Consider the following 70,374-nt stretch of genomic DNA (forward strand, 5'->3'; position numbering starts at 1 on the left):
TCTATTGATAAAATGTAAGAGAATAATTTGCCAGATAGTGCAGCTTTCAGTTCCTGTTAGCATAACCTTGTGTCGGTGCTGTTCTATTCGTTGTGATTTGACAACCCATGAAGATCAGTTTACAGTCTGTCATTTGCTTGTAAAATTACGTGGAACCCTTGTTTTAATCCAATATCTTTGCTTGTCATCGCTTGTGCAAACGGGAATAATTTCCATTATTGGTTCCATCCTCTGATGCATCGCTTGGCTTGCTCTTTACATGCTGTTCTAGAAAGTACTATAAGCTTGTTAACTGGGAAAACTAATATGATCTCCTTGGAGAAAGGATTGGATATGATCATGTGAGCGCAAGTAGTAGCTGGTCACTTTCGCAGAAAAATGTAAACTTGGGGAAGAATATGTGACCGAAAGTGCAATTTAGGAGCCAAAGAAGCAACAACCAGCCGAAGTTTTAGAAAGCCCAAGCGTTCAACAAAATAGGGATTAATATATGAGGAGGCTATCTACTCTTTCGGACCCACAACAAGTACAGTTTTGCACTGTTTATATTTAACGTTTAACCATTTATCTTACTTGAAAATTTTTTATAATTAGTATTCTTATTGTTATTAGATGATAAAACATTAATAATACTTTATGTGTGACTATTTTTTTTATTTTTTATAAATTTTTAAATAAGACAGACGGTCAAACGTTGGACACGGATCCCCACAACTGTACTTATTTTGGGACAGAGATAGTATCTGTTTTGTTGAATAGGCATATGCTCATGCTCTTGTAGTACTTGTAGTACTCTGTTGATCCCAAAATATATTAATTAGGTTCAATACAATCAATCTTTGGGGGGTGACTAGTTGGCACATATGCGTCATTTACGGTACTCGCGCACGGTGAGGTGGGTCCACTTTTTTCTTAGGCGTCTTTCTGTTCTGCATCGGAAAAAAAAAATCTCCTTTTCTTTACAGGGAAAGATCCTCCCACGCGTGTTTTTTTCTTCTTTTTTTGTGTTGATTGAAAAAAAATAACTCAGATTTGAAACTTTTTAAATCAACTTACATTCAAAAACTTTCAAGTCCAGATTTGAAAGTTTAAACTTATATTTGAAACTTTCAACTTCGATTTGAAAATTTCTACTCAGATTTAAAAACTTTAATCTCATATTTGAAAACTTTCAAGTCCAGATTTGAAACTTTAAATATAGATTTTTGAAAACCTTTAGCTCGGATTTGGAAATTTTCAAATCAAAAATTGAAACTTTCAACTCGAATTCGAAAACTTTCAACTCCGAATCAAAATTAAATCTTTAGTTGAAACTTTTCAAATCTTTACTCGAAACTTTTCAAATCTGAGTTTATAGTTTTCAAATCTTTACTCGGAACTTTTCAAATCTGAGTGAAGTTTTCAAAAATTGAGTCAAAAGTATTTGAAATTTGAGTTGAAAGTTTTAAATAATTTGATTTGAAAGTTTCAAATATTAAGGTTAAAGTTTTCAAATTTTGAGTTGAAAGTTTTACATTTTTTAGTGAATTCTAAATGAAAGTTTTACATTTTTTGGTGAACTATAATTTTTTTAGGAAGTTTTAGATTTTATTTGAAAGTTAAGAAAATTACGTATAGATTTTCAATTTTTTAAGTAAAGAAAGAAAAAAACTCCCGCCAATAAAAAAAGAAATGTTATCTTAATTTAGTCTGTAATTATTGAAAACTACTTAATTAAACTAATCATGACCTTATCTAATCCCTTTGTAACCACACACGTATGGTTGGCCAGAGACGTGTATGCGGGCGTGGGCTAAAACACACGATCTTTGTTGCCGGTGTGTACGCACTAATTAGTAATCGTGCTATCTTCTAATACTAATATAAATCCAAATAGGAGATTGATTTGGAGCGTTGTGTGAGACGTTAAGATTAAGTGGTGGGGGGAGCTTTCTCGTTTTAGGGGAATTTCATGGGAAACCATTTCATGTGAAAATCATGTAAAATATGAATAGCACGACAACGACTACATGTAACACAAAACATGAGAACGTTGCTATCTTGCGATTAAATATCTATCACAAACATCCTACCAATAAATCGACCACAACAACTACGAAGGCGAACAGTAACGAAGGGTAATCTCGGGCTTCATCCCCCAGTCCACCCGTCAAAAATATATTTATACAATTATACCATTCTAAAAAGGGAATTTGTAAAAATCACCTCATAAGTTACTTGATTGACATTTCACGTCATAAGTTATTTTCTTGCACGTACCATTCCTACTCAATTTTGTTGTAAAAACTACCCAGTACGCACGTTTTTATAAGCACATTATCGCTGACGGATAAGCCAATCCTGTCCAAGTTAGTTGAGATAACAAAAATGTTTTATCTACTGAAAAACTACTACACACCCAAATGGAAACAGAAGCATCACAATCACATGAAACCTCAGCCTTCCATTATGACAGTGACCTGTCTGTCTCTGTCCAAAAGCTTCATACATGAGCAAAGGAACATCGAACTGAAAAAGTAAGAGCTTAATTATAGGACTCCTCCAGTCCCAGCCTTAGGGACTGACCGAGATAAACTCTATTTCTACATCCACTAATTTCATCATCTCCCCGTACTGACGCAGTTGCAAATTTTGCTTAATTTCTTTTGAAGGTTTCAGTTGGACAGAGCTGCAAGGAAGAGGAAAGGACATAATTTTGCCTGCATAGTATGCATGCCTGACAATATTATGATCTATTCCTCCTTTGACAAGGACTAAGGTACCCCCTAGTTACTACTAAAATCAGATCATTGCTGCTGCCTCCCACTGTCTCAAGCATGGTTTGTTAACCTCTGGACATGGAGGCTCTGATCGATCAGAAGTTGGTGTTCATCATCAGACCTTGATCTCTTCCTCCGCGGATTTCGGGCGGTCTGATTTCTTGCTGGACATTATAGTGTTGAAGTTTTCTGATTTACAAAGAAGAATCTCAATCTGAGATAAGAAAAACAGACAGAGATAAATTGTTAGTTGTCAATATGGATTCAGGTAGAAGTTAAGAAGAATGGTGAGGATTCAGGTAGAAGTTAAGAAGAATGGTGAGTTCAGACAGAAAGGGAAAATGAACTGTTGACGCCAAGAAATCTTCATCTCACCTTGGCTTTACGGACAAGCCGCCCCTTCGATTCATCCTTGGTGCCAATGGTTGATGTCAGGATCTCTGAACAGGGAAGTTGGAAGAAGAGAATAAGTTTACCTCACTATTTTGATAAGTCGTAATGAATTTTTGTTTCAATAAGAAAGAAAGCTTGCGCATAGATTTGATTTTTGTAGACAAGTAGTAATTAGCAGGATAGAAAAGATGCTTACTCTTTTCAGTGGCCAGGCCATTGTTCTTGAGGATCTCAGCAACAGTCACCACCGTGCCAATTGCTGCAATAGAAGATACCTCAGAAAGATTCAGGTAAATATGAAATGACTTAGTAATTAAAAATAAGGATGTGCGAAAAATGCATATTACTTCAGATTTTATTATAGAGTGTCTGAATACATATATGCATCAGATGATCAGAAGGAAACTTAAGAACAAGTATTAAGTTTCTATGGATGCATTACCCATTCCCAGTGCAGAGAGCTCAACTTCGTCATAGTTCTGCATGTACCTCTGCATCCAGTATCCATATGGGTTTAGAGATGTCAGATAAATAATTTTCTAAACAAAAAGATGTGTTATGTGTACAAATTCAAAGAACTGATTAAACCTTAGAGATCATATATAGTTGCTCAATATTTTTCCCAGTTCTCAACAACAGGACACTGAAATTGAAACTTTTTTAATGCAATTCATTCATAATTCTCCCAGTTCTCAATATTCTTGTTGAATTAAAGATTTTACATTAGGAACGGGGCCAGATAAATAACATAGCAAAGATGGCAATTTCGGAGCAAGATAGAACACCAAAACAGTCAATAAAACTCAGATAAAATAAAATTGGATACCCCCTATTTCCATTTCTCTCATAAAGAACATTTCCTTGTTTCCCATATGGCCATATAGGAGTATCATTTTGTCATTGCATTGGTAGAGGCGGCAAATTCATAAGAAGGTTTTTTGTTTTGATTTAAATTTGTTTGACTGCTTCCACAAAATTTCACTCACAGTTTCCAATCGATTCTTCCCTAACAAAAATAAAAATAAAATCGAAGCTGCAATCACAAAATATATATACCTTGGCGAGGTTGACGTAGAAGTAGAGTGGCTTCTTGTTGGTGGAGACCTGGATCCGGTTCTTCTTCGCCGACGCCCCGGCCTCCGCCTCCTCCTCGTCGTGCTCCGCCTCCGCCGTCTCCTCCCCGACCATCGCCACCTCCTTCTCCTCCGGCCCCTCCTCCTCCTCCGCCACCGCCTCCGCCCTCACCACCTCCTCCACCACCTGCTCCTCCTCCTCCCTCACCGCCTGCATCGTGTCGCTCTCGCTCGCCGCCTTCCTATCTGGATTGAGAGAGAGAGAGAGAGGGGAAGGATCGATCGGAGAGGAGAGGAGAGGGAGAGAGGCTGCGAGTGGAGGCCACGTACGGGCGGTGGTGTAGAAGTAGGGAGTCACGTGGTTGTCCGGAGGCAGCGGTGGTTATTTCGAGCGCGCTCTCCTCCATCGATCTCCTCCCTCCTCGCCGCGCGTCTCTCCGCATCGTAGGCGTCAACTTCTCGGGCCGGGTTTCATTACTCGTACGTATAGGGCGTGTTTGGTTGTCTGGACCACACCTGGCTCGTACCTAGCCAGTAGATTTGCGTTTGTTTGGTTGCATGCGCTTATCCGATGGATGAAAAAGGCCCGCGGAGTCAGCTGAGGGGAAACGCTAGAATCGACCTTCGCTTGCACCCGCGCGTGCAGAACCCATGGATGGGGTCACCACCATCCCTCCTCTCCTCCTCCTCATTTGTTCCAAACCAGTGGAAAGCTAGGGTTCCGCCGACTCGCGAGTGGAGGGCGCTGCTCGTCGCGCCGTCCTCGCCGGCGGGAGGGCCGGTCGTCCGTCAGCATCCTCTCTTCCGTTGGTCATCCTCCCTCTCTTTCGCTCGCCGCCATCGCTTTCTTCCACTGGTTCACTCTCTCCGTCAAGCCGTTTGGTCTCTGCTACGCCCCTCTCTTTCGTCGACTCTCTCCGTTGAGCTCTCTGGTAAGGGCTAGGTTGGGCATCTCCTTCCCTTTCCCAGCCGATTTGTTTGGATTAGACCGTGTCCCCTTCATAAATATGCTAGATCTACTAAAAGCTGATATCTTTCTTAGTTGATTTCGATGGAATGAAATGTCTAGTGGCTTGCTTTTTTGTTCTAAGATGGCCAATGATGACTAATGTTGCTGATTTGTGATGCTTATGAACAGATTTTTCCTACACATATTCCTATTTTCCTGTTGATTTGTGTTATGCCATTGTATCTTTGCCTACAAATACAAGTTACTGGTAAGGCAAGATACAATAGTGCGTTCTTTTAAATTGATACTGACAGATACACACTTGATTAATAGTGCTTATTAGTGATGCATAAGAACAGATATGCCTGCACTTGACCTTATTCGATAAAGTCAGGCCACCAAACATGCCCTTTCTAAGTTTCTGTCTTTCTGTGATCTTTCTCAGTATTTTATAGTTCAAATGATCTTATCAGAACTGAGGCCACCTCTACACTTGAATTGAGCAGAATTTATAAGAGTACATGAACAGATTTTTCTACACTTGTTCTTTTTTCTTGCTGTTAGGCTGGGAAAGATGGCCAATGATGATATATGCTGCTGTTGTGATGCATGTGAATAGATTTTTGCTCTACACTTGTTCTCATTTTCTCGCGGTTTCTTTTTTCCTACATTTGGTCTTATTTTCCTTTTCCTTATACCTTTTCTTTTGCTACATTTGATAGATACTGGTAAGAACAGATACCAATGATAGTAGCTAATTCACATTCTTCATATATCTGAGGCCATTGTTCTGCAGTTATTTGCCTGTTGGAAATGAGGCTCAATGATGTCAAATTTCTGCACATATTTGCTACATTTTCGAGTTATTGATGTCAGGCAAATACTATCAAGTTCCTTGTTCATCTTTTGATATCAACAGATGTACTCATTTTTTTTGGTAACCACACTTGATTTTGACATGATCAAGTTTTTATATGAAACCGATACACTCTGCACTTGCTCCTTTGGTAAAGATAATACTACTATTAAGTGTTGATGCTCTTGCGACCTGATCTCTGCAACTCAGATCCTGTACTGTTTCAAAGGTACAGGTTATCCTGTTTACTTTTACTATGTTTCAGGAAAATGTGATAATGGAAAAACTTGTGAGATCAAGTGTAGATATACTAAGGTTGATGAGTTTGAAGCAATCTGTACAAAAGCTTGCAAGCAGAACATGGTTGATGAGTTTGAAGCAATCTGTACAAAAGCTTGCAAGCAGAACATAGCTGAAACAGATGGTTTAGTTTTGTATGCGGTTACTAATTTGTTTATCAAATTGGTTACTTGTAAAAAACTTGCCATGAGCACGTATATTTGTATGTTTGTTTTGAATTGTCAAATGTACCAGTGTCGTCAATAAAATTATGTACATGATTTTTGCTAGAATAATCACTCTTGCGTGTTCATCCAGGCCATTTCGTTACATTTGTTAAAAAAAATGATCATCAGTGCTGCTCATTGGTTAGGAATGAGCTTAGGAATATTAGTAGGTGGGCACACACCCAGAGTAACATAATTTAATCTATAACCTCTACGACGAATTAAACTTATCACACATAAATAGATTAGGGACTTGGAAAAAAGATCTTGTTTCACAAACTTTATGGGGTAACCTCACCACCCACAATAATAGGTATTTACACACAAGATATCTATCCAACCAAACAACATCTTCTGTATGCTACCATTCCATCCGCCCCATGCTGCAACCAACCAAACAACATCTCATCATATCCAGGTTCATCTCATCCAAGCAACCAAACATCTGCATGTGTATCCCCTAAACCAGGCTAAAACTTAGCCTGGATGAGGGAGATGAGCCAGACTAGAGGGATACGAGCAACCAAACACACCCATAGTTGGCCAAACGGCCCTGACGGCCCGGCCCACGGTAAGGGGTTTTGGTCCGGTCCAAGCATGGCACGGTCCGGCTGGTGTCGGGTCCGTGCAGAATAAGTTCATCTGAGGTCCCTTAACTTTACACCGAATCCAATTTTCGTCCTTGAACTCCGAAACCAGACACAATCGGTCCCTGAACTGTCAAAACTAGTGCGAATGAGGCCGCTCGGCGGTTTGGAAGGTGGTTTTGGCTGACGTGGCGTTTACGTGGCTGATTTGACTAGGTCTTCGTCCTACGTGGCATTGACGTGATAATTCTATCCCGGAAAAATAATAAAAACTGTGGACCCACATGTCAGTTACACAAAAAATAATAATTTAAAAATGGTGGGGCACACATGTCATCCTCACTCCTTTCTTCATCCCTCTCCCTTCTCTCTCTTCTTCCTCATCCTCACTATTCTCTTCTTCCCTCTCCCCTCTCTCTCTCTTCTCAGGGAGCGCGGAGCGAACGGTCGGGTGGGCGGCAGAGCAGGCGAGCGAGGCGGGCTGTCCGAGCTCCGGCGGCGGCGGCTCGGCGTGCACCGTGACGGGGATCCCCAAGATGGTGGACAACGGTGCCAGCGACGAGAGTCTCAATCGTGGGAGAGGAGGCGCTGCGGTGGCCAGAGCCGGGGTGGTGGGCGCCGCAGCGGGGGCCGGGGTGGCGGGGGTGGTCGGCGTGGCGGCAGGCACGAGTGTCTTGTTGTAGGAGACCGGTGGCGTGGTGGTCGGCGCCGCTGTGGGGTCCTGCACCGGCCGCATCCTCGCCCTCAGTACTGCCGCCACCGCCGTCGAACTCCATCTCCTTCTCGGGCGTGACGGCGATGGAGGGCGGCACCTTCTTGGCTCGCGTGGCGGCGATGGCGCTGGAGTGGTCGTCCTCATCGTCGGAGCCCGCGGTCGAGCGTGCTGACAAGGTTGCGAAGGACGACGACTAGTCGGAGAGGAAGGCGGCGGCGAGCCGCCTCGCTGAGGTCGCCGGCTGCTGTCAGTGTCCGAAGAAGAGAGAGAGGATAACGGGAAGAAGAGGAGGGCAATGAGGATGACATATGGTGGGTCCCACCATTTTTTTATCTTGTGTGTGAAACTGACATGTGGGTCCCACGAGTTTTATTATTTTTTCGGATCGAATTGTCACGTATGCGCCATGTCAGTTGAAGACCGAGTCAAATTAGCCACGTAGTCGCCACATCAGCCAAAACTGCTATCTAAACCGCCAAGGGACCTCATCTGCATCGGTTTTGATAGTTGAGGGACCCGTTGTATCTGGTTTTTTGGTTGAAGGACGAAAAATCAGATTCTTTGACAAGTTAAGGGACCTCAGATGAACTTATTCCGGTCCGTGCTAGCCTAGCCTGACCTTTGGGTCATGTCTGGGCCTTTGCCTCGGCCCGACGGGCCGGCCCGACACATGAAGGCAAAACAGATGATCGAGCCAAAATAGACTTATTCCAATCATATAAAGAACAACCCAAATAGATGAGGGATGCAAAATAGGCTTATTCTAGCTGTATAAGAGGCGGCCCAAAGAATTGAGGGGGCTAAATGGACTTTTTCCAAGGAAGAGCACTGTGAGCTTTTGAGACTTCGGGCCGACCTGGCATGGCCTGAATCTTATTGGATTGTGCCTGGACCGTTGGTGGAACAAGTGGGCGGGCTGTGCCGGCTCGACTGATCTCTGGCCCAGGCCCGATCATGCCTGGCCGGGCAGCCCGTTTGGCATCTATACTCGTATATAGGGCTGGTGGTAATGGGCTCATCTTTTTTGGGTCTACTATACACAACTTAAGTTATGGCTCCTAGAATTGCAAGGACCCTGTGTAGAAGCTCATGCCAGACTTTCTTAGAGAGGGGCTAACGATTTAGTACGACAGCCTCATTTTGCTAATCGCCCTCTTGATTCATATACAAAATTCCTAGGAATCGATTGGATCCAACTGCTTTTATTTTGTTGTTGGAATCCGTAAAGGAATAGTGCCTTCATTGAAACCTAGGTAGTTAAATTCAGTGTAGAGAAATCAAGATGCATATTACCTACTCCCTTCGTCCAAAAAAATCCCATTCCTAGCATATCAAGATGGAGATAGTGAAGAGTGAGAATGACTAAAATGCTCTTAATGGTTAAAAAAATAGTAAAAGTGATATGTAGGTAAATGCTAAGGGTAGATAGAATGATATAAGTTGATTTTTTATGGGACAAAATTTAAACTTTAGAAATTGAGTTTTTTTAGATGAAGGAGGTAAGTGGAAGTCACGTATCATCAAGACGGACGACTAGCTTGACATCTCGATGGATTGCATGGAGGAAGCAGAGCAACAAAGTTGATATGATCCCTTAGCACTCAAGGCGACGGTAAAAACATGGAAAAAAAGAGATACGAGGAGGGTGGGCAGTTTATTGTCTACTCCAAAAAGAGCAACTGTTAGACAAGCGGCCATTTTTTAATGCGAAGGTGGAATGGGATCTAGGCGGCCAAGCATCTGCTAGGAGTTTCATTTTCACAAACAGCCACAACTCTATAAGGACATCCACAATGTGAGCCACCTCTAGAGTGTCCTCACTAGTTGAGGACACTCATAGGGGAACTCAGCTCGCAATGGTGGACATCTCTGAATGGGTTCCTCAAAATCTAAAGCAACTGGATGAAGGTACTCAACCCTACAATGGGTGTTCCAAAACAAAAACCCACAGTGGGTGTTTTCCTATCCTAACCCTCTCTTCTCCCCCCATTCTCTCTCCTCTTTTTTCTCCGTCTCTTTCTCCTCCTCTTCTTTTTCTTCACTCCCTCCACCGGGTTTCACTCCCTCCGCTCGGTGGCGTCGCCGTCCTCGATCCCCCTCCCTCTCCCTCTCTTTCCCGCGAGCGCCACCTTCCTCCTCGCCCTCCCCAGCCGCCGCCGCTTTCTCCTCTCTCTCTCGCCCTCTTGTTGCCGCCGCTCTCTCTCTCATTTTTCGCCGCCGCCTCTCTTACTCGCCATCGCCGCCGGCGGCTGGAGGGGGCAAATCCGGCACCGTCATGGGCGGATCTGGCCCCCCTGCGGCCAGATCGGGCAGGAGACCGTGGCATGCCGGTGGTGGTGGGCGCGGTGTGGGCAGAAGAGGCCGAGGCGCAGGCGGAGTCGTCGCCGGGTCATCGTCGTCGTCTCCGTCATGGAAGCCGAGCCCGTCGCTGGCTGGTGGCCGCCGGCCGCCGCGGCGCGAGGAAGCTGTCTCCGCCTGTCGCCGGCTGGTGGCCGACGGCTACCGCGGCGGATCCTCGTCGTCGTCGCCTCTCTCTCCTTTCTCTCTCTCTCTCTATCTCTCGTCGCCATGCCATCGGTGAGGGGAAAAAAGGGAACACCGGGGGAGGAGGCAGGAGATGGGGCACCGGGTCGCCGCAATACGTAGCCTTGAGGGAGTGTCTCCGGAAAAAGCGAGCTGAGAAGCTAGAGGCGTGCGTTCCCCGCGTGGGGGTCGCGCCTCTCTCCAGGGACACGCCGCGCGGACGGACAGCGGACGGCGTGAGCGGGGGGATGACCCAGGGGCACCCATTGTGGATGGCCTAAGGTTCGATCAGGAGGAGGCATAATTATGACTCGTGTCCTGCCACCATGGGCCGATGGCCTGTATCCTCCTCTACCTCCAATATAACATAAGAACAAAACCCTGCGTCGGGAACATGTGATGCCCCCTTGTACATTCCCACCAGTCTCCACATGTTAAGTCATTAGATTCATGCTTGACACCACCATAGTTCCATACCTGGAACTGGCGTTCTGGACAACATGGTCATTCGCTGTTAAAACTGATCACATCATTGAGTTCACAACTCTCGGAAACACATTTTTGAATAAGATGTTCTCATTGATCATTCCACATAGCATGACATCCATCTCCTCTTATCTAGGGATGCAAGCGGACCGACCCGCAAACCCGCTTATAGGTGTAATTAGTGGGTAACCCGCATATTAACTCGCAGGTTACCTACTAATTTGATCTATAAATAGGTTTATGTATTGATCCATTTGCATTTCTAGATACGGTAAGCTAGGCCACGACGTGAAAACTCATGAGTTACCAGTTAAATATATAAGTAGATTCACGGGTCGGCCCACATGCATCCCTACTCTTATCCCACTATTTGGATTCTTAAGATTTTTGCTTGTTGTACTTTACGTGCTCGCGATGGACGAATTAAGGCCGCGTTCGTCAGAAGTGATGTGGATAGCTTTTGGAGCGCAATCTGGTGTCGTCTGGTGTTTGAAAATCCAAAACCCCCAACAGGTCACCTTATCGCTTGGAATTTTCGGATTTTCTAAAAAAAATTTGAATTTGATCGAAGTTTATTCAAATACAATCAAAATTTATTATAATTTCTCGAAATCTCAAAATTTCGTAAATTTCAGTGCCACCGAAATTTTGGCCGAAATTCGAAAGCGCAGCCCGTCCCCCTACTGGTGTGCGGGAGCGGGACACGGACACGCTAATCCGATCCGGTGTCGTAATGTATCTGGAGACGTACGTACGGGGTACGGATTCGTGTATTCTGTACTCCGAATACATCAGAAACGATTCGAATCTACTAGTACGGACGCGGTACGGATTCGTGTATTCCGTATTCGAATCTAGGAGTAGTACAGTAACTAGCACCACCACTTCCACGCGTATAAATACAGGCCACGTACGCCCGTGTCTAAACCGCTTGCCGAAAAATCCCGCGAGACAAATCGAGGCGACGCGCGCGTTCGAGAGCTCGTTCCCGCGACATCGATGGCGTCGAGCAGCAGCAGCAGCAGCGACGATCTCGCCGCGAGCACCATCGACCTCGCGCTCGAGGAGAAGCTCGCCGCCAACGCGCTCGGCGGCGGCAATGGCGGCGCGGAGGAGGAGGCGGCGGCGTGGGAGATCGACCTGTCGAAGCTGAGCATCCGCTCCGTCGTGGCGCAGGGGTACCACGGCACGCTGTTCCGGGCGGACTACGGCGGCCACGACGTCGCTGTGAAGGTGCTCGACTGGGGGGAGGACGGGTACTCGACGCCGGAGCAGATCGCCCACCTGCGCGCGTCGCTCGCCGACCTCGCCGCCGTCTGGCACTCGTTCGAGCACCCGAACGTGGCGCGCTTCTTCGGCGCGTCCATGGGCACCGCCGACCTCAACATCCCGGCCAACACCACCTCCTCCGCCACCGCCGGCGGCGGCGGCGAGCAGCGCAACACCGGCGAGAAGCCGCTGCCGGACAGGGCGTGCTGCGTGGTGGTCGAGTTCCTCGGCGGCGGGACGCTCAAGAAGTACCTGATCGAGCACTACCGGAGCAAGCTCCCCTACGGCGAGGTCGTCCGCCTCGCGCTGTCCATGGCGCGCGGCCTCAGCTTCCTCCACGCCAACAAGATCGTCCACCGCGACGTCAAGACGGAGAACATGCTCTTCCTCGGCGGCGGCGGCGGCGGCGGCGACCTCAAGATCGCCGACTTCGGCGTGGCCCGCGTGGAGGCGCGCGACCCGAGGGAGATGACCGGCGCGACGGGCACGGTGGGGTACATGGCGCCGGAGGTGCTCGTCGGGAAGCCGTACAACCGCAAGTGCGACGTGTACAGCTTCGGCATCTGCCTGTGGGAGACGTACTGCTGCGAGATGCCCTTCACGTTCGGGCTCGGCGTCGCGGAGGCGTCGGCGGCGGTGGCGCAGCGGGGGATGCGGCCGCCGATCCCGCCGTGCTGCCCGCCCGCCATGGCGCGCGTCATGGCGAGGTGCTGGGACGCCGACCCGGCGGCGCGGCCGGAGATGGAGGAGGTGGTGCGGATGCTGGAGGCGCTCGACACGAGCAATGGCGGCGGGATGGTGGCGCCGGGGAAGATGAAGAAGAAGAAGAAGACGACGACGAAGAAGAAGAACAATGAGGAGAAGATGCCAGGGTGCTTCTGCTTCTTCGGTCGCTCGTAGATTTGTTTTTCACCTGCATTGGCAGCTTTTTCTTTTTCAAGTCGTGTCTACTGACTACTACTAATAAGTTGTAAGTAATGAGCAGTTGTAATAAGTTGTACTTCTTGTCTTAGTTTATAGTGTTAGCTACTAGACGTCTGTTTCATGTTATTGTTATAAGCTATTTTAATTTTCTTTCTAACTAAATTTTAAGTTTAATCAAGTATATATAAATATATAATAATATTTTTAATACACCGTCTTGATGCCCACCTCCTCCATAGTACCCACTTGTCGATATCAGCTCTCTTTTAAGCCCATCGTCTTTTGGATTTGATGGCCACCGATGCTCTTGAAAGAGAGTTGACATCGACATGTGGGTACTGCACAACACCCTTCCCTAACCCTAGCTCTCACAACCCACGTATAACGCATCACACGGTCGATTGATTGTTCCTCCTAAAATCTAGGAAGCGTACTGTTGTTTCATATCTATAATCTATATCATATATCTGTAACGATCATATTATGTTTGTACTCGTATAAAGTTTCTATAATCCACGCGTAACTTGGCCCTACCTATACCCATATTCAGGAACGAAATGAACATAGGAAGGAGAGTCATGGCTATCGGGTCGTGCAGATGCCGCAAGGGACAAAAAAAAAATGGAGTAACGATCAGAAAATTACCAATTTTTTAAGTAATTACGATATAAAGCTAGGTCGATCTTGGCCGTTCCATGGTATAAAAATTAATTGGATTCCACCTGTATAAAATTCAAATAAGCCAAAACCTTTAATATTGATGGTGGAGTACTTTGCAATTCAAATTTGTGATTAAAGCCTTAGATTTAGGGGTTGTTTAGATGGGATTAAAAATTTTTAGTTCCTATCACATCGGATATTTGGACACTAATTAGAAATATTAAACGTAGACTAATTCGCGAGACGAATCTATTGAGCATAATTAATTCATGATTAGCCTATGTGATGCAACAATAAATATGTGCTAATTATAGATAAATTAGGCTTAAAAATGTGTCACGCAAATTAGCTCTTATTTATATAATTAGTTTTGTAAATAGTCTATATTTCATACTCTAAATTAATGTTCAAACATCCGATGTGTCAGGAACTAAAGTTTAGTCCCTGGATCTAAACACCACCTTAGTGTCTCCATAAAGGATTTGGAATAAGTTCACTTTGACCCCTTAACTAGTGGCCGAATCTGTTTTGTATCCCTCAATACTTGATATTTCGACACCCCAATTATTAAAACCGGTGCAATTTGACTTCCTCGGTGGCTTTGGAGGGTGGTTTCGCTAACGGCCTATGTGGTGGTGTTGACCTGGCATTAGAGATGACAATGGGGACCCACGACCTGAAACCCGATGGGTTTTTACTCTATTAGGAGCTAATCATGTTCTAATTCTTATACCCATGGGTCTACTGACGGATGAAAACTCTTACCCGTTAGGTACGTGGGTATGGGTCCGTTCTTTACCCACCCGTACCCACCAATCCGTGAGTGAAAAAACCCATAGATTGAGCCTAAAACTATGAGTAATATAAGTCCTGACGACTACTAAAGATTTAGTATAAAACTCCTTTCACATCTTAAGCGTTGTTCTAGTCTAGTTATATGAAATTATTATTTGATTTGTTTATTATATAATGTGGTTGTATAATTTTTTACTCGCCTTTAAACACTAATGTTAATAGCATTGTTGTTAGATAAAATATTGATGGTTTACAGTTCTAATATGGCTAATTAGAATACAAAACTAGAAATGTACAAGTTAATTGTATGGGTATGGGTACCCGTTACCCGCACAGGTGTGGGTATGGGGATGATTTTGTACCCGCGACGGGTGTGGGTATTTAAGTGGGAATATTTAGTCATCGCGGGCGTTGGTACGGGGCAAGGGAACCCGATAGGTATGCACCCGTTGCCATCTTTACCTGGCATTCGTTCCACGTGGTATTAACGTGGGATCTACATGTAAAGTTCCCATTCATCTGTCCCATTTCCTTTGCTTCCTCTGCTCCCGCACGCCAAGAGCATCGCTGTTCATCCCTCGCGCGCCCGCTCACGCTCTCTCGTCCACGACCCCCCCTCGGGGCCCACGACCACACCTCTGCCATGGAGGCGGCGGCTGCCACCGCCACCACCTTCTCCCATCTGCGTGTTCCTTACCGGCGGCCTGCTCTTACCTGGAGGTCGGAGATGGACAAGCTGAACAGGGTGTTCAAACACGGTAGGCATGCGACATGAAGTTGTGGCCAAGCTTCACTTGTCTGCCGCCTGCTGAGTCCGCGGTCTGCCACCGTGCCAGTCCACCGTCACCGTGGGGTTCGACGTGCTAAGCGGGCTGCTCGCCTGCCGGCCCCGCTCACCACGGTGGACGTGCTCTGGTGCGCGCGGTTCACGGAAGCTGACATACCGCCCACCCGTACCCCTATTCCAAACCCACTAGCAACATTGCTGGCCGGCCCTCCAACAGCCGCCTCCCACGCCGCTGCCATCGCCGGCCATGGCTGCTATTCCTCTTCCTCGTCTTCACACCACCTCCACCCTCCCTTCCCTAGTCCGGCTCGCCACCACCACCCTCCCCCGGTCTGGCTCACCACCGGCGTCCTCCCTAGGTCCGGTCATCGCTCGAGAGGGGGAGAGGCGTCGAAGGTATTTCGCAACGCGGTCGACGAGGAGGTGTGTCGGAGGCGTCTCGCGACACGGTTGGTGGGGAGGGGCGTCAGGCCGTCAGCAGAGTCTATCTGGAGTAGGTAGGCCGGGAGGGGCGCTGGTGGCGTTGCGCGCGAAGGTGGGGCGTCGGTTTCAATGGCGGCGCACGCTGCGGTTGGCATGAGAGGGAAGGTGCAGCTATGACAGGAAAGGGAAGGAGCGGAACGACGATGCTTACGGTTAGGCGACAGGTGGCGTTGCGTGCGAGAGGAAGAGGAGAGGAGTCGTGCGTGGCAGCGTGGGGTAGGGGTGGGCGTGGAGTCAACGACGCCGTTCGAGGTAGGGTTCCAGCAACAACGCCACCTGGATTCCCCGCCTCTTGCCAGTCGCCGGCTCGCCGCTGCTCTGTCCCTTGCCCGCATGCCGCTGTCGCCGCTTGGTGCCGCCACTACCACGCCGGCCTAGGTGAAGAGAAATGGGGAGAGAGATAGGGGGAAAGAAGGGAAGGAGAGAGGATGATGTGGGTCCCACATGTCAGTGGGTCCCATAATATTTTTTTTATGAATGACAAATTGGTCCCACATATTTTTTAATTCTATAATGCCGCGTAAGCGTCACCTCAACACCACGTATAATGAAGACTAGGTCAAGACCGCCACATCAGCGAAACCGTCCTCCAAAACCGTCAAGAGAGTCAAATTACACCGGTTTTAAGAATTTTGGGGAGGGTGGGGGAGGGGGCAAGATATTTGGTACTATGGTTCAAGGATGTATGAATGAGATTCAGCCACTAGTTAAGAGAGTCCAGGTGAACTTATTCCAAGGATTTTTTATCTGAACAGTTGGGCCAGCTTGTATTCAATTTTAGCAGGAATAAGTTCACTTTGGGTCCCTCTATTTGTCGCACAGTCCGATTTTCATCCCCTCATCGCAAAACCGGATACGATCAATCCCCCAACTTACGAAACCGTTTAAATAAGGTCCCTCGGCGGTATTTAGTCTAGTTTTGGCTGTGGTGGCGCCTACGTGGCTCCTTTTGACTAGGTCTTTGTCCAACGTGTCGTTGACGTGGCGCTTATGTGGCAATTAGATCTGAAAAAAATAATAAAACGTGTGGGACCCATATGTCAGTTTCACACACAAATAATAAAAAAATGTGGGCCCATGTGGACCCACACGTCATGCTCACTACCTCTTCTCTCTATCCCCCCTCTCTCTCTGTCCTCTCTCTCCAGCCGCCGGAGCGGGGAGGGCGTCTCTTGCCGACGCCGGAGTCCCTGATGAGCAGGATCTTGAAGTTGCCCTCGTGCCCACCACCGCCGTTGCTCCCCGCCCCCGGCGGCGCGGCCCACAACGCCGGCCGTTGGTCGAAAATTCCCCATTCCAAAACCCCAATCGCGTTGAATTGAGTGAAGCCGTGAACGGTGCGGGTGCGGCGTCCAGGCTAGGCGGCGAGCCTCTGTAGACTGCAGGCCGGTGTGGCGGTGCTTGCCCGCTCCTAGTGCCAAGGTGCCACCTGGCCTGCACGGCTGTGCGCCTGCGCGCAGCAGCCCAGCTCCAAGCCGAGTAGGCAGCAACACCAACAAGTTAGCAAGGGCAAGGCAGCAAAGCAACTAGCCCGATTTAGCACAAATGGATAGAAAGGGGAAGGGTTAGGAAAGGCTTTGGCATCATAAAAATGTAACATTTGTTGAGTATTTGACAAATGACAAGTGAAAACATTGCAATTTGCAAAAGTATAATGAACAATTTTTCATTGATTCACATGTCTGTAATTTTCCGTAATTTTGCTTGTAGATTTGAAGAGCTAATTCACCAGGTAGTCCAGTAATTGCCGAGCAGTATGCTTTCATTCCACAGCACGGCGGGGGAGAAGTCGCACGACCTCGACGGCGCCCGACGGAGGCCTGCACGTACAACACGGCAGCCATGGTTGGCGTCTTCTCTAAGCTCATGGAGGTCGAAGTGGAGCGCGGCGCCTCTGCCCGCTCCGCTTCGTCGCCGGCGACGTGCAGGCCGAACTCAAGACCCTGGTCGATGGCCTCGTCGCCAACGGCAACACCAACATCAAGGTGGACGCCGGCACGCACCCGCAGACGGCCACAAGCCACGGGCGGCTCCTCTGCACCCAACGGTCGGTGCCCCGCGCCCCTCCGGCCACCGCCGCGCTGCGACTTCTCCCCCGCCGGCCGACAGCTCCGCCCACGACGCGCCGCTTCACCCCTCGTCTCCGCGCCCTCTCTGCCTCTGCCCCTCTGCTCTGCCGCCGCTCCGCCCTGCCGTCGCCCACTTCGGCCGCCGCCTACCCCGCTCCGTCGGTTGGAGAGAGAGAAGATGGAGAGAGAGAGGATAGAGAGAGAGGGGGGATAGAGAGAAGAGAGTAGTGAGGATGACGTATGGGTCTTGGGCCCACCATTTTTTATTATTCGTGTGAAACTGATATGTGGGTTCCACATGTTTTATTATTTTTTTCAGATCTAATTGCCACATAAGCGCGCCACGTCAACGATACGTTGGACAAAGAGCTGGTCAAAAGGAGTCACGTAGGCGCCACCTCAGCCAAAACCGGACACAATACGCCGAGGGATCTCATTTAAACGGTTTCGTTAAGTTGGGGACCCATCATACCCAGTTTTGTGACCAGGGGCCGAAAATCGGACTAGTCGACAAATAGAGGGACCCAAAGTGAACTTATTCCATTTTAGCGAGAGTTGGTTCAAACCACCACCGGGCCAGTCCGTGCCGATTCGTACTCTGCGCAAGGGAAGATCTGGGCCCACAAATTGAAGATTCGGTGGGCCTAACTGCTCCGGCCCACTTATCATGGGCCGATTAAATTGATGAGAACACGTCGAGCGCCCAACGGCCCAAGACGCGACGCGGTGGCCTCGCCGGCGGCGTCAGCTCGTCGGAGTCTCCTCGCTGCCGCTTGCTGTTGGCCGGCAATGGCGCGGAGGCGCCCCAAGAGCACGCACGTACGGGCTTCCTCACCGCGGGTGGTGCCTGGCTCGTCCCATCCGTCGCACCCCCCCCCCCCCCCCCCCCCCCCCGGGTGTTCACAGTTCTCACCGCTGCCACAGTTCTCGCCGTCGCCGGCAGGCACACCAAAGGCCGTAGCGCGGGCACGGCGGCCGGCCACCGTGCAGGTGATCTTTCCTCTCCCTTGCTTGGATCGAAAATTTTGGGGAGCATACCACTCACGGACCGCCCCCAATCACCTCCTCACTGTAGGTCGCGATACAGTTTCCCATCCGATTGGGGATGGGGTGCTGTGTTTGTGTAATTTAGTTGATTTCATATGTGAATCGACCAAATGGCATCACCACTGGAGTGTGGATCTTGTGCCGGATTTCTGCGTTTCAGTGCCATATGGGAGCATGAGCATGAGCATGGGACTCCGGATGTGCATCCGAGAAATTGCGTAAGACACAGATGCTGAGATGCAAATGGAGTGTTGGTTACTGCTTTTGCTTCCGCTTGCGTGTTCAGGTGGTTGGTAGATCAGACAACACTACTTCGAATATGGTTTTTCATCCTTTCTAGGGCTGCAATATTGTAGTACTAATTGTCTTGCAAAGCGTTGTGTATGTATGCAATCAGCGATCGTTCCACCTTTATTGCTTTTTGTTTTTTCTTAAAAATGGTTATACTTTATATGGACAGACAGTGAGTTGCTTGGTTGCTTTGCCCCTCGGGATTGCAGAGGCGTTTATGAATTGGGCAGAACAAACGATTCATACAAAGCCTCTTTTTACAGTACGGGATATCTCGCTCAAATCTAGAAGAACAAGAACAAGAAGGAGAAAAATAGAATATGGATATTTATGTTCTTTTATCTGCAACTTCCTGGGATTTTTCATGTGTATTTTGAAGCCTGAACAAGTGTGCTTCATACTTCACAATAGGTGCTTCCTCTTGATATGTTCCTGTTTGATTTGTTATATCAATATATGACGGATTCTCTTCTAACTATTTCCATGCACAGATCAGGTGAGTACACAAAGTGCATATAACTAGGAGCTGTTCTCTGCAATTTGACCATTGGAGTTGCACTCTAGCAGGATGTATACTAGGTAAGCTTATGCTAATGGTGCAATAATGAACATTCTCTATATAAAAAACTTACAACCTTGTCATGGTCCCAAATTATCTTCTGTTCCAAGATCTTAGATTGCTCAATTTTCCCTAAGATCATAGCTCAAGTCAGCAAGAAATACATTAAGCATGAGCTGGGGTGCTGCAGCAAGAGGGTTCATGGAGCTTGTGACTGGAGCCAATGCATGGAGTGAAAACTTTACCTGTGTCACTTTAGTTGTTTCATCTGCATGCTCTGATGGATCAGGTCAGTTGGGAATTCTTCAAACTTCAAGCGTTTGGTTCTAGGAGCTCTAACAACAACCTGGAAATGGAGGAAATAGGTAAAACATTGTTCACAAACTGAATGGTTCTCCTTTTGCTGCCAAAACTATTGGGCATTTGATGAGAAGGAATCTGGACAATACGCATCGGAACAATATATTGAATAGTGGACTGTGGAAGTGGGATATAATGGAAATATTTACAAGATGACTAATGCAGGAGAAAAAGAAAGTGTCCAAAGAAAATTGAATCCATTGTAGCCAATCAAGAACAGAGATCGTAAGAGGTTCTTTCATCCCTTGGTGAGGTATTATCTCTTGGTGGACTCATTGTATGTTCAGATAATGCTGATCTTGGTAAATTGGTCCTTGGTTACTCCGATTTGTTGGATATCAGATTTATCTTCTACAGGATCTTGTTCTGATTGCCATCTTATTAGAATCCATCCATGCTAGCAGTATTACTTTGCAATATTAAAGAGATCTTTATATTTTTCTGAATGTGATGGTACATCCTATGTTGCTTCTTGATGTTACTAATTTATTTGGAGGCTTCATGGTTAACCTATTGGATCAGTTTTGTCATGGTGTTAGTACAATGGTATCAATATTATGCTGTTGTTCGATCCAGTTGGCTCAAAACAATGACCTGGTTTGAACCCACAGTTTTAGACTGCATATATCAGAAGGTACATCAGCCATGATTGAGATTGAATATGACTCCACAATATTTTATTCTTAGGTCATCGTGTAGTCATTGGTGGTACAACGATTTACAGTGGTATCTATGCGTTGTTGTTTTTTTTGTGTGTGTGTGTGTGTGTGTTTTTTTTTTTGGGTTGGGGGGGGGGGGTATAAAGGAGTCTTTATTGCTGTTTATTTTCTCTCTTCCTTGCTCCTTAATCACCTGTAAAAATTGGGAGCGGCAGATTGAAGGCAAAGCGCAAGTGCTTTGCTTTTTCTTGGAGATGTTTATCAGGTAATTGGAGGTTATATTCATCATTTTACCAGTTGAGTCTGTAATCCGTAAAACCAACAGCTGTTATTGTGTGTTACCATATGTTTTACTGAACAAATGTTTGCTTCTAACATCAAATGGCTGCAATTCTGTCATCATCTATGGGTTCAGGTTAATTATAAGCTGCCATCTATCCCTATTTGAGATCTGTATTATGTACTGTCTTTTGCCCTCTAAAAGTGTTTTCTTGAAACAATTTACTGTTGTTGCGGTTGGGACTCTATGCAACTACAAGTTGTTCCTGTTTTTTTCTGGATTTGGCTGAGTTTGAATATTGAATTGCGTGGAATGTGTTTCATTGAAATGTAATTCAGCAAAGCTTTCAAGAGCATTATGTTATTACTTTGATGGCTGAGTCAGTGTGATAGCATGACAATTAATATGTAGTCTCTGTGGTTTGCACTCCATATGTCGTGAATTTTCTCTTCCTTTTGCTTTTGTGAAGACATAATAAAAAAATTTTCTTGCTCTTGCAGGCATATGTGTGAGTTAAGCTTTCAGTGAGGGTGCACCCAACATTTTAAGGAATTGTTTTATAACTTCTACCGTTCCACATTCCCAGTTTTGTCCTGTTCTTCACACCAGTCTATGCAAACGAGATTCACTAACATGAGCTGGGGAGCTGCTGCCCGAGGGCTCCAGACAGCCACAGGGCTTGTTACAAGCGTCAACACATGGGCTGAATTCTTCAATTGTGTGAGCTCAGCTATTTCATCTGCATGCTCTTGGATCAACATTCATCAGAAACCAGAGAACGATTTTGTGCAGGAAGAAATGAAGCATCTACAAAGCGACTTATGGCAGCTACAGACAACTCTGCCAAAAATGCGCAACCTTGTTGAGATACTTGAGTGGCAAATCTATAAAAAACCAGCTGCAGAACTCCTCCCACATATCAAGGATGCAGTGCTAGATGCTGAGGACATCATTGATGAATTTAATTACTATGAGCTCAAGGCAAAGATAGAGGGGAGAATAGAGGAATGCCTAACATCATCTGGATGCCAGGAATTCTATACGAGTGTCATTCGAGGAAGCTTTAACAGAGTGAAGGAAATCCAAGAGAAGCTAGACCATCTACATCGTCAGTCTATGGACTTGGGCTTGCATTGTGCAGCACAAAGATTTGACAAAATTGTTAGGCCAGAAACAAGTTCTTTTCTTAATGAGTCAAAGATTTTTGGACGGCAAGAAGAAGAGAAAATGGTGTTGGAATTGTTAGGAGTACAATTACAAGCTAATGCTGGCTACAAACGCAAGAGAAGCAGTAGAGTGGAGGTCTTGCCAATTGTTGGACTGGGAGGTGTAGGAAAGACTACTTTGGCCCAACAAATTTGCAAGAATCAAATGGTGAAAGCTCACTTCGATATGATCCTTTGGGCATGTGTATCAGATGACTTTAACACAAAGAGGTTAACTAAAGAGGTAATCCAATCTTCCAAGAAAGAAACATCATTTGATAATTTGGATTCTCTTCAGTCTATTTTAAAAGATATTGTTGAGTCAAAAAGGTTTTTACTTGTACTAGATGACATTTGGGATGATGTCATGGCAGATGGTGGGCAGGATTGGCAAAGGTTTTGTGCACCGTTATCAAATGCTTTTCATGGAAGCATGATTTTGATCACCACTCGGTCACAGAAAGTTGCTGATAAGGTGCGGACAATGGATTGTTTTCCACTAGAAGGTCTAACTGAAGATGTTTTCTGGGAATTTTTCATTGTACAAGCATTTGGAACTGAGAGTTTATCCAAATACCCAGATCTGGAGGACATTGGTAGAAGCATAATTCTGAAATTGAAGGGTTCTCCATTGGCTGCCAAAACTATTGGGCGTCTTTTGAGGACTAATTTGCATGCTTCACACTGGAATAACATATTGCAGAGTGAACTATGGAAGTTGGAGCAGGAGAGGACAGATATTCTACCTGCCCTGCGTTTGAGTTATATGCATTTACCACCCCATCTAAAGAGGTGTTTCTCATTTTGTGCTGTGTACCCCAAAGACTACAGGTTTGAAAAGGATACCCTAGTCGACATATGGCTGGCAGAAGGTTTTGTTGAACATGTAAGTAGCATTCCAGCTGTAACTGTCCTGCATCAATATTTTGAAGAGCTTCTAAGCCGATCCTTCTTTCAGAAAGTAACGTGCAACAAATATGTGATACATGACTTGATGCATGATATGGCACAGCTAGTTTCGCAAGATGAATGCTTCATCATAAGGAATGCAGATGACCTTCGAACAATCCCTCCCAATGTTCGCCATCTATCAATTTTCACAAAAAGATATATTGGATGCCGTGACTTAATGGGACTATGCAGGTATAAGAAACTGCGCACCCTTTTGTGCAGTAAAGCTTTTAGCAAAGGGGAGTTTGCTTCTGTACTTGGAAGCTGGTTTAAGGAGCTTCAACACATCCGTGTGTTGAGTTGTTCTCTTCCCATGATAGAAGATATACCTGAGGGCATCAGCAACTTAAAGCTTGTTGGCTACATTTGCTTCTCAAGCCAACGTACTTTCAGCATCCTTCCTTCGTCATTTTGTTGTCTATATAACCTGCAAACTCTAGATGCTTCAACATGTGTTTTCAGAAGCCTGCCTTGTGACTTTGGAAACCTGATCAGCCTAAGGAAATTTAGAGCGAAAAATTTCAGTTATCTCCCAGGAGAGGATTCACGCATGCAGTTTCTAAGAGGAGAGAGAATCAAAGTGTTGAAATATGTAAATCAGGTACAGGGAAGTTTGCTTGTCAATTTGCCTGGTCTCAAAAGTAAAAAGAATATTGGCCTTGTTGTGTTGAAAAAGGAGAATGATCTTTACTCTCTCCATATGTCGCAACTTGCAGAGAATGCTATTTATGAACAGGAACAATTGGAAGTCTATGAAAGCCTACATCCTCATCCGGATCTTCAACATTTGGAGGTCACTGGTTACCAAGGAGAGAATTTTTGTCCTAGCTGGTTCCTGCCTGACAATTTACCAAACATGATATCGTTTATATTTGAGGAGTGCCATAATGCTAAGAAGATATCATTGCATAGATTACCATGCACAGGATTCCGGTACTTGATTAACCTGTACATTATCGAATGCACAAATTTATCAAGCATCAAACAATTTCTGCAACCATGTCATATACCGGCTATCAAAATGATAAGCATAAAAGGATGCCAGGAGTTATCGTCGATATCAGCTGAAAGATTTGGAGGTTTTCGTTTCTTAGAAGCTTTGGTGATCCGGGATTGTCCAAGAATCAGTTGGGAAAATGGGCTGGCATTGCCGCCCACTCTCACAAGCCTTTCGTTGGTGAGGTGTGGGGATATTTCTAAGTGGATACCTGACTGTCTACTGAACCTATCCTCCCTTGTCCGCCTGCAGTTGGTTGGGCTTTCAGGGACAATGTTTATTCCTGGGAGTATCTGGAGGAATAATCTTCCATTGCTAGATTACCTGGAGATCTGTAATTTCCAAGAGCTTCGTTTTACTGGTGTACCAGAAGCAATTGCAGAAATAAACAATGTGCTTATTGACAAGTGCCCAATTCTGAAAGAACTAAAGCAGCCTTTCTCCAGAGGTGATGTTACCTTCTTATGGGGGATTCCGACTAGTAAATGGTACTTGTCTTAACTGATTCCTTTCATCGAATTACCAACCTTGTTTTATACTAAAAATTGGGGTTTGCTAACTTTCAGTCATGTAAAAAGTTTCTAGTTTTTCATCACCTAAAATTACAGATTTCTAACCCTAAAACTGGCAGTGCTATGTAAATTGTAATGTATAAATTTGGTTACATTTTCTGCAATTTTGTGTATGCATATGATTTACCTTATCTCTGACTCTATCTAAATTTATCAATTTAAAGTTTATTTTATGTCTAAGTAAGAACAATTCATAGTTCAGCCTTTAGCCTATAATGAAGGGATTGTGTTTAAATAAGGGACATGCTGAAAATGGTTAGATTTTCATTCAAGGGATGAAAAAGGTTACTACAGTTTTCAAAGATTTTAGTCACTCGAAAGCTAGATAACCCCATAAAAATTATATTATGGCTTTCATTATCTGTGTTAAATGGTTAAATGATTTAAATACTTAAAAATGATGAATTAAATAGCATTGTGCTTATGGAATTTATGGGTTATATCCGCCACAGAATTAAGGGAGATCCAAATAGTTCTTACGAAGTTCTCATGCATTGCCCTTGTTTCACATCCAGATAACAGGGCATTCCGTTCTTGCACTTCTTTTCCTATTCCCATGTTTTGTTGGAGTAGATTCTCTGTCCAAAGTGATAAATTTATAACATGTTTAAAAAATTCTATGACATAATATGCAGTGAATTTGTCATGCAAAATTAAATGATACAAAGATATCGACAATAGTTCTACAGGATCTAGAGAGATAGTAAGTCGATACAAGAAAAGATGCCAACGGTACATCAAAATAAATAGTTCATGAACGGGTGAGGCTTATAAAAGGTGCATTCACTTTCTGTTCTTTACAAACCAATCCATCTTGTTAGAAATCTAATCATCAATGCGGGATTCCTGTCTTTCAACCATTCCAAATCAACAAGTAGCGGCATTTTCCACCTTGTTAGGAGGGGCATTTTCAAATACAGATTTGTTCCTTTGTGCCCAGATATTACATAATGCCATGGCGAAACAACTTTTTTTAGGACTCGCAAAAGGCTTGCTATATTTGTATTAAGAAGAGAAGACATAGTTAGCCCCACGCTTCAGAGATCTGAGCAACAATCTCGGCTTTTACATACACTCTCCGTCCCATAGAAAACAAATCTATGATCCTATGATCCTACTAGGAGTCCAAAGCAGACCACCAGCTGAGGCAGCTTGCCTCCTGCTGCTATCGACAAATGCACCTCATCCACAATAGCTGCTATCAGCTGCACCTAGTTTTTGATCTCCCGGTTGAACACCCTGTTGTTCCGCTCTTTCTTGTGAAGGGTATTGTACTTGCAGCGAAGCGGCGAAAGGTTTTCCACATTGGCCTGTCTCCCTCAAACTTGGCACGACCAATGAAGAATTGCTTGTAGGCTGATCTGGAAGAGTAAGGGCCCGATGCATCCCATCTCCAACAAAAATGAGTCTTGTTCAGCATGGTTGAGAAATGAGAACAACCCCACTTAGCCTCTCCCAAAGCTGTAGGTATTCAAGCAGAACCTGTATTCCCAGGCCTCCCCGGATGGCATGTATCAAATGCTATCCTGCAACTCATCTGATGCTGTTCTCTTTCGGCAAATGGATTTGGGTATCAGATGATAGATTGCTGGTGCTCAAGGTTCAATTCCAAGGTGAGACAACCTTTTTCAAGAAGGATTGAAGGATTTATTATTATCAGTTTATCACCTTGTGGTCTAGCAAGTTCCTTGTTGGCCGTAGCTTCTCTGAAGTCAGGCCAGGATGAATTCCATTATCTAAAATTCTAGTAAGTTACAGCATATCAAGAACCGAAACATTCCGGACTAAAATTCATATAAAAGATGAAGCTCTTCCTCTACCATATTGGCATCTCTTTCATGACAAATTGAGCTCTCACCCTTTGATAATTTCCCCTGAAAAGCATGAGAATAATATTTATTTTCACTCAGAATGACAACAAAAGAATACACTCTACTTGGTCATGCATCTATTCCTCTATAACGATTCATAAAATGATGAAGTTTGATTTGCTTGCCAGCAAATCATCTACAAGGAAAAATATGAATTGTTTATTACTAGAAAATAATTACCCCCTAAATCTGGTCAACTGTTCAGTGTTCACTGTGGAAGTCTCAACTGATTTCACATGACCCAGTGGAACTGCTTGCGTTCATAAGTTCATTATGAAAGTCAGATTTATTTTAGCACAATTTCTATGTGGATTTACAGCAAGTTAATCTGATGCGGTCAATTATGATTAGGTTGGGCATGTGATTTGCTTTGCACATCCCTGGAGATTTCATTTTCGATTTATTTTTGACTACCAGGTATTGATGATAAGCTACTGATGTCTTGCAGCTTCTTTTTTACTACCTGTTTATTTTACTTTCTTTCCGATTTTAGGACTGCTGTATGGTGTTCCTTCATGGTGTCAACTGTCAAGCTGGCCTCCCACAAACAGCCAAACTGTCAAAATCGCTTTGTTTCATGTGGTAGTTTGTTTCGTGGATGTTTGTTTTCAGCGACTTCTGTGACTCTGTCTGGATAATGCAAAGTTCGTATCAACACTCGTTTTCTTTTCTTGAGATGAATACACAAAAGTTGTTGCTCACGTGAAAGTTATATTTATAAATCTGTCTTCAAAAGTATTATCGCAAAACACGATTTAACGAGAGGGAGTAGGAAAAAGTCCATTTTAACTTCCTCAACTATAGCCGCAGTTCGATTCATGTCCCTTCACCACAAAATTAAATATAGAAGCTTCCTTAAGTATTAAAACCGGTTTATTTTTCCTCCTCAAGCGGTTTCGACGATGATTTTGTCGTATGTGGGGTTCATTTTACCTCAAGCGGTTTCAATGATGATTTTGTCCTATACTGAGTTGATATGTTATTACAATAATGAAAAAAGAGTTGTCTGCCCCACATGTCAATGGGACTTCTTCTCCTTCTTCCCCCATCACATGTCTCCTCTTTTCCATCTTTGCCTGCTCCACGCCGGAGCTTGCTATCCCCACTAGTAGGGTCGAACTCTACTCCTTCATGGTTCTTCGAAGGCATGGATCGATCCTAACTAACGTCAATGCTATGGATCGATGGAGTGGACTGTTGGCACGTGGTTGGTGACAAGCCGGGAGAAGAAGGTTGCTTCATCGTTGTAGGTGCCGGTGAGGTTTTTGCGTTGAGTATTGCTTTGTCGCCGCAATACTCAAGCTTGACAAGGTGGGCACTAGGAGCTTGAACTTGTCACACGGGCTCACACCTGATGGGGTCAATGGACTGTTGGTTGAGGTGGTCTAGACGGCCGTGATGGATGGAACCCAGTGACTGGCGCAGAGAGGTAATGGCAACCACCTGCTCCACATCCCTCCTCTCTATATCTGTATAGCTAGTCCTCTCTCTCTCTCTCCCTCTTCGATCTCTCCAACCAGATCAAATCACTTCCACTGGCGCCCCACTCATCGAGCGTGTGCGTGGATGTAGGGACCAGCTCGGCACTACCATCAATGGCCACTGTCCCAACACCATTGTTGCCCTCTCGGTCCCCCCGCTCGAGGCCTGAGGGAGCCACCATCTGCACGTACTCACCACCCCCATCCCCTCGGTGACACTCCTCATAACGTCGTCCCGACCATCGGAATACCACGTAAGCATGCATCACGTAGCTGCCACGTAATACAAGGATGAACACATAGGCGTTATGCCCGTCAAACTGCTCTCAAAACGGTCGAGGGAGGTCAATTGGGTCAGTTTTAATAGTTAGGAAAGTCTTTATATATGGTTTTGTGGTTAAAAGACGTGAACCACGGGAAGTAAAAAAAAGGACCTTTTTTCGAGGGAGTAACTCGCATTGATCGCATGGCTCACATCGTGCTTGCTTGCTTCAGATGTGAGGTCCACATTGCTACAACCCACTAGGGGTGGTAATGGGTCAAGGCTCACGGATCCTTTCACAACTCACCTCAACTTTTTAATATTTGTAGCGCAAAAAAAAATAGTACTCTCTCCGTCCTAAAATATGGTAACCTTGTACTGGATGGGACACATCCTAGTACCCCTGTGTAGATTTATTGTACTAGGATATGTCTTATCTAGTATAAAATTGCTATATTTTAGGATGGAGTATTAAATTTCAGCTCAACCATTTTTACCCAACCCCCACATTTTGTTTGTCAAAATTTTGTTTGTCAAAATGTTGGGCTCATTACCACCCTTAAATTATAGCCAAGATGAGTTTTGCCTCATAGATGAGTCACTGACCAGTGGGGCCAGTTCATACTCACACCCCCCCGTTTCAGGCATCCATCAGAACGGAGAAATCTCAAACTCAAACGGTGGTTTATCTCCGGCGCCGCCGCCGCCGCCGCCGCCGCCGCCATGGCTCTCGCTCTCCGAGCTCTCCCCCGCCGCCTCCTCCTCCTCCACCAGCCTCTCCACCACTCCATGCCCCTCTCCTCCTCGCCTCCCGACCCCCGCGAGCTCCTCCGCATCGAGCGCATCCTCTCCACCCCCACCTCCTCCACCACCCCACCCCCGCAACGCCAAGGAGGCCCACGACCCGCCGCCGCCGCCACCTCCAGCCTCCACGAGACCGCCGGCCTCACCGCCGCGGAGTCCGCCTCCCTCCTCCGCCGCGGCCTCCCCACCAGCGCGAAGCAGCCGCACCACCACCACCACCACCGCCACCGCCAACTCCGCGACGAGCTCCGCGGCCTGCGCCTCGGGGAGCGCGATATCAGGGCCGCCCTCGCGTCCGACGCGGGGGGCCTCCTCCTCTCCATGTCCCCCGGGGAGCCGTCCCGCCTCGTGGGGCTCGTCCGCGGCGAGCTCCGGTGCCGGGCCGCCGTCAGGGACCGGGTCCTCGCGGGCGGCGCGCTCGCCGCCGCCGTGGCGGCGCGGCGGCGGGTGGAGCTCCTGCACGCGCGCGGGCTGACGCGGCGCGACGCGCTGCGCGTCCTCGCCGCCGAGCCGCGGGCGATCCTGTACGGCCTGGAGGATGTGGAGAGGAAGGTGGATTTCTTGGTGAGCAGGATGGGGTTCGAGATTGGGTGGCTGGTGCAGTACCCGGAGTTCTTGGGGGTGAACCTCGAGCGGCGGATCGTCCCGCGGCACAATGTGGTGGAGCATCTGCGGTCGATCGGCGGGCTCGGTGACCCCATTGAGATGAAGCATTATGTGAGGTTCAGTCGCCAGAGGTTCTACAATATATTTGTGAAGCCGTATCCGGAGTGCGAGAGGATTTTCGGTGGAATAGTTAGGGAGAAGGAGGAGGTGAGGCGGTGGCGGCATCCTGTTGGGCTGTGGAAGCTGTTTAAGCCGGCGAAGTATGAGAGTACGAAGGAGGATGTCAATAATATGAAAATGGTGATGAAATCACTTCATTAGTTATCATCTGGCTGGTCTGGATAAAACCAATTTGGACCAAATTTGAATTGGGTTGCTCATGATTCTGGGGCATTGTGGAAATGACATGTTCATGTTCAATTGAGATGTTGTGCGACGACGAAATTGCAGGTTGTGTTGAAAAGACATGAAGCAGGTTCTCTTAAACATGGGTTTGCAAAACATCCCCCCCCCCACCCCCCAATAACCTTTCTGAAGAGCTGCAATTTAATCTATGACTCTATCATGTTGCTTTCACTGGAGAGAAAAACAAATGACACGCTTATGAGAGCTGGCACCTTATGAAAGGATTATCTCAATCTGTCAATAATATAGAGCTAACAGTAGTTATTTGTGAACCGATTCCACTGCAAGGGTTCGTGCATTACATTTCCTACAGAGTATCCCACAATGTTCTCTTGCGTATGCTTGGTTAGTTTTACACTTTATAGTAAATTTGACTGTTTTTTTATGTGAATTAGCTTCTTGTTTAATGTTAATGTGAACTTTATACAAATTTGTGTATACTAGTTCATTATTGTTTGCAAGAGCTACTTTTTCATTCATCTTCTTCCGTTGTATCCAACTGAGTTATGTACAGTATATCTGAATTTCTGTACCTCTGTACGGAAGTAATTAACAAAATTACCAATTAACCATAGTGCAATACCGATACATCGCACACTATGGGAGCACAGTTAGAAATTGTCTTACCTAATTGCATATGTTTCGGTGGAATATGACTCGGATCTGGCAAAAGATGACAGCACACAGAGAAAAAATCTTGACAGTACAATTTTGGTCATTTACCTTTCGGTATCTTTTTTTGGAGCAAGAGAAATCAGATTTACCTACATCAGTGATACAGTTCATCTATCTTTTCCCCTAATATCAACACAATATTATTTGGTGCCTTTTAGGTCCTTGAGAATATTTTCAGGTTACATCTAGAAGTTAATTATTCTTTGACTTAAGAAGTGAAAAAGATGTTTAGCTATTACTAATATGCCGGTAGGCCTTTTTCATTGTCAATGCCCTATTGTTGTGGAGATTTTGATTTAGGTGCAGTTTTACTTTTTCCATAAGACATTCATTTTCTGAATGCTTGGTGCTGAACCCACCACTAGCATATTCAATGAAGAAAATAAGTTGGTAGGTACTGAAAATGACTAGTACTAACTTTACATGCATGATGCAGCAGCTTCAGGATAAGAAATACCGTTTTTTTCCCTCAAAGGTACAAATAGTGGAAATTGTTTGTCTGATCAATCAAAGTGTTGTAGTAGAATAGTCAATAACAAAAGAAGTTCCACCACAGTAGTCACCATGTCATAAACCAGTGATTTTGTGGTATACTGTTGCACTGAGGCGCTGTAGTGGGGCTGTAACACTGTGGCACATGTACTCATACTCAAGGCATATAGGAATTTTAATCACCAAGATTCGGTTTCTTTATTCTCTATATTTAATTTATTAAGACAAAGCATACCTGCTATTTTGCTACGAAAGAGAGCTCCCTTTGAAATGCCAGAGGCATGTCATGTGTGCACACAATTCTTAGTCTCAGTTGAAAAATGTTTCCTTCACTTCACTTGCAAGAAAGTGGATCATGGAAAAAGTAAAGGGAATAGTTGGACTTTGATTGATGGGCTACACATCATCGTGGACAACTTTTGAGCAAATAATTTTAATCCATGATAAGCTGCTATATAAGACCAATGAATTCACTGTCCTATGCAAACATCACAGAAATTAGAGAAGCAACTATATATGCACAGGACATCGTAGGAGGATGAGGAATTTATCTTCGCCATATATAGTCATGGTGCTTTTGGTTTCGTGTTGTTTCATTCATGTATCAAGTAGTGAACCTCCCCATGGCAATATTCTCAAACTCTATCCCATGTCATACTGAATATGGATCTTAATCTCTTCTTAATTCTGGTGGTTTGTTTTGCCATTCATAGGTCTAAGAGTGCTACAGGAAAGCAAAGCAACTCCAACCTCTGATGCAACGACTGAGGTAATACAGGTTTTTTGTTTTCAGAACTCAGATCATGCATTAGATGTGCTATCTATCCTCGTTTTTGCTCAGTTTATTCAAAGAGATGCTAGCTGCTTGTTCTTGCTGCAGCTTTTAAGTTGTGTAAACCAGTCTATACATAGATGCTATTCTCCCTCATGTTTCAATTTTGATTTATGGGTCCTATTTATTTGATTTCTGAGATAATTTATAGTTTATACAGCAGTTTGAAGTAGATTCGAAAACCTTTTGTGTGGTGCTATATATAATGTATAAGATCTTGGAGACTATCTGATCAGCTATATATACATGGAAAAAACGCCCTGTTTTTTGTTCTGTCTGTTTCTCTGAATCTGACAACACCGCTGAATTGACGAACTTTTGAAAACGTTCAGGCTATCGATTTTGAAGAATCGGAATTCACCCGTAGTGGAAGTATGGGGTTTGAGCTCGATGATTACCCTGGTTCTGGTGCAAACAACCGCCATTCGCCACACTCGGAGGGCAATAGATGAAGGGAAGAACAGCTAAACAATGGATTTGCGATCAGCGTTATAAATTGCCACTCTCTCTGGCCTCCAGTCCACATGTTCTTGCATGGAAAAGCATAACTTGAACAGATGAGTAAGATGAAAAAGGAAGTGTGTGCCATACTTGCCATGTATAGATCGAAAATAATTTGGGACGCTTCGTTGCTTACAAACTTGTATAGGCATATCAATTTGAGGCGAGTATTAATAAGCAGGGTGTTATTGTTCTATGGTTGCTGGATCAATTATCAAGCATGCACGAAAAAAGGGCTTGCCGATGTATGCTGTTGTAATACTCATTTCTCCTTGACATGTTACATGAGATCTATGAGAAACATAATTTTTGAATCCTTCGTGAAACCATTACAAATAAACCCATGAAACCATTACAAATAAATATTTTTTTTTTGCGTAGATACAAATAACATTCTGATTTGTCAAGAAAGCCATACTAATTTTGATGGTATTTGACACAAATTTAAGATTTGTCATTGTATCCAACAGATATTGAATAATAATCAACTGGATAGTAATCCATCGTCTCGCATACGTTTGATTATTGGGTTAACGAAATGCTTATTAGTGATTTTCTTAGTGACTAAAAGCCAATGGTGAAAAGTAAACTATAATAAAAGAACGTCAATATCAACTTAAAATTAAGTTTTAAAATTTAAACGTATGCCTTGTTTTTTGCTCGAGGAAAATTGATGATTTCAAGCTTTCAACCAACATTATTACGCTTTCTAGTTTCTAGTTTTCAATTAACCCTTTTAGTTTTAGAAGAGCAAAACGCCCCAGCGCCATGCCGCGGCGGCGAGACTCCGTCCTCGATGCCGTCGCCGCCCCCGCTCCCGCTCCCGGCGCTCCTGGCCGGCCTCGCCCGCCGCGGCGCGACGTCCCCGGCGGCGGCGGCGAGGCAGCTGCACGCGCAGCTCCTCATCCGCGGCCTCCCGCTGCCCGCCCGCGCCGCCGTCGCGCTCGTCGCGTCGTCGTCCTCGCCGCGCCACGCCCGCGCCGTCTTCGACAGCGTACCCGCCGCCTCGGCCAACGTGTACCTCTGGACGGCAACCATCTCCGCCTACGCGAGGCACGCCTCGTCGTCGTCCTCCTCCTCCCACGCCCTCGAGGTCGCGGGCGAGGCGGTCGCGCTGTTCGCGCTCATGCTCCGGTCGGGCCCGCGGCCGAACGCCTTCACCGTGACCTCCGTGATCAAGTGCTGCTCGAAGGTGCGAGCCGTCCATGAGGGGCTCCAGGTGCACGCGTTCTTGGCGAAGGCCGGGCTGGGCTGCTCCTCCGTGCACGTGGGCGCTGCGTTGCTCGATCTGTACGGGAATATTGGCCTGGTGGGAGATGCAAAGAGGGTGTTCGACGAAATGCCTGTGAAGAACGTGGTGGTCGGGAACACTATGGTGGCGTGCAATGTAAGGGCTGGTGATATGGCAGCCGCGCAAGAGGTGTTCGATGGGACGGCAGAGAGGGACCCAATCTCGTGGAATACACTCATGTCCGGTTATCTGCGTTCGGGGGATACTGCCACTGTGAGGGAATTGTTTGATGAGATGACAGTGAGGAATGTGAATAGCTGGAACATGATGATTGCCGCATGCTCGGAGGAAGGATCGTTGGCTGATACGGTCAAGGTTTTCAATAGGATGCGTGCAACAGGGTTCGAGCCTGACGCTGCGACGATGGCTGTTTTGATGTCTGCGTGCGCACAGCTTGGTTCTTTGACAATTGCGGGGCAAGTGCATGGACTTATACAGAAGAGTTGTGTTGAGATGAATTGCCATGTCCAGAATTCGTTGATTGACATGTATGCCAAGTGCGGTTGCATCAGCCAAGCTCAATTCTTGTTTACTGAGACATATCCAAAGGATGCAGTGTCTTATAATGTGATGATCATTGCTTTTACACAACATGGACATGCAAGAGATGCATTGGATCTTTTCAATGTGATGGTTGACTCTGGGTTGCAACCTGATGTTGTCACATTTCTTGGCGTACTATCAGCTTGTGCTCATGCCGGGCTAGTGGAATACGGAAAGAACTACTTTGAATTGATGAAAACCACATATGCAGTTCAGCAATCCCCAGACCACTACGCTTGTGTGGTTGATCTATATGGTCGAGCTGGGCTCATTGAAGAAGCACACTGTTTTCTGAAGACAATGCCAGTGAAACCACATGCAGGTGTGTGGGGAGCATTGCTCAATGCCTGCAGGAAGCATTGCCATGTTGATGTCGGTGAGATTGCAGCGAAAGAACTCATCAGGATTGAACCCAAGAATCCTGGCAACTATGTTCTCCTCAGAAACACCCTAGCTCGAGGCCAGCAATGGGATGCTGTTGAGGATGTGCAGCTATCGATGAGGGGAAAAGTTATTGACAAAACATCAGGGTGCAGCTGGGTTGAAGTGGATAGTGTTGTTCATGAGTTCTTAGCAGGAGACTTCTGCCATCCCAAATTTGATGAGATTTGTACTATCCTGGAGCACCTGTATATGGAACTGACATAAGGTTTATGACATGGAAGATACATATTTGGATGAAGGGGATCTGTGCATTGTATGTGTTATGAGAAATTATACCTGCACAAAATATTATAAAAATACTATCAGAGACGTAGAGGTAATGCAAATTGCAGACTTATTGACAAGCAGAGAAGTATAGTAACAAATTGTTTGTCCACTCCATGCACAATACAGACTTCCAGTCATTTGCATCTTAACGGACTGTGTGCTGAGGATGTTCAGGGGTGCCCGGTTTCCTAATTGCTACATTTGGAAGGAAAGGCATTGCTTGATAGTTCCAGAATGGGGAAAGCTCGAACGGGGAACACTCAACATCGACTGCGACTCCGTGAGCGGTCGATTCAGCGACTCGGCGCAGCGGAGCAGTGAAGCAAAGGTTCGAGGTGGCGGCGTGCAGCTCTGCAAATGGTGCACACATTTGCCTCTGATGCCGTGCCTTCAGCATCGACGATAATCCCATGGCACGGTGAGGGCTTGAGGTCGATAGGGCACAGATGCACAGTTTTGCTACTGGGGAAAGATGATTGTGGTGTTGCAAGGGCCAGATAATCATCTCCGTAATGCTGGATCTACTCATGATCTGGCCTCCTGTTCTCTGTCCGCTGCTGGCATGTCAGTTACTTCCAGCCTCTTCTCTCTTCTCAGTTACTTGCTGTGGTCACCCCTGGTACTAATTGCTTGCGACCATCTCAGCCACTAATTTCAGATTGTTAGCTCTGTTGACTATCGGTACGGTTTTGCATCCATATTGCAAGTACAAGGAATTTCATATGCCCTCCTGCTCTGCTGAGGGATTCTGGCATTCTGCATTTTGGTGCAGTAGTGGGATTTGAGCAATGGAAAGTGAATTAATTGTTGTTTACTCTTTTACTTATTACACAGTTATTTTATGGGTTTATATTGTGCTTCTTTCAAATGAAGAATCTCTTAAGTTTCTGACAAAGCTAGAAACTCATGTAAGTTTGACAAATGCCATTATATCGTTTCAATTTTGCAAATGATTGTGTGATGAAGTTCACTTGGTTAGTTAAGATGTACCTACTGAAGGTTCCATATCATATCCCACAAGTTTGAATGCTCATTTATACTATATGTGTTACTTGCTAAACCATTTGTACATTTTGTACGATTGGAACCTTATATCCCAAATTTCATTGTTTCTATTTAGACATGAAAACTCTTTAATTTGTTGCCAAATCAAGTTTGCCTGATAAATGTAACATTGGTATCGGCAAGTAAAAAAAAAGTCTGAAACTATTTTAGGAGGAAGTTATCCTATAAATGGGATAAGTTACCAATTTACAATTGATTCTGGACTTTACCTTTCAGGATTCAAGCTCTATTTCTGAGTTAGAATTCAAGTTGTGTAGCTATTTCTGTTAGAATGAAGTCATTGAGAACACGTTTACTAATATAAATATGCTGTTTATGCTATGACACTTCTTACTGTGAACCTGTAACTTAAAATGCTCATAAAATACATTGATCGACCTCCATGACTATCTTTGTACTTAACTAACTCTAAATGGAATATTAAAAGGTCATGATATTAAAATGTGATATTCAAGGTTTGAATGACAGTGAAATTATATATAATTACAGATATGATAACATGGCATATATAATCTCATTAGAGCTTTGTAAAGCATCCCAAATGTTTGCTGAAATCGTCTGCGATATTCATGTTTTGCCTACTTCCCTGTTGGCAATGTGATTTTCACTGTCCAGACTACTCCTCAAGTTCCACAAGCAATGTGCTTCGCTTTCGATGCTCTTAGCAGCTCTTGCATAATCCTATTTTTTGCTCTGCTTAAACTACTATTTAATGTTCCCCTATTACCATCCATAACATGGCATTAATTAAGACAAATCAAAACTTGGAAAATCTTTTTTTAGTTGGATTATATTTAGCAACTGCAGAAGTCAGAATCACAAATCAGAACATGGAAAATTCTCTGTTTTTTTTTTTTTTGCTTGGGACCATGTACCAAATAGTACTAGATATTCAAGCAGAGATTAGTCTGAAAAACGTTCTTTGTGAGCTGGTATGATTGAGGGAGCATCTAGCAGTGGATTTTAACTGATAATTCAGTGGCTTGATGTAATCAAATAGGTTTAGTGGGTGCTGTACATTTTTAATGTGTATGTGTCCTCTATGCTCCTTTCAGCTAAATGTGCATTGTATTTCTATAGCTCTTCATCTGATATGATTTATTCTCTTGAAAGGTATTGTTATGCATGCAGATAAGTGGAACCTTCTTTAGAGAGTAATTAGTGCAACCCTATTATAAATGTCAAATCTGATGACTCCTTTTGTCTTATTCATGTAAAAAGGATTGGTTGCTACCATATATGGTGCTCAGGTATGTCAAAATTATACGGGTATATTTCTTCCTAATATGCGAAGTAGATTTTTGGCTATCTAGCATCCTTGTGGCTGTGCTTTCTCATGTTATTGCTATACTAAGCAGAGTTTAAGATGTATCATTTTATACCCACTTTGAAAATTTGTGAACTTGATGTCAGTCCTTGCCTTTTAAATTAAGGGATAAGTGGAAGAAATCACGGCCGACTATTCTTTTTGTTTACCAATTTTTCCAGTATCTGCAAGTGGAAAAGCATTTCACTGTCTTCTCAGAATTCATGAAAGAACTGGCTATCTAAATTGTTGTGGTTTCTGAACTTATTAGGTGTTTTTTTTATCTTGCAGTATTCAGGGTCTATTTCTGATCATCATGTAACATCAGAATTCAAGTTATGTAACAGCCCATGCTAGAATGAAGTCCTTTCAAACTCCACATTTATCAATATAAGTACATATACATGTTTTGACTTGTGATACTTTTGACCAATAACATGTATGATTTAAAGTAATTATTAAATCTATCGATTACACTATTACTATGTTTGGATTTGTATGATTCTGAATGCTATCATGACTTGGTTTGATTTTTCTTCAGGCTTGGATTATAGTGTTGTTACATAGATATGACAGTGTAATTTATATTTTTGCCTATATCGTTGGTATCATTTGCTCTGCTTTAGGTTCTCTTCAACGTTCAATTATACCCGTTCCTGATTTACATTGCTCTCAGCAAACGGTAAGCGCGCCTAAAGTTCTAGTATGGTTCAGCGAGAAGAGTAATTCGTCTCCCTCGGCGCCGGTGACGATCTCGCCTCCTTCTCCGTTTCCGGCCACGACGGCGCGAAGTAAGTGTTGCTGCTCTCCATCTCGCTGATTGTTAACCAGCAATCCGTTCAGTTCTAACCTCTGCTCCTCCCTAGCTAATTAATCGTAGAGTGAATTGCATGTTGGGCTTGTTTTTATTACCAATGTTGCATATTGGACTAGGATTGAACTTTAATTTTCACTTTAGACTAGTTATCTTTGCAAAACGTTTCGGTTTCGGACCAGCTCTCGTATCTTTTTCTCCAAGAGACAGCAGATGATCTGAGGAGGATGACCGTGACACAGAGCAAATCGAGCTCATTACTAGCTGGAAGCCTGGAAGCAAAAATGGAAAAGGAGATGTCTCTGTCCTTGCTTGTTCACTATAGGCTGGAAGCAAAAATTGGAAAAGGAGATATCTTTGTGCTTTGCTCATTAACCCGGGGGCTTTTGCTCATTCACCAGGGGATTTTGGAAGATCTCACCAACGCCAAGAGAACATAAGCTCATTGGCCTTTGAAGGGGCTGACAAGAGCAGCCTTGAATCAGCTACAAGGACTAGAGGAAGAAGAAGAAGACGCAAGGACTATGTCACTGGGGTGTGGGCCCACTAGTCCAAGGTGCAAAGCTTGGTAACAAGGTCTAAAATGAAAACATTTAGTATTACCTAGTCCAATATGTAACTTAGGTAATAAATGTAGGTCAAAAGTGCAATTCACTCTTAATGGTACTAAAGCAAGAGCAGAGAAAGGAGGAAGCTTTGTTGGGTGCAATCAACATCCCTAGCAGGTAACACCCATCTACCCCTTTTCTTGAAACGATCGTCTGCATTGAGACCTAAGGGGTAGATGGTTCTGTGATTTGCAAAATAAAATAGGCCATTCTCGGACATTTTCTCTTTTTTTTTAAAAAAAAAACACGCAAAAGCGTATTATTAGAATGTAGTAGGAAGTAGACGTACACCCTGACAGTAGTACTGCAAAACAGAACTCAGGTTATTATATACCACTCTGACATGATGCATTCTGACAAAGGCTGTATTTAGTTGGATTTAAAGTTTGGATTTTGATTGAAATTGGAGATGATGTGACTGAAAAGTTGTGTGTGTATGACAGGTTGATGTGATGGAAAAGGACTGAAGTTTGGATCCAAACTTTGGCTGTGTTTGCATCCAAACTTCAGTCCTTTTCCATCACATCAACCTGTCATACACACACAACTTTTCAGTCACATCATCTCTAATTTCAACCAAAATTCAAACTTTGGATCCAACTAAACACAACCTTTGGATCTAAACACAGCCAAAGTCATGAGCTTCATGGTTCATGGGTAGGAGTAAGTATATAGATATTCATAGAGAAATAAACATCTGAGAAATACACATATATTTTAAATTTTATAACTTTCTAAATAACTTTCTAAATAACGCAAATAGTAGTAAGATCGTTGACTAGTTTGCTCCTAGTGAGTAGTGACTACCAAAAGAAGCCACCGTTCCTGGGCCATGGCGAGAGGGGCGATGACCTAATTGAATAGGTCTAGCTACCATACAAACACTAATTATATTATGCATACATTAGGCATCAAATATTAATACTTCTTCTGATCGTTTAGTCTGCAGCTAAATAGCTTTGCACACATTCCCTATGAAACGTGTTAATATTAGTTTTCATGGAAATTGTATAGCTGGTGTATGGTAGTATATCTTTTGCTCCTGGCATAAACAGTTAAGAGCTCCTATATGAAAATAGAAGAAGAATCTATCTATCTATCTATCTATATTATTAAAACCACGTTCGCTATAGGGGCTAGAAATTCTCACATTAATCGGAGAAAAAGAAAAAAAAAGAGTCCAAGTAGAAGTACAATTTAAAATTAGCTGAAATTCAGAATTTAAAATATGCAATATTGAAAGAAGTTTCCATATAAGAACCCAATACGAGATTAATCAAAATTCGAAATAAAAATAAAATAAAATCCAAAATTACAAAAGGAAAGGAGAGTCCAAGTAGAAATACAATTTAAAAATAGCTGAAAGTGGAATTAAAAATAAAGAATATTGAAATAAGTTACCATATAAGAACCCAATATGAGATTAATCAAAAATCGAAATAAAAATAAAATAAAATCCAAAATTAGAAAAAGGAAATGAGAGTCAAGTAGGAATACAATTTAAAAATAGTTGAAATTCAGAATTAAAAATAAGGAATATTAAAAGAAGAGTTCATATAAGAACCCAATACGAGATTAATTAAAATTCGGAATAAAAATAATTCCCATATAAATCGGAGAAAAAGAAAAAAAAAGAAAAAGGAGAATCCAAGTAGAAGTACAATTTAAAAATAGCTGAAATTCGGAATTTAAAATAAACAATATTAAAAGAAGTTTCCATATAAGAACCCAATACGAGATTAATCAAAATTCGAAATAAAAATAGAATAAAATCCAAAATTAGAAAAGGAAAGGAGAGTCAAGTAGAAATACAATTTAAAAATAGCTGAAATTCTGAATTAAAAATAAGGAATATTGAAATAAGTTTCCATATAAGAACCCAATACGAGATTAATAAAAAAATCGAAATAAAAATAAAATAAAATCTAAAATTAGAAAAGGAAATGAGAGTCCAAGTATAAATACAATTTAAAAATACGTTGAAATTTGGAATTAAAAATAAGGAATATTAAAAGAAGAGTACATATAAGAACCAAATACGAGATTAATTAAAATTCGGAATAAAAATAAATAAATCTGAAATTAGCAAAAGAAAATAAAAGAAGAGTTCAAGTAGAAATACAATTTAAAATTAGCTGAAATTCGAAATTAAAAATAAGCAATATTGAAAGAATAATCCATATAAAAACCTAATACGAGATTAATGAAAATTTAGAATAAAAATAAAATAATATCTAAAATTAGAAAAACTAAAAGAGAGGTCAAGTAGGAATACAATTTTGAAACAACTGAAATTGAAAATAAAAAATAAAAACATTAAAATAACACAATACGATATTAACTAATATTTTTAAAAAATTCTGAAATTAGAAAAAGAAAAATAAGATTTCAATTAGGAATACAATTTGTATTCATAAATAAAAAAAATTGTGATAAAAATAAAGATTATTGAAAGAAAAGACCATCTAAAACACATGATGAGATAAATTTAAGTAACATGCCTATAAAGGAGTAGAGTGGTGGTGGTTGATACGGGATATAAAAATTGTTAATAAAACACCAAATACAATCCTAATGACGATTAAAAGGAGGGACGTCAGGCAGGCCGTGAAGCAAACGAGTAAAGCAGTTGCCGGGACTTCTAGAAAATAAAAAAAAAATCCATTGATAATCATATTCAATTTTCAAATTCTCAATGACAATAAAAAAGAGAAGCAGCGGGCGGGGTGTGTGTATAAGAGTATAGTTGCAGAGCCGCTGACGGTTGACGGGACTTCTAGAAAATAAAAAATGAATTGCAACGATAGTTATGTTCGATTTTTAGAATCACAATGATAATAAAGAGTTTACGGCGGACGGGCTATAGATGGCATAGTGGCATCGTTTGATGAGACTTCTAAAAATTATAAAAAATGAAACTACAAGTCCAATTTTTAAAGGTTTGGAACTTCTAAAAAGTAAAAAAAAAATAATGATAATCATGTTCGATTTTAAAATCTTAATGACAACAAAGAAGAGAGGCAGCGGGCGAGCCGTAGAGGAGTACAATGGCAAAGCCACTGACGGTTTGGCGGGACTTATAGAAAGTAAAAAATGAACCAAACAATAATTATATTTGATTTTTAAAATCTCAATGACAACAAAGAGAAGAGACAGTGGACGAGCTGTAGAGAAGTATAATGGCAACGTTTAACAGGACATCTAGAAATTATAAAAATGAAACGCAACGTGACAATAAACTCTAAAAACTATAAAATCCAATTTTTAAAGGTTCCAAGAAGAATGGATGAAAATAGTGGTAGATCGAGCAAGCAAATAAAGAAGGAGATGACATAGGGGGTAGCAACTGGTGTGACTTTTAAAAACTATATAATTAGAAACAAGAGGATGATAAGGTTTTGTCTTTTAAAGTCTTAAGACAATGAGATAGCTAGATAGTTATTTAATAAATTTTAAGTAAAATCATACTAAAAAAATATATGATTTTGTTTAGGTGCTAGCCGCGCAATTGCGCGGGCCACCCAGCTAGTTACTTCAAGTAATTAACTTAATACAAATAGTTTAAAGGTGCCTAACAAGTTTTGTCTAGCATACTTAGTATTACTTAACGCGCTTCGCAAGCCACTATATTTTCCGCTAGGAATAGTTGGTATTTCTCGTGACGTGTTCAATAAATTTATCTTTGAAACTGAAATTCTGCAAAAAAAAAAGGTTATGTCATAGAGACAGAGATTGCTCTCTTTGGGCTCCGATCTCGTTGTTTTTCTTTTGGGCTTAGTACTTTTCCTTTCCTTTTCTAGATAGATGCACGGTGTGAATATCTGGGTAGAGAGCATCGCTTCACAGGCCATATCAATGTTTTTTGTTTCTTCATTTTTGTTGTTGCGAAAGGTTTCTTTATTTTTTTTAAAAAAAATATAAAATATGTACGCAAAGTTTATATATCCAAAATTTATATTATTTAAAGTTTATACAATAACAACTTGTGTACATACTTTTTTTTTGTTTTTTGGGAGAACCAATTTTTGTCATAAATAAAACTATACGAACACAATCACCGGTTGTCCGTCGCCGCCGTTGCCGCAAAGCCGCACCACGCAGCTGCTTAGCCGCCGCCGCAGCCGCAGCTAGCAAACCCCCACGCCTGAGAGAGTGAGAGATCGAGCTCGCGCGCGCGCTCAACCAGCCACCGACGCCGACGATCGACCTAGCTAGCTCCACATCTTCATCTTCTTAATTTCGAGCTCGAGCAGCGTCGTCGACTGCAGCCAAAAAAGGTAACTAATGAGACCGCCTTAACCCTCCTCTTCCTCCGCCTCTCTCTCGCCGTCGCCGGACATGAAAAGGGCCCAAACGTTAATTAGCTCGATCGGCCGCCGGAGAGAAAATGAGAAATCGCCAAGTTCACCGGCCGCCGTACGTAGCTGCTCCTCGTTCAAAACTGAAGTTAATTATGCCTTCGAGTTAGTTTCACCATGCCACGTTCTACAAAACCCACTCAACTAGCTTCCTCGCCATGATCGATCAACGCTGGAACCTCGCCGTGCGAGTGCGACGCGACCCCACACCGCCGCCGCATCCCTGGTTTGGCAGCGCCGCCTCGCGCATCCCTTGCCCGAGCCCGCCGCCACGCAAGATTACTACCGGAGTCGCGGCGCGCCATTGCGCTGTCGCCCCAGTCTCTGCTGCCGGAACTGGCCTCTCTCTCCGTTCCATGGCCTGCTCCGCCGGCCGCTGGCGCCGATGAACCGCCGCCATGCCCTGTTCGACCAGAAGAAAAAACAGCACTTATGTGATAAAATAAGTAAGGAGCTGTGGTTAATTATGTGTTACATTGGCCGCAAAATATATGAGTTTTCTAAGATTCACTAATTTATTATTATTTAAAATTTACTCATTTATTATTATCATAAGTTCTACTTCGTTTCTGCTCAACGGTTGTGCAAAATAAAATTTAATAAAGTACTTTAAAAATCATTCTTGCAGGATATGAGTCGCTTTTACCATTCGGACTTCTTCAGCGGCCTTTCACGCTATATATATCCGTGTACTGTGTCTGCGGTTTGCTGTTGTTTCTTATCCACCGGAGGGGGCAACGTACGAGGACGGCGACGTGCATACCTTGTGCACAGTTTGTATCACCGAGTGTGCAGGGAATGAGGTGGTAGTTTTACGCTGTGGACACGTGTTCCACCCAGGTTGTATCCGCGATGTAGTTCGGGCTCGTCCGCGTTGTCCACTATGTAGAGCGTGAGGTAGTGTGTGTGGTCGTGTGTCTATTGTATATATGCGTATTTGTATTTCATTATATCTTGAGATTCAGAGATTGTGTCGCCAATATATATATTTACATTTCTTATTGTATGGACAGTTAAGACAGAAATTTTAGCACCTGATATTATATTATAGTGTGTGAGCTGCTAAGAAGGAAATACATGAACCACAATATATAGTTCCTTTCTTCCTATATAGTGTACCCACTAAGTTAAAGCTAGCATTCATTACCTATAAAGCAAGTTCCAGGTGAAGCCGCGTCATCAAACAAATCGGAACCGTTCGATTAATTGACACCTCCATCTAACAGCGATCCTGGTTTTCTAAGCAATCTGAAGTTCTGAACACTGACAGGTCAAGCCCAAGAAACAGTGCAGCTCTCATATATAGAAGCCCAGCCATCACCTATCAGCGAACTCTCACCTTCCTCCTAGGCCGTAGCGTCCATTCGCGTCATTATTTGCCTCGCTTGCAGGTGAGCGGCATCGATCTTCGTCAATACTCCATTAGAAATTTTCCCATATTTTGTGAAGATAATCTCATCCATAATCACAGGTAGTGAACGATGCGACCACTGCCTCCATCTACATCTGAGAAGGTCGATCCATGCAAGCAGGCAACGAATGAAGCCTCACCTACCGAACCGCCAAGTGATTCAAGAACAGCGCGACAATCTAGCCTCTTTTCCCAGTCTCTCTATACATATATATCTCTCCACTCCATGTCCCCAAGTGCTTCTTTCTTTAATTACCATCTTTGATCAATCCAAATAATTCACTATACTAACCTAAAATAACTTTGCAAGATTTCATTGGTGTGTTATTAGATTTCTTTTTCTTTTTTCTTTTTAACCAACAACCTGCAATTGCCTCCGTATATATATCAGACAAAAATGTTTCATGAACTTCCAACTACGCTTCACTGCAACTTTTTTGCTTCCTAGACTCATTCCATAGAGTTGGTATAGTTTCATGCAAGTATTTATTACAAAAAATCACACATGGAATATGTTAAGGTTTGTGCTCACTTTATTTTTCCACCTGCTTAGGATTAGATGTAAGTAACCATGCTATATGTTTTTATTTGTGCAGTTGACTGGAATTGGCTTTTATTTTTGCAATTGTCTGGAATTGCTGAAATTTATATTTATGGCTCATCAGTTCACCTATGTAATGTACATACTATTTTGTAATGCTTTGGCCTTGGTCTTTTGAACTGGTATATGCTATCCGGCTAATCTCATCGACTGTTTATATACTTAGATGTAACCGTAAGTCTCATGGCGTTACTAAATTTTATTACTGCTGTTTTTATTGTTAAATTGACGTCCAAAGATTCAATGATCAGACGTTTTAATATACTGAAGGAAAAAATATGAATTACCCCCCTGAACTATAGCGGTTGGCCGAATTACCGCACCGAACCACGAAACCGGACATCATTAACCCTGAACTTTTAATACAGGACAAATTACCCCCCTCGACCCAATCCAGAGCAGTTTTGTCCTACGTGACGTACACGTGGCAATTCAGTCAGCATTTTCTTTTTTTAGGTGGGGCTCACCTATCATATATACTATATCACCTTATCTCTCTCGGGCTGTTGGGTGAGCGGCGGTGGGTGGTCGGCACGCACGGGCGCACGGCGCTGCGCGGGGGCTGGTGGTGGGTGGCGGCGGTGGGTCGACGAGCTCAGCCGGCTCCTGTGGCGGCGGCGACGGCGAGGGCAGCGGGGCGTGGAGCGAGGGGCGGTGGCGACGACGGCGGGATGTGAGCGAGGCGGCGGCGGCGGCGGTGAGGCGACGATGGTCCGGCTCTGGCCTCATGCTCCCCCATCGGCCATCGCTCTCTTCTCTTCTCCACCTCACCCACCTCTTCTCTTCTCCCCTCGCCTTCTCGAAGCGAGAGAAACCCCACCTCGTCAGCGGCGATGTCGTCGTCGCGGCGGCCGTCGAGGAGGGTGGAGTTCAGGGGCGGACTCAGAAATGGGCCAAGGCCCGGGGCGCCCCATGGGAATTTTGGCCCAACACAAAGTTTACATGGTTGAAAGGAGGTAGAATAGACTTATTCCTGGTAAAAATGCATATATTTCATTGGGCCTTTCATCCCAGGCCCTGGGCCATGGACCAGCTTGCCCAGGGCCTGGGTCCGCCCCTGGTGGCGTTGATGGCGAGGTCGTTGTACGATGAGTCGCTGGTGGACGCCGAGCTGGAGTCCTACCTTGGGAACGCCAGGTCACGGCGGATCACCCGGCTGCGCTGCCTCTCCGCCGATGAGCGGCAGCGGGAGACGGAGATGGAGGCGCTCATAGCGCTCTCGCTGGGGTTCCCCATTGACGAGCTGCTCCCCGCCGAGCAGCCCCTCCTGCCGGGCCTGTCGCCGCGGCCACCAAAGACTACATCGTCGTACACAACCACATCCTCTCCTCCTGGTGCGCCGACCCACGGGTGCCTCTCCCGTGCGCGCATGCAGGAGACCGTCGCCGCCAGCTACGACAACCTCGTCGCCGCGGCGCACGGGTTCCTTGCTTGGGAGGGCCACATCAACTTCGGCGTCTCCCCCGCGTTCCCCACCTCCCCACCCCCCGATGCGCCTCTGCGCCTCGCCGCATCCGTGCTCGTCGTCGACGCCCGCCCCCACGCGCCACCGTCCGCCGCCCGCCCCCGCGCGGCGAGGGAGAAGGAGGATCCCGCTGCCTGTGTGCCCGCAGGACCTCGTGCGCCGCCTCCACCGCCATTGCCGCCGCTGCCGCAGCCTCACCCCACCCCGACAAGCGCGACAGGGGAGGCGGGGCTCGCTCGGGCGGCGGATGGCGCCGTGCCGCCACCGCCGCCTAGCTCCACGTCTCGCTGCCATAGCCGCCGCCACTGCCTCGCTCCACATCCCACCGCTGTCTCGCCATCGGTCAGAGCCACGTGCCCACGCCCACTGCCGCTCGCCGCCCACCAGAGAGAGAAGAAAGAGGATGAGGTGATTTAATATGACATGTGGGCCCTATATATTTTTTTTTTTGGCTGATTGAATTTCCACGTTGACGCCACGTGTATGCCACGTAGGATTAAAATCGCTTTGGAAGTGCTCGGGGGGGGGGGGTAATTTGTCCGGAATGAATACTTGAAGGTGTAAAATATCCGGTTTCGTGGTTCGGGGGGGGGGGGGGGGGTAATTCGGCCGACCACATTAGTTCAGGGGGTAATTCGTACTTTTTCCTATACTAAACAATGATTGCAAAAATATATTCATTTGTTGACTATTTCTTATGCCTTAACCATTATCAAATATAAGATATGATCTCTAACATACTATATATGCGCAAGTGTGCTTTGTGGTTCTAAAATGACAAAATGACCTGCTGCAACGCGCAGGGTAATGAACTCATTACACTGGACATGGTCACCTGTGACGGGCCCAAACCCTCACCTTTGACGGCTTTGGGTTTGGTCAGTGATCAGTGGTCACTGGTGAGTCCAATCATCTTTGACGGGTGGAGGACCGTCACTGATGACAGTCACCTCTGACGGGCTAGAACTCTACGGCCCGTCAGAGGTAAGTGTCTGCACTAACACATGCCATTTTGCAATCCGTCACAGATGACTCACCTGTGACGGCTCGGAGAGTAAAAACCGTCACAGGTGTGTCACTTGTGACGGCATGTATGTGCAAAGCCGTCACTGGTATGGTTACCTGTGACGGCTTTTTCAATATGAACCGTCAGTGAGGAGGTACATCCAGAAAAAAAATAATTTCTAAATATTGGCTAGCCCTAGGATTTGCTAGCCAATATTTAGAAATTATATATCAGCAACAGCACAAAATATATCCATCACAAATTAGCCAAAATATAACCTAAATTTCTCATCAACAATATATCCATCAACCTAATTTGCATAACAAAATTTCCCTGCATTTCCAAATATATCACATATATTCCCAAATTCCAAATCTATCACCCATGACAGTAAGGGACAAATCCATCACACACATGCACAAATCCATCACACATTCACAAAATCCATCACACACATGAGCAAATTCTTCACCTCGCCGCCGCACCGTGCCACTGCCGCTGCAAGAATCACCGGATCTAGAAATTAGAGAAGGGGGAGGAGAGGAGAAAGAAGGGGGAGGAGGATGGGGATGGATGCGGCGCCGCCAGATCCGGTGGTTGGGGCTCGGATCCGCCCACTAGCTCTAGATCCCGCCGGCGCCTGCAATCTCCCGGCGAAGGCTGGCCCTCGAGAAGAACAGCTCGTGGTGGAGAAGCCAGCCTCCACCTTGCCTCCTTCGGCCCTCCCCTCGCGCCGCGCCACTGCCGGGCCGCCGCCCCTACGCCTCCCCTCCAGCCCCTGCCGGATCTGGAGGAGGGGAGGGCGCCACCGCCACCAGGCCGCCGCGCCTCCCCTCCCGCCACTGCCGGACCGCCGCCCCTGCGCCTCCCTCCTGCTCCTGCCGGATCTGGAGGAGGGGAGGGCATCGCCGCCCCTGTCGGACCAGCGCCGCCACCGCGCCTCCCCTCCCGCCCAGCTACAGAACAATCGAGAGGGAGAGGGAGAGGGAGAGGGAGAGAGAGTGGAGAGGGAGAGAAGAATTGAGAGAAGTGGAGAACCGGTCTTATCTCCTCCAGGTGTGGGCCCCGCTGGGAGAAAATCGAGAGAAGTAGTGGAGAAGCCGGCCTTACCTCACCTCTGACGGCCATTCGGGTTGCGATCCGTCACAGGTGACTAGTCACCTGTGACGGGTTGAAAATGAAACCCGTCATAGGTGAGGTTTACATCACCTTTGACGGTTTCCACTTCCGGCCCGTCACAGATGACTAGTTACCTGTGACGGGCCGCGGCCGGATGGCTCACCGATGACGGCATCCCGTAGGACCCATCAAAGGTGACCTTCATCAGTGACCGTTTTCTTTGCCCGTCAGAGATATGTCGTCAGAGGTGTGAGGATCTGGCGTAGTGACTAGTTTTACAGAAGTTCATCCCCAGAGAGGATCCTAGTTCTAGAAGGGTCTACATGAGTGCACAAAATGGGTGCAATTGTTCTCTGAAAAGAAAGCTAAAAGAGGCAACTATGTTCAAATTAAATTGACGGGATGAGTGGTATGACAAAATCCCTTTAAAAATCATGTTTCTCAACTTATACTACATTAATCAGCACCAAGAATGGAGGAGAGTGGGTTTTAGAGTTAAGAAGGAACCTACATTAAAGTGACCAGAGAGATTTAGTTGAGTCGGGAGATAAGCTGAGGTATGTCTTATTAATAGATGAACCAGATCAGCTAATTTGTCCATATTAGAAGAAGGGGGCTTATAAAACAAACACTATAAATGTACAAATCGCTAAAGTTTCGATGGGTGAGAGACGGGCGTGATGGAGGTCTAGAAGAGTAAAATTCCTCCAAAAATAAACACTTTATATACATGGCTGGGAGAGAGAGGCTGGCCAAGTGATGCTCAGCTAGTAAAACGAAAATGAAAAAGAATTTTGTAAAATGTGTTAGGAAAAAGAGTCTACTAATCATGTTCTCCTCAAATTCCCATTGCTACATTTGTGTGGTGTATCATCAGAGATGCTTTAGAACTATCATGTTTATTTGAACGTTTTGAATATTTTAAATTTCATTTGCAATAGTTTTTTTTTTTGGTGGGGGGGGGGGGGGGGGGCTTGTGTTTGTTGGGGTTTTGTGGTTGACAAGAAATGACTGGGTCTTTGAAAATGTCTTGATTAAATCTCCAATGTAGGTGGTCTACAAAGCTAGCTCTGTGCTTGGATCGGAGTTGAAAGTGCAAAAGCTAGCATTCTCAGTAGTTTGGTAAAGTTTAGTAGTAGACTACTTGTAGTATCTTTTTGTTTTAGATCTCATGTGCTACCTTGTAAACCTAAGTTTAGAAGACTTAAAGCAAAGGGATTTTGCTTTCAAGCATTCCTGAAATAGCTTATGGTCTTCTTTCATTCCTTCAGTAGCCCTTTTCTCTTTTCTGTTTTTTAGCCTTTGTAATAAAACTTTTATTTGTCCTATGTTTTACTCGTTGTAATATAAACGACAGTTCTCCTGCCGTCTACCAGTTAAAAAAAAGGGACAGTTGGAAGATACATATCCAACACAATTAATTCTAGGCAATTGTTTTGATTTTTCTCAATCTGACATTTGTTATTTCCAGTGTATGCATATCTAGAACAATAAATTGCCACCTACCTTTATAGATGTATAAACTCTTACTGAGAGAACACCTCTGCCCATCTATATAAAGCCGTGTTCATTGTAGAAAATAAAAGCACACAAAAGCCTTTTATCTAGCTAGAAAGAAAATTTCCGCAACTTATTTGAGTAGTTCTTCTCTTACTCATAGAGAAGTGAGAAATTCTAGTTGTAGAATGAGTCAAGTAATGCGTGTTTTACTACTACTGTGTCTTCTGATCATGTGTCTTCTGATCATTTGTTCGGAGCAAGCAAGTTTGATATCATCATGGGAATATGATCAAGATCCTAGGGAGTTACACATGGGGAACCGTTTATCCTCTGCAAGCAGCTCGCTACTCAAAAAGGATTTAGTGAAGCCTCCCGGTCAAGAAACATCCTATGTGAGTTAAAACTACTCCGCGTAGAATTTTCATTGGGGCATTAGATATCTTCATATTTTGTTGCAATCCTTGATTTTCTCCTTGATTGCCCCCAAAGATCTAAAAATTGCTAATGGACTAGTTTTTCCTTCCTTCTTCAGTTAAGTGTTTTGACCCCTCTAGTTTTTCCTTCCTTCTTCAGTTAAGTGTTTTGACCCCTCTAGAATAATATCGCTTAATTTTGTCCCTACTTCCTTGCTCGTGGAATTCCCATACTCCTTTCATGTTCTCACATGCCCATTCCGTGACCATTGCGGAGTGGAAAGATCAATGAGTAGGACATCAACATGGCTGCGGTAGGACTAACCCATAGTTTGGATATGGAAAGAAAATATAGTATATAGAAAAAAGGGTGGAGGGGCAAAAGGGTATTTACAGAGAGATAAAGGAATAGAATGAATGAAAAGGGTGAAAACAGCAAAATATTGATTTCCAAAGAGGGTAGAACCTAGTAATGATCTGATAATGCGAGGAAATCTTAATATTACAAAAACTTTTATAAAGATAGTTACATACTTCAAATGAAATTTATAAAATTTTTTTCTTTACTTGTTAGACATAATTATTTTTTGGGAAATTAGACATGATTTTTAATGGTATTAGCCTTAATTGCTGAAACTGCAAATCCCTAATACATATTTACCTCAATGAGATATTGGGTATATGATTTGGTCAATCCCCTATCAAGATCTTCTATTGATAGATATTTGTATATATACTTTTTTTTTTTGCAAAAAAAAGGCAGTTTGCAATGATCTTATAAAAACATGGTAGTATAATTTTGTAGTCAAATATTTTATTACATTTCTAACTTTAGATCTTAAAGCATATTTACTTGGCATATGTCGCAATGCATTGGCACATTTCCCAGAAAGATATAAATTGTCTCAGATTGTTATTTATGTGTGAGTTTTTCCACAGCAAGCTCTATGTTATTCGAACACATCGCCCTCAGATGAGCTTCTTGGTGCCATGGCAACATTTTATGTATATGGGTTCCCAAATTTGAACAAGGACCAAGTAAGCTCAGCAGATTTAGCGGTACTAAATGAGCAACGCCATGATCTTACTGACGGAAATGCTTTATTTGCCGGATGGATGGTATGTTAGTTTTCTCAACATTTTCACAAGTATAACATATTTATAAGTATAAATACCATTTATGTGATTGTTTTATTTCATATGCAGGTCAACCCGGCCATCTCTTCATGGTGACAGCAATACACATTTTTATACAGCGTGGACGGTATGTAGTTTGTTGCCTCTTCGTATTATTTAATTACCGCATGCTTATACTATCGTGTATAACTTAGGATCTTTTGTTTATTTTTTACATATATAGGTTCATAATGGTGTCTCGACAGGATGCTATAATCTGGACTGTGATGGTTTTGTACCTGTAAACAATGCCCCTATAACTCCTGGAGATATTTTAGAGCCAACTAATGGCACTCTGAGTATCACAATCAAGATATTTAAGGTTTGTAGTTGAATGTATTGATGCTTTTTTGTCTTAATCTTTTTTTGAAACATCATAAATCTAAAAGCGAATTAGTGGATACTGAATTGGGTGTCAAATTAATGGGAGCGTATCCTATGCACATAGGCCCTCGCGTGTACACACCGTGTGCACCAACTAAAAATTATCACAAAAAATTCTAGGAAAATTCATACATGTACTTTCAATAGTATTACATCTACGTGTAAAGTCGCATCTTCAAATTCATTCTAGATAGAAAATAACAAAAAAGATAAAATTCTGATAAAATTGCAACCTTAAAACTGTCAGATTTTTTGTTTTTTTTGTTACGGCTAAAATATAATGAATTTGACGTTAAGATTTTAACCCTAGGTGTAATACAATTGAAAGTATGTGTATGATTTTTTCTAGATTTTTTGGTGACATTTTTTAGTTGGTGTGCACGTGTGTACACGTGAGGGCCTGTGTGCATAGGATATGTTGCCCAAATTAATAAGGTGTATGAAATGTAAATATATGGTTTAGTGACACTAGTTTTTCATTTTGTTCACAGTGTTTATTAGTTTAATTTTTTTTATATCAACTGACATCATTGGTGGATATTTCAATTAACTTTGTTTGCTTTTATTGACATGCAGAAAAAAGATGATGGTGACTGGTGGTTGTACTTTGGACATGATAATAACAATCTTAGCCCTGTAGGATTTTGGTCGAGCAGTGTTTTAACCAATTTGGCTGACCATGCAAACGTCATAGCATGGGGTGGCTACACAGAATCTACTATTGGGAATCCTAGTCCTGCAATGGCAATGGGCAATGGCCTGGAGAAAATTCAGCATCTTTCAGAGATCTCAAGTTTGTTGATGCTAATGGTCAGGGCTATGATCCTGCACCATGGCCTGCCGGCCTCCTTTTATTGTCAACTAATAAGAACTGCTACCAAGTTAGTCCATATTTAGATAGTGTATTCCATTTTGGAGGTCCTGGTGGTTGTACAAGGTTGTAAAATGTTTCCAAGTCTTAATGGCAGAATAAGTTGTTCTCTTGGGAAATATTTTGGGCTTATTATTTGCATATCCCAACTGCTTTAGCAAGAGCAGAGGAGGTCATGTTAAGCACTCCCTAGGCTTGTATCGTTCATGATTAACCTTACCATAGCTAGTGTTAAACAACAATGTTTGGCTAACAAAATGGTAACCTAATTAAACATAGGCAAAGTTAGGCATGAACCAAAACTGTCAAAGCACCCTGCGATATGCTGGATAGAAATGGCATACTTAATTAGACACAGCCCAAATGTGTGACTTTTTCTTCAAGGGATTGGAAATATTTCACTTTGGAATCTTTTTCTACCAAAGTTTCACCTTGGACTTCCTTTTGCTTAGGCCTTGTTTAGTTCCCAAACAAAAACTTTTTATCCTGTCACATCAAATGTTTGGACATATGCATGGAGTATTTGTCGGTGATATGGGCCCGGGGTACCTGGGCTAAGGGGAAGGAAGCCTTTCCCTGTGCTACGCGCCTGGGTGGCCCAAACCCCCCCTCGGGGGATCGGGCACTCGGGCGATAATTGGCCAAAAAGCGGCCGCGCGTCCCCGGGGGGTTTGGGGTACCTCGTCATACCCCTCGGGCCCGAGGGACCGAGTCGCCCCCGAGGCCCTCGCTCGGCCACCACGTGGCAGCCACGTGGAGGCTTGAGCGGGCTGGGGCGCCGCCCGCCAGACGCATTTATGGGAGGCGCTCCAACCGCCCCCGTCGCATTTAATGAGGCGTGGCAGGTCAGGCACCGCCCGCCGATAGACGTGCGCCAGGTGACCGATTCTTGACCGGTCTGCGACCCGGCGATGGATGGATGGGATGGGCGGCCGCGCACCCATGCCTCACTTTATGTCAGGCGGCGTGGGGGCTGGTATGCCCCGTCCCATCATCTACAGAGAATAGGCGTGCGGGTCAGTACTCCCCACGCGTGTGAGCCCACGAAGTCATCAAGAAGTTATTAGGTAATGACAGGGGATGTCCCCCGTGTCAGGCGGAGGACTTCGGTGGGGGCCACCTGAGGGTGGCCACATGGATCGCTTCCGGCCCAAGGCACGTACCGCTATTCAATCCAGGCGAGTGTGGGCCCCTCTCCCGGGAGGAGAGCGTAGGGGCGGTGCATATGGTATCCCCTTCAACTATAAAAGGAGGAACTTGCCCTACGAGCAGGGGGACGACTCTTGATAGATCGGATTCTAGGAAGAGGCTAGCCAAGCCCTAGTCTGTACACCTGGGATCTGAGTTCTCTGTAGCCATTCGGAAATCAACGCGCACACAGGAGTAGGGTATTACGCTCCATAGCGGCCCGAACCTAGATAATCCCTTTCTCTCATCTTCTTCACCATCCACCTCGCGAACCTAATCACTGCGGACCCGACTCGCTTGGGCGAGGATACGTTCTTAAGCATCGTGCCCGGTCCCCTGGCCGAACTCACAAAGGGGGGCCTCACAGCCTCCTGCTAGAGAGGATCACTCCTCGATAGTATTAAATATAGAAAAAAAAACTAATTACACAGATTGCGTGTAAGTCGCGAGACGAATCTTTTAAGCCTAATTGCACCATGATTTGACAATGTGGTGCTCCAGTAAATATTTGCTAATGATGGATTTGTTAGGCTTAATAAATCTGTCTCGCAGTTTACAGCCGGAATATGTAATTTGTTTTGTTATTAACAAGGCCTCATTCTCACCTTTTTTTTTTTCATAACATTGTTGCCATGTCCAGATAGAATGAGGACATCACTAATATATTATCTTCTTTTATCATCTTTCACTGAGGGGGAAAAACAGCAGGACTGGAGTGCCGCTACAGCCTGCTGGCCGATGCCACAGTAGCGAGGTTGCCTGCGGATGGAGAAAAACAATTTGATTCACCTGGTAATTTGCCTCTCTCTATGCTAGGCTCTTTGACGGTACTGATGTCAGAATTTGGGCAGAGCGGTGTGAGACATTCTTTGAGATGTATCAAATCCAACTTTGGGTAGTTTTCTGTGTTTTTTTTTTGAACCAAAGGGACAGCGTGCTGATTCATTGAACATAGAAGGAGAGTGGTATGTACAAGTAAGACAAGGCAAACAAAAAAATTATTTACAGACAAGCCAGCAGCCTAAGGCAACATCTCTGCTTTATGTTTGGCTCTCACCGATGCTCAAGATTCTCTTCCTTAATCTTCGCAATAAGAGCCACTGTGGATAGCTCCTTATTCCTGAAGATTCTCTGGTCCCGCTCCTTCCAAACTTCCCAAGAGATTAGGAGAATTAAGGATTGAGTCCCTTTCTTGGGTACCCTGGCATGTTGCTAGAGTTTCCCACCAGTCGTGGACTGTGGTCACTTGTGCCCAGTTTATCGGCCTAATGGGGTCACAGGATATCCAGTTGTCAATTTCTTCTCGAATTCTCCTTGTGTACTCTGCAATCTGTCAACATGTGGAGAGAGGTTTCATCTGTGTGCTGGCATAACGGACAACAACCATTGTTTTGCCAACCTCAGATCATTAGTCTGCTGATGTCCAGACCTTGTTTTGAATGATTAGCCACATGAAGGTTTTGCATTTTCATGGGGCCTAGACTTTCCAAATTAAGGTATCATAGTTTGTTTTCAGCGACCCGAAGAATTGTGCCTTGTAGGATGAGGAAGCGGTGCTCCCATGGCTCATGAGCTTCCAAGAGATCTCATCGGCCTCATTCGGGGATAGTGTAACTTGGTTAATTGCCGTCCATAGGTCATAGGTGACCAGCTGGTCGAGGATGTACGTTGTCATTCCATATGTGAAGGGTAAGGTGAGATTCTCTAGCCACCGGCCACTCGAGATTGCCTATCTAAGTGAGCGGTTCTTCTTCCTAGAGACTGAGTACACTAAGGGGTGCCACGTCTTTGGGTTGTCAACCATCAAGCCAAGCAGCAACCCAGAACTTGATTGTGTCCCTGTTGCCAATTTTAATTTTCACGGCTTCTGTGAAGTGGAGTTTGTCGTTGTTGTCACACAGCATCTCCGTTCCCTCTGAAGCTTTTTCTGGCGACCTCCACTCATGTCATAACCAACAAAGGCACAAAGCCCTCGCAAAATTTTCAAGGTTAAGGATCCTCAAACGCCCATTCCGGGAGGACGTACAAGTTTTGTTCGAGTTGACCTTGCATTTTTGCCGGTAATGTCTCTAAATCCGGCCCAAAGGAAGTATTTCTGATGCTTATCAAGAACTTCTAGGGATTCCTTGTTCACCTTGAGGGTGGTGAGCAGGTAAACCATCTGTAAGGCACTGGTGGAGAAACCATCTTTAGTCAGTCGGCCAAAATCCACAATAGTTCCGGTTGCAATAAAAACCGGGACTAAAAATGATCTTTAGTCCCGGTTAAAAACACCATAGCTATTTTATGATCTTTAGTCTCGGTTGGTAACACCAATCGGGACTAAAAATCATCTTTACTCCCGGTTCATCCCGTGTCAGTAGTCTGTCAGGGGGCCAAAGATCTTTAGTCCCGGTTGGTGACACCAACCAGAAGTAAAGATCATCTTTATAGTCCCGGTTGATAATACTAACCTGGACTAAAAATTATATTGATCTTTAGTCCCGGTTAGTATTACCAACCGAGACTAAAATTTAATACGTAGTATATAATCCCTATCCCTTATCTTCTCCTACACTTCACAGATCTGTTCCCCTTCCTCGTAACAGATCTAACTCCTCTCCCTCCTCCCCTTCCTCCTCCCCTCTCCTCCCCCTCCTCACTTCCCAGGTGGCGGGCGGCGGCGGTGCCGCGCGGGGCGGCGGCCGTGGCGGGCGGCGGCCATGGCGGGCGGCGCCGGGCGGGCGCGCGGCGGCGGCCGGCGGGGGCGCGCCCGGCGGCGGCTGTGGCGGGTGGCGGCGGTGCCGCACGGGGCGGCGGCCATGGCGGGTGGCGCCGGGCCGGCGCGCGGCGGCGGCCGGCAGGGCCGGCCCGGCGGCGGCCACGGTGGGCGGCCGGCGGGGGGCGCCGGGCTGGCGCGTGGTGGCGGTCGGCCGGGCCGGCCCGGCGGCGGCCATGGCGGGCGGCCGGCGGGGGCGCGCCCGGCGGCGGCCGTGCCCTCTCGACTGCCGGCCGGACTTTTTCTTTTTTTTCTTTTTTTTTGACAATTTGTGATTGATTGAGATGTGTAATTTTGTGATTCATTACATGGATATGAGATGTATAATCTGTGATGTATTTGATTTGTGTGTATTTTTAGGATTTGTGATGTATTTGATTTGAGTGTATTTTTTTCAGGATTTGTGATGTATTTTATTTATGTTTATAAGTAACTTAAGATTTGAGATGTTACTTTGAATTAGGGATTTGGGGATTGATTTAGGGATATACATGATTAATTTAGGGATATACATGACACTAGATTCAGGAGAAAATATAGAGATTAAATCTGGCAAAAGAAAAAAAGCGCTACTCTCTCTTTAGTCCCGGTTGGTGTTATCAACCGGGACTAAAGATTCCTCTCTTTTTTTCCAGTTGGTAACACCAACCAGGACTAAAGATCGATCTTTAGTCCCGGGTATTTGAACCGGGACTAAAGATAACGATCTTTAGTCCCGGATTCGTACTCCGGGTTGGAAAACCGGGACTATAGAGGGGTTACCAACCGGGAGTAAAAAGGCTTTCTCCACCAGTGAGGTGAGCACTGATTTAACCAAGGTTGTTCGACCCACCAAACCTAGGTTTTTTCCTCTCCATGCCAAGCGTCTTGCCAACTTATCAAAGAGAGGTTGGAGGTGAACCTTTTATAGTTGGCCGAGCATTAGAGGTAGGCCCAAATATTTCAGCGGGAAGGTTTCTAGTGATTTGGAACTCTTCCAAGATGTTGTCAGTATTGAGATCGTCACACCTGATTGGTGTCACCAAAGATTTCTGGAAGTTTGTGCAAAGGCATGTGGCTTCTCCGAACATCTATAGAAGGCTCGTAAAGGCGTCAATGTCTTCTTTCTTTGGGTTGATGAAGACCGTAGTGTCATCCACATAAAGAGAGGTTTGAAGGTGCACGTGCTTGCCTCTTAACCTGCTGAGCATCTTTAGCTCGGTAGCTTTGGCCAGGATTTTTTTTGGCGGGGTCGATTGCTAGGATGAATAGGAGAGGGGACAAGGGATCACCCTGACGAAGCGCTCAGCCGTGCCGGATCTCCTTCCCTAGGACACCATTGAGCACGATGTTTGAACAAGAAGTTACAAGGAGGGCACCTAGCTAATTTATCCACCATTGCGGGAAGCCCCATTGCTGGAGCAAGACCAACAAATAATCCCAGCAGACCGAGTTGAAGGCCATGGAGATGTCAAGCTTGAAAAGCAGCGTGGGTGCTTGTTCTGGTAGTAGCTTCTAGCTAGGTTTTACACGTACATGAAGTTAAATTGGATGCTTCACCAAGGAATGAAAGCACTCTGGCTAGACGAGGCCAAGGAGTGCATTAAGGTGGCTAGGAGCTTGGAGAAGATTTTTGCCACACAATGGCTTGTAGGCCTGTAGTCCAAGACTATCGGCCCCCTCTTTCTTGGGTACAAGGACGACATTTGCTGAATTAAGAAGGTTGAGATGCGCATCAGAGGTCATATGTGGAGTCGAAGGCCGCGGCAATACCATGCTCTATAATGTCCCAACATGCCCTATAGAAATTGCCCGTGAAACAATTGCATTCGGTCTCCTTGTGGATCTCTTCTTCAAAAAAAGGCTCAGCTAGAGAGGTAAGGTCTGAGGGTTCGATACCCAAAGCTTGCCAGTTGAGATCCTGATGTCTCGGTTAGGGCCGTTCCATTACGCTAGAGAAGTGGTCTTTAATCACATATTCTTTTTCTTCATGTGTCACCTCCCATTCGGTCACCGATGGATGTGATTTTTCCTTCTCTGAGCATTTACTTTGAGGTGAAGAATTCTGTGTTCGCGTCCCCCTCTGATGGCTGTTATGCACGAAGCTTGTCTTTTCCTTGCTCTCTCAATGATGGCGAGGCCCAGCAATCGCTGCTTCAGAGCAATCCGTAACCAAAATTCCGGTTGGGAGAGCAGCCTATCCTCTTGTGCCACCTCTAACCTTTGGATTACATTGAGAGCCATATGGTATTTCAGTATTGACTTTGAGCAGATTGATTTCGCCAAGACTTTTAGGCCTTTCGTTATACAACTGAACTTGTGGGCTAGGCGGTGGAGTGGCTCGGTCTGCGTTGTTTGCTGGGCCCAGGCGAGCGATACGGTCTCCTTGAAACCAGTCATTTTGATCAAGAATTTTTCGAATCTGAATTGTCTCAGGACTCACGGGCCCGATGAGTTGGATAGCAACAGCGGACAGTGATATGAGATTTCTGTTGCTAGCTCTTGGAGGACTCATACAGAAGAATCTATCGAGTCTGACCAAGGTTGGTCTTCTTCGTTTGTTGCTCCATGTGAACTTCCTATTATGCAAGTGGATTTCCTTATCTCACAGTGGTTGATGGCCACTCTAAATTTCCTCATTGTGTGCAAATTGAGGTTAGAGTTGTTCTTTTTTCGTGCTCAGTAAATCATCTTTAAGACCCTAACAATCATCCATATCTTGGTTTCATCTGGTTTTTGCCTTTCTATGTGGCGGAGGAAGGCATATTTTCCACATGTCTCATCGGTCCGTAGATCGTAGTTAGCCCGAAGTCGGTGCTATAGTGCAAAACAGTAATTGTGGCTAATAGCGAGAAGTGGCCCTGACGAACGTCCCTAACTGCTATTGCGCCCGAGTTCCAAAGCAGGAGTATGCCTCCTCTTGTTCCTCTTGATGGTTTGGCCGCCTGGCTATCTAGTTTGTATCCGCCAAGGTAGCGCGCTAAGGCGTCGTCGATGTTTCTCAGTTTGGTCTCTTGAAACATGCCTGGTTGCACACTGTTTAAACCATCAACTCATGTACAACGTTGCATTTTGCCGGTGAATTTAGGCCCCTAATGTTCTAGCTCAGGATATGCAATTGTTGTAGCGTCATGAAGGTAGGTGTGTGCACTGATGCTTGTGGCGACACATGCAGGGCTGGCGCTCGCTGACTGCATGTGGTGAAAAAAAGCAAAGCACAAAAGAGGACAAACGAGTGGTGATGCACCGGTGATGTTGGGGCCACAGCACGTCAGCAGCCCAGGGGCGTGTGCTTCGCTTGCAGAATTTAGCCTTGTGCCCAGATCAATTGCAAAGGAAACAATGGACGGGGTCGTGAAAATTCGGGGCGCGGTGACCGCGGGCAAGGCAGACAAAGCACCTCGTAGCAGTTTTTTTTGGCGGAAGAGGCGGAGTCGTTGCTGTATTGTGGAGGGTGCGAAGGGTAAGGGCGGCGAAGTGAATAGCTGTCCCATCGCCTTGAAGACAGCCGGTGCACGCTCGGGGCTCGACGGCACCACCAACGTCTCCTCCTGTCACGCCCGAAATTTCTATCCAAAATTCTAAACGCTTACATGTACGTTTAACCCTTGTCTAGGAATCAGCCGAGGCACATACTAACAAATTGATAATAGAGTATTATCAAACAGCTAATTAATATTCGCAAAATAAATTATTACAGAGGTGGATAGTTCCTCTCAAATAATAAAATTCTACGCAAGGGAAAATAAAATAAAGACTAAACAGCTATGGCAACTCCACTCCACAAGCAACTTGACCCGAACAACGCCTAATCCTCCAGATCATCACCTTCACCGAAATACTCCTCCTCTGATGAATGAATATTGCAAGAATAAGCATATGACATACTCAACAAGCCACACAGCAAATATGCAAGTGCATAGAATAACAAAGGACGGCATAATAACGCTCATTTGCATAAACAGCATTTAATAAACATTTTAGAGAATAATAAAACAATTGAATAATTAATTAATATTAAATAAACACTATACAACACACCCGTGTTACATAGGCCCAACCTCATCTGAACAACCAACCCCGGTTGTACAAATCAAACCTTCATACCAGGAATATACCATTCCAAACCAGGAGTCAAATTAATTATCACAATATTACCATTAACAATGAGTAATGTGAGACTAATCACAAAAAACATTGTTAAACCCACCCATAACCGCGGGCATGGCTATTCGAATAGTTTTACTCTGATCAGAGATGTACCACTGTACCCACAAGACACAACTTCACAACATGTCACCATGCGCCTCAGTACCACCACGATACCTCGGAAAGGAACTGTGACAATACCTCTCACACAACACAACTCACCACAGTGCACCGTTCCTGGATCATAATCTCCCCCCTCAAAACCAGAGGCAATGGACTCCCCAGCGACCCCCACGGACTTCTCACCGCTTCACAGTCTAGCATCCCATAGTGAATCATGCTATACAAAAGGTAAAGCTGTTGCCCATGCTGGCTTGTGGTTGGCACGGTAAATGTTTCACAACAGTAGCTCGTGAACCGGTCCTTTATTGTCATGAGCACGACCATCAAAACCATGTACTCACAACCCACCTTTAATCAGGTTTATGTGTCAATTAATTAACATAACACGATTAACCATCGTGAGCTACCATTAAATAACCATAAATAATAATGTAATTTGATTAATCCCATTAATGAGCTAATGTTTCTAAGTATGGCTAAGCAATTATACCTATATATAGCCTTTAGCTAAACCAAACCAATATATAAGGTCCAAGCTAACCAATTTATTACCCATAGGAAAATAAAGTCATCTTTGGCCATTACTTAATAGGGAAAGGCTCACTGTCGACGGGTGATACCCGTAGACCGGATATAGAGGGTATTGGGGTACGTTGGTACAAGGGTCTACATAATACGACATCAAGCAACAAAAAAGACGAAGATTATACTGGTTCAGGCCCCTTGATAGGTAATAGCCCTAATCCAGTTGATATGGGATTATATGATGTAAAACCACAGGTTACAAAGGGAACAATGGAACTCGATGAAACCGGCGAGATCGTAATCAAGTTGATTCGACTAGATCCCCGGCGATTTGGCTCTTGCAGGCTCCGACTTCGTAGGCTGTGAGGGTTATGTTGGCTATGAGATTCGATGCCTTAGGTCCTCCCAGCGGGTCCCTTTTATATCGCAGGTCAGTTGGTCTCCAAGTAGAACTCGGAGACATCGGATCCTACATGATACATTGACGACCCTGTCTTGTCTGAGTAGGACTCAAACCTCATGGAAGATTTCCTTAGTGTATACAGATAATGTCCGTGTGTGCGCGGGTATGCCATGTCGATATCTGGCGCATATCGAAGGGTAAGGGGTATACCTAACCCGTAACCCTGACAGTAGCCCCCGACTTCTGCTTAAATGAACTCATGCGACCAATAGCGACTTCTGATGTCAGGACTGATGTCGTTCTCGGTGTGGGAATCGTAGAGACATGACATGATCGAGAACACCGTGTGAAGCTCAATGGTCACGAGTGAATTTAAATTGAAGTCTGAAAAACCGCCGCGCGTAACTGACATAGAAATTTCCGGCGGCCACCTCTCTCCTTTCCTTGGAATTCGCACCGTTGGAAGTGCGTCTATTTAAGGGAGTTTTGGGGATTCATTTGAAGTCCGCCCGTTGTGACAAACTCTCCAGCCTCCAAACGCCTCTCGTCTTCTCCGCTCTCGCAAAAACCCTAGTTCATCATCCTAGGCCCTTTCACCGGCGATCTTCGATCAGCGATGGATCTCGGCAAGTCATCTTCCACCAGCGCGTCGCTGAAGAAGCTTCAGGAAGACGGCGCCTTTCCTGGTCACGGACGCATGGTGAGGGAAGCAGGAGGTACTTATCCCCAGCCCGTCTTAGGTCGCATGGTTGCGATCGAAGACTATATTCTCTGCGGTTTTCTCCCTCCGCCCTCCGAATTTCTTCTCCTAGTTTTGAACTTCTATGGTCTTTCTCTTTTTCATTTGAACCCCAATTCTATCGCCTTTCTTAGCATCTTCGCCCATCTTTGCGAGGCCTACATTGGGGTAGAGCCTTTTCTTGATCTTTTTCGCTTCTACTACGAACTGCGTTGGATGGAGTCCAACAGGGTATCTGGTTGCGTTGGATTCTGACTTCGGGATGGCCTGAAGTCACGTTATATCCCCTTCCAGTGCCCTTCCTCTCGCAGCAAATGGCGGAATAGGTGGTTCTATCTTGAGATCAAAGATTCGGACCCTGTCTTCGTTATTCCTGAAGAACAACCGGACAAGATTTCGTCTTGGACTGTGTCATAGCCTGATTTTCGTTTTAGGATTTATAAATTATCTAATAAATTATTAATAGAATTTATATTAAATGTTCTTTAATTTACAAGTGAAGTTAAATGTGGGAAATAAAATTTCCTAAATTTAAAGCGTGGATGGATTTATTTTTTATTAAATTCTCCATGATTAATTATACTCTCTGAATTTTCTCGGATTTTTCAGAGCTCAATTCCTAATTTTAATAATACAAAGAACAATTCAGTAATTAGTTAATCATTTAATGATCTAATTATAATTATGTTAAGTGCTTTTCTTGTTTAAAAATCCTTAAATTATAAATTGTTGTCTAAAAGGAATTATTAGAAATGATCTTAAAAGCCTTAAAGAGAAGATCCAATTTTAATTTGTTAAATCTCAATATAAAATTGGGCTAGATAAAATTTTGTTAAATACTTCTCTTGCTTCTTTAGTTCCTAGATTTTTCTGGGATTTATTTGAGCGAAGGAAGTATTTTTAATAAATGGAATTGCATTTCATGAATAATTTAAAATGAAAAAGGTTTTAAAAACTCCCTTTTTGTTTTGGGCCGAAAGTCAGCCCAAGTCTCTCTCTCCCTCTTCTCGGCCTGCTTGCGTCCAGCCCAAGTCGGCCCAGTCCGCCGCGCCCTCCCTCCTCTCTCTCTCGGTGCCGATGACAAGTGGGGCCCACCTGTCAGGACCTTCTTCCTCCTCGTGCCGTCGCCCGGCCGAGCCCTAGCCGAGCCGCGCCGCCGATCTCCTTCCAAATCCGGTCGCCCCTTTCCTTCTCCGGTCAGATCGTTTGAGGGGAAATAATCCCCTTGATCTCCTCTATCTTTTCCTCTATAGAAACTTCGGCTAATTTTGTTTGGAAACCGGTGGATTCGAGCTCGATTCGGATCATCTCTCTCCTTCTAACCCTAACCTTTCCTTCTCGTCGCCGGTCGTTGTGGGCCTTTGCCGCCGCCTCCTAGCCCCTATAAAAAGATCCACGGGACCTCCTCTCTCCGCCGCCACCTTTGCCTTAGCCCGCCGTCGCCTGTAGCGCCGCCTCCGCGTAGCCCTAGCCGCCGCCGTCGTTGTTGTCGGTTCAGCCGCGCCGCGCCGCCGTTGCAGTCGCCGCCTTCGGTCGCCGTCGCCACCATCGGCATCGTGAGGTCGTCGCCGTTCCCGTCCACCGCTTCGCCGCCGCCGAAGACCGCCGGAGCACCGCTGTCACTGTCGACCCGAAGACCGCCGCCGCTTCAACCTCGCCGTTCGTCGTCGTTTGCCGTCGTCCAAGTGCTCGGTGAGTTCGCCACGTCGTCCTCTACGCGTTGGTGTCTTCCGTTTGCGCCGCCTCGCCGTCGTTCGCTGTCGAGCATGCTTGAGCCGAGTCGCCGCCGGTGGTGACGTCATCGCCGACGTCATTGTCGACGTCAGCCGTGGACCGGCGGTAGATCAAGCTGATCTCGGCCGTCCGTTCCGTAGACCGCCGCTGTGCACCTGGTCCACCGTAAACCTGAGCCCGCTGACGCAATAATTCCCTTTTCCTTTTCAAAAATAATTCTTTATTGCGTCATAATTCAATTAAAATCCATATAAATGTTTTAATCCGGTTTAATCTTTAAAAATTCATATTAGCTCGGTTTAATGTGGTTCAAGTTGCAAAAGTTGTATAAAATAAAGATCTACCTATTAAAATTATCCATAAATTGAATTAAATTTATTTAATCCTTTTTAAATGGGCTTTAATTAGATTTAATTTTGTAAAATTCGTAATTAATTCATATGAAGTCAGAATGAGGCTGTTCAAGTCTCATAATTCATCTAAAATTATGACCTACATGTTTGTTTACTTTATATGTATTGTTTATTTGGTTTTTATTAGTCTTTTTCCTTGTTTTGCGTGTTAGCTTGTCGTTTCCGTCGTTTCGAAGGATCGTAAGTGCATCGGAAGTGTTCAATAAGATTAATTGAAGACCCGTTATTGCAAGGCAAGTCACACAGATCCCAAACACAGTTCCTTTGAGCATGTTGATCCTATATTTAAATTCTCTATTTATTTCAACTGTGCATTTATTTTTGAATGTCACCGGGTGGTGTGAACTTATTCCTTTGTTATGGCCAATTTGCATTGATTACCCTATTTCTTGATTACCTCGGGTTATAATTTGACTAGTTGGATTTATATATTGGTTCAGCTAGATGTTAGACATAATTGCTTAGCCATGCTTAGAAACATTAGTACACAATTGGGATAACTAATATTTCACTACTACTTAATGATGGACATGATAATGGTAGCTCACGATGGCTAATCGTGATTGGTGAATTAATTAATGTGCCAACTAAAACTTGATAATGGTGGGTTGTGAGCACATGGTTTTGATGGTCGTGCTCATGACAATTAAGGACCGGTTCACGAGTTTCGGTTGTGAAACATTAACCGTGCCAACCACAAGCCAGAATGGGCAACGGCTGGACACTTTGTATAGCAAGGCTCATTGTGGAGCACCAGACTGAGAAGTGGCGGAGATAAGCCCACGGGGGTCGCTGGGGAGTCCATGCCTCTGGTTTTGAGGGGGTGACTACGATCCAGGAACGGTGCACTGCTTTGGGTTGAGTTATGCGAGGGGTCTTGTCACAACTACTCAAATGGTGACATGTTCAGCATGGGCACATGATGATATGGTGACATATTGTGGAGTTGTGTCTTGTGGGTACAGTGGTACATCTCTAGCCAGAGTAAAACTATTCGAATAGCCGTGCCCGCGGTTATGGGCGGGTCTAACAATGTCTTTCGTGATTAGTCTCACACTTCTCACCATAATAAATGATGCTATAACTGGTAATAATTTGATTAGCTCCTGGTTTGGAATAGTACATTCCTGGTTTGGAGATAGATCTATACAGCCGGGTATGGTTGTTCAGGATGGTTCGGCCTGTGCAGCATGGATGTGCTGTTCAGTGATTGATTAATATTGATGATTAACTACTCTACTGTTTTACTACTCTTAAATGTTTGCTAAATGCTGCTTCTGCAAATGAGCCCTATATTATGCCATCCTTTGGTATCCTTGTGCACTTGCATATTTGCTGTGTGGCTTGCTGAGTATATCATATGCTCACTTTGCAATAATCAATCAAACCTTAGTTGAAGACAAGTTGCGAAGGAGAAGACGTTTGGCTTATACCCCAGTTGAGCTGCCTGTGGGAGTGGAGCCGGAGCTTCGTTAGATCGTAATTCCGCTGCAGTTTTCTTTTCTTTTGTAAGTATGTAACATTATTATATTGATGAATCTGTATATTAAATTGTCAGTTTGTGTACCTCGGCTAGGGTTGTCAAAAAAGCTTGAGGCTCGCGAGCAGCTCGAGCTTGGCTCGTCCTAGGCTCGATTCGAGCTCGGCTCGAGCTTCTAACGAGGCGAACCCGAGCCTGAGCAAAAGCTCGCGAACTTTACCGAGCCGAGCTCGAGCTTTTGCCGAGCCTGGCCGAGCTTGACTATTTATAGTTCATATTGCATGTTCACCTTATTAATATAATAAACTAATAGGGAAATATATATTAGTATCTATTTACACAATAAATTAGCATGTGTTAGCACAATATATTTATTTTAATAATTTTCTACTCTTTTATTAGTGTGATTAACTAGAAAATAATTATACTTATCAAAAGATTATCATTAAAATATATATTATACTACTTATGACCGAGCTCGGTAGCCGAGCTCGAGCTCGAACGAGCTTGAACCGAGCTTGCCTAAAAGCTTGAAGGTAGAATAGGCTCGGCTCGAGCTCGGCTCGAGCTTGTGTCGAGCTCGAGCTTGGGCAGACTAGCTCGCTCAAGCTCGGCTCATTGACAGCCCTAACCTCGGCTGATTCCTGGACGAGGATTCAATGCACAAATAAGTTCAGAAATTACTAGTGAATTTCTAGGCGTGACAGACTGCAAAGCCCCCTTTGACCCCTTATCTTCAGTCGTTCATCGACATCATCGATGATCTCCGAGTACGGGGCTTGTCGGGGTATGAAGTCGTTGCAGACTTCGTTGGTAGGCGGATCCAGCCGCTCCAGGCTCGGGCCCATCCAGCCTTTAAATATTCCGGACCAGAGGACGCGACCCGGGTTTCTCCTCGGGGTATCTTTCTCGCATTTATCCTGATGTGCTTATGTTCGCGTTCCCTTTGATTTATAGAAATTTGGTTCTCGTTTCATAGGTCTGAACAGCGAGACCGTGGAGCGCCGCGTCGGCCAGGTGATGATTAGAGGCCCGACAGCGGCGAGCGACATCCCAGTGCCCCTTTGTGAAAAGGGGGCGGCTGAACGTGATGACGCTATCAACGTAAGTATACTCGATATGCATCCCGCATTTTCCTTTCGAGATCACCTTATGACTTGATTAAGCATAGGCTCTTCCTCTGACTGACATCATCGGACCACTCGCGGACCATCAGGTGGCGGCATCCCTAAAAGAGAAGGTCACCAAGGAGGCGTCTGATGCTGATGCGGCCACTACTAGTGGTGGCAATGCTCCGACAAAGGGGAGGAAGTTCTCCTCTGTAAGCGGACATCGTCGCAATACGCCGACCCCCTCGGTAAGTTATCCTGTCTCCAGATCGGGTTGCCAGGAGGATTTTGCCTTACTTCGCATTGGTTTTCTTTCAGGCCTTGACCGCGTCTCCTCCGCCTCCCCGACGACAATGTCTTGTGACAATTGGCGAGAAGTAAGTAAATGGATTTTCAGGTTTCCGTGATTCCACCCAAGCATTGTCTGATCCGTGGTCGTTCCACAGGGAGGCGCGGGCGAAAGCCGCGCAGAGCAAGTCTGGAGGGGCTTCCAGCGCGTCGCCTACCGCGGCCTCGACGGATGTCGCACTGGTGGCTGGGAGTCGAGAGGTGACGCCTAGCGGCCCAGTCAGCGACCCCGCGGCAGGTCGTGGTTCATCCGCCGCTGTCCTCACCTGGGAGGAGCTCCAAGTCAAAATGGGGCGCCTCCTCGAAGCTGGCGCTCGCGGCATTGGCCGCGAGGTTGCAGAGGCAAGGTCAGAAGCGGCGTTGGCGAACACGCGTGCTGACCGGCTGGTGCGCGAGTTGGCAGAAGCTCATGAAGACCTCACGAAGATGAGGGAACTGGTGGCCGGCAACGAGCGACAACGGCAGGGGCTCGAGGACCGCATGTCGGAACTCGGGGCCAACCTGTCGGAAATTCGGGGCTCATTGCGGGTCACCTACACTTGCCTGCACCAGCTTGCCGGGGAGTGTGGCATCAAGTCTACCATCCCGGTGATTCCTGATGAATTTTCGCTGACCTCCTCCCTTGCAGAACTGACAACGGCGATGATGGAGATCCCCTCCAAGCATGCGGCCAAGATTGCGGAGGAGACGTCGAACGGGATCTACACCGAGGCGTGTCATGTCCTCCCGTTTGTAAGGCTGTCTCGTTGTCACACCCTAAAAATCTCAAATATATAAATTGTTGTTTAAATGGAAATTATTAGAATTTATTTTAAAAGCCTAGAAGAGAAGATCTAGTTTTAATTAATAAATTCCAATATAAAATGGGGCCAGATAAAATTTCATTAAATACTTTGCTTAATTCTATAATTCCTAGATTTTTATGGGATTTATTTGAGCTAAGAAAGTATTTTTAATAAATGGAATTGCATTTAATGAATAATTTAAATTGAAAAAGGTTTTTAAAATCCTCTTTTGGCTTTGGGCCGAAAGTCGGCCCAAAACCTTCTCTTTCTCTCCTCCTCGGCCCAAGTCGGCCCAAGTCAAGCCGAGTCGCCCGCGCGCGCGCTCGTTGCCGCTGACAGGTGGGGCCCACCTGTCAGGCCTGTCGTCTACCTCCGACCGGCCGCCGCCCGAACCCTAGCCTCGCGCCGCCGTCGTCGCCGCCGCTCCAGCTGTGCGCCGCCGTCGCTCCAGTCGTCACCGTCGCTCCAGTCGTCGCCGTCGCTCGGGAAGACCGCCGTCGTGATCGCCAAGCCGTCGCCGACCTCATCCGCCCCTCCGCCGTCGCTGCCGACCGCCGGAACACCGTCGCCGTCATCAAGCTAAAGGATGCCGCCGCTTCTTCCTCGACACCGTCGCCGTCCGTTGATCTTCCTCCGTTGTTTTGGTCATCGGTGAGTTCACCACGTCGCCCTCTACGTGTTGGTTCCCTCCGTTCGCGCTGTCGTGCCGTCGTTCGCCGGCGAGCATGCACGCCCGAGCCACCGCCGGTGGTAACGTCATGGCTGACGTCATCGTCGTCGTCTCTCGTGGTCTGGCTGTGGACCGGTCGATCTCGGCCGTTTGTTTTTGGATGGATCGATCTCGGCCGTTCGTTTCCGTGAGCCGCCGCCGTGCACCCGGTTCACTGTGAACCCTAGCCGCTGCCGCAATAATTCCCTTTTCCTTTTCAAAAATAATTCATTATTGCGTCATAATTCAATTAAAATCCATATAAGTGTTTTAATCCGATTTAATCTTAAAAATTCATAACTAATTCATCTTAGCTCGGATTTAGTTGGTTCAAGTCTCTAAATTTTTCTAAAATTGAGATCTACATGTTAAAAATATCCACATGTACTGTTCGTGCTTGTTTATGTGCTGTTTTGGTGTTTTTGCTCTTTTCTGTTTAGATTCCGACGTTTCCGGAGAGTTCGTTTTCGCAGGAGAAGAATTTGAAGAGTTCCAAGGCCAGCAAGGCAAGTCACACAGATCCCAAACAACCCTTTGAGCATGTTGATCCCGTTTAAAGCTATTGTTTCTATTCAACTATTGCATTTATTTTCGAATGTCATTGGG

At 44.9% G+C, this 70,374-nt stretch overlaps 6 protein-coding genes and 1 pseudogene across 13 annotated transcripts in view; 6 read left to right on the plus strand and 1 right to left on the minus strand.

Moving 5' to 3' along the window:
• LOC127756911 (ubiquitin C-terminal hydrolase 12-like) overlaps positions 1–187 on the plus strand; it is a 14,687-nt gene extending 14,500 nt beyond the window's left edge. For all 3 annotated transcript variants that reach the window (XM_052282293.1, XM_052282295.1, XM_052282294.1), the window contains exon 32: positions 1–187. This exon is cut by the window's left edge and continues 499 nt beyond it. The gene's annotated coding sequence lies outside the window, so the exon portion shown is untranslated.
• Positions 188–2,398: 2,211 nt separating this feature from the next.
• LOC127756915 (uncharacterized protein At2g34160-like) lies at positions 2,399–4,559 on the minus strand. The gene is made up of 5 exons (XM_052282303.1): positions 4,209–4,559; positions 3,595–3,643; positions 3,349–3,411; positions 3,135–3,199; positions 2,399–2,973 (listed from the first exon to the last, which is right to left on the minus strand). The coding sequence occupies exons 1-5, from the start codon at positions 4,440–4,442 to the stop codon at positions 2,875–2,877; spliced, it is 510 nt and encodes a 169-aa protein (XP_052138263.1). The 5' UTR covers positions 4,443–4,559; the 3' UTR covers positions 2,399–2,874.
• A 31-nt stretch (positions 4,560–4,590) lies between these two features.
• On the plus strand, positions 4,591–6,605 carry LOC127756325 (uncharacterized; annotated as a pseudogene).
• Positions 6,606–11,542: 4,937 nt separating this feature from the next.
• LOC127756326 (serine/threonine-protein kinase STY13-like) lies at positions 11,543–13,016 on the plus strand. Its single transcript, XM_052281696.1, has one exon. It carries the CDS (start codon positions 11,847–11,849, stop codon positions 13,014–13,016), a length of 1,170 nt encoding a protein of 389 aa, XP_052137656.1. The 5' UTR covers positions 11,543–11,846.
• A 5,542-nt stretch (positions 13,017–18,558) lies between these two features.
• LOC127756913 (putative disease resistance protein RGA3) lies at positions 18,559–27,711 on the plus strand. Of its 5 annotated transcripts, none has more exons than XR_008013331.1 (6): positions 18,559–18,824; positions 18,910–19,583; positions 19,664–20,344; positions 21,531–24,671; positions 26,978–27,043; positions 27,120–27,253. XR_008013331.1 is itself a non-coding variant. In XM_052282299.1 (6 exons), the coding sequence occupies exons 4-6, from the start codon at positions 21,643–21,645 to the stop codon at positions 27,262–27,264; spliced, it is 3,102 nt and encodes a 1,033-aa protein (XP_052138259.1). In that variant the 5' UTR covers positions 18,559–18,824; positions 18,910–19,583; positions 19,664–20,344; positions 21,531–21,642; the 3' UTR covers positions 27,265–27,711. The 5 variants fall into 5 exon arrangements, 4 of the variants coding, with proteins under 4 accessions (XP_052138259.1, XP_052138256.1, XP_052138257.1 ...); XM_052282299.1 differs by lacking the exon at positions 26,978–27,043 and having other exon boundaries at positions 21,531–23,121; positions 23,194–24,671; positions 27,120–27,711; XM_052282296.1 differs by lacking the exon at positions 26,978–27,043 and having other exon boundaries at positions 19,664–20,725; positions 27,120–27,710.
• A 1,242-nt stretch (positions 27,712–28,953) lies between these two features.
• LOC127756914 (transcription termination factor MTERF15, mitochondrial-like) lies at positions 28,954–32,998 on the plus strand. Of its 2 annotated transcripts, none has more exons than XM_052282301.1 (3): positions 28,954–30,529; positions 32,065–32,120; positions 32,516–32,998. In XM_052282301.1, exon 1 carries the CDS (start codon positions 29,093–29,095, stop codon positions 30,098–30,100), a length of 1,008 nt encoding a protein of 335 aa, XP_052138261.1. In that variant the 5' UTR covers positions 28,954–29,092; the 3' UTR covers positions 30,101–30,529; positions 32,065–32,120; positions 32,516–32,998. The 2 variants fall into 2 exon arrangements, with proteins under 2 accessions (XP_052138261.1, XP_052138262.1); XM_052282302.1 differs by having other exon boundaries at positions 28,954–30,254.
• Positions 32,999–33,432: 434 nt separating this feature from the next.
• Positions 33,433–37,877, plus strand: LOC127756652 (pentatricopeptide repeat-containing protein At3g29230-like). The gene has a single exon (XM_052282010.1). It carries the CDS (start codon positions 33,481–33,483, stop codon positions 35,164–35,166), a length of 1,686 nt encoding a protein of 561 aa, XP_052137970.1. The 5' UTR covers positions 33,433–33,480; the 3' UTR covers positions 35,167–37,877.
• Positions 37,878–70,374: the final 32,497 nt, after the last annotated feature.

This window comes from Oryza glaberrima, chromosome 12, assembly GCF_000147395.1.
Source record: "Oryza glaberrima chromosome 12, OglaRS2, whole genome shotgun sequence".
Classification (NCBI taxonomy): Eukaryota; Viridiplantae; Streptophyta; class Magnoliopsida; order Poales; family Poaceae; genus Oryza; species Oryza glaberrima.

What these genes read in the sequence shown, in the direction of transcription:
- LOC127756652 (XM_052282010.1), top strand. Translation starts at nt 33,481, where the DNA reads ATGCCGTCGCCGCCCCCGCTCCCGCTCCCGGCGCTCCTGGCCGGCCTC.
- LOC127756326 (XM_052281696.1), top strand. Translation starts at nt 11,847, where the DNA reads ATGGCGTCGAGCAGCAGCAGCAGCAGCGACGATCTCGCCGCGAGCACC.
- LOC127756913 (XM_052282296.1), top strand. Translation starts at nt 21,643, where the DNA reads ATGCAAACGAGATTCACTAACATGAGCTGGGGAGCTGCTGCCCGAGGG. An exon ending in GGGATTCCGACTAGTAAATG is followed by an intron (nt 24,672 to 27,119) that starts GTACTTGTCTTA and finishes TTCCGATTTTAG; the next exon opens with GACTGCTGTATGGTGTTCCT.
- LOC127756915 (XM_052282303.1), bottom strand. Translation starts at nt 4,442, where the DNA reads ATGCAGGCGGTGAGGGAGGAGGAGGAGCAGGTGGTGGAGGAGGTGGTG. An exon ending in TCTACGTCAACCTCGCCAAG is followed by an intron (nt 3,644 to 4,208) that starts GTATATATATTT and finishes TACTGGATGCAG; the next exon opens with AGGTACATGCAGAACTATGA. An exon ending in GCTCTCTGCACTGGGAATGG is followed by an intron (nt 3,412 to 3,594) that starts GTAATGCATCCA and finishes CTTCTATTGCAG; the next exon opens with CAATTGGCACGGTGGTGACT.
- LOC127756914 (XM_052282301.1), top strand. Translation starts at nt 29,093, where the DNA reads ATGGCTCTCGCTCTCCGAGCTCTCCCCCGCCGCCTCCTCCTCCTCCAC.